This window comes from Anser cygnoides, chromosome 3, assembly GCF_040182565.1.
Source record: "Anser cygnoides isolate HZ-2024a breed goose chromosome 3, Taihu_goose_T2T_genome, whole genome shotgun sequence".
In the NCBI taxonomy this organism is placed as follows: Eukaryota; Metazoa; Chordata; class Aves; order Anseriformes; family Anatidae; genus Anser; species Anser cygnoides.
The window spans coordinates 119,435,208-119,496,155 of NC_089875.1; the positions used below are offsets into that span (position 1 = coordinate 119,435,208).

Genomic DNA, 60,948 nt, shown 5'->3' on the forward strand with positions numbered 1-60,948 from the left:
TCACCGCATGGCTGCTCCCTCCTGACTGGGGGAGTGCTTAAAACATGCCCTGAATGACGAAACCCAGAGGCTTATAAAATACAGTGAACTTGAATGAAGAATGCTGTGGAAACTGCATCCTTGGAGATATTCAAAACCTCCCTAAATGCACCTCTGACCCAACCTAACCACATCTTCTTTGAGCAGGGATTCAGACTAGAAGTCCCCACAGTTCCTTTCAACTTAAATTGTCCTGGTCTTCTTGCATTGAAAAATGATATTCCAGACCTGTGTCGTACGACACAGGACAGATTACTCTGAAACCAACACAGACCCATGAATTTTACTTTCAACCCTACTGTAGTTCACAAAGTGTTCAGGGACTGAGTCTACTACCATCATCCTTCTGAAAGTCAGAAAAGGACTTATTTATCTCTTGAACTCAGCCAAAACGGGACTGAAATTTGGGCAAGTTACGTAGCTCAAAAGGCAATCTCTGATGCCTACAGTGGATGTTTCTGGGTCTATCTCCACTCCCTTTGGAGGCCAGCAAAGACAGCTTCCTCCTGCAGTCCCTGCAAGCCACCCGTGGTTCTGCAGGACATGCACACATCGCCACGCTCACTGCAGTAATGAGACGGGAGGGGTTAACGAGTGCTGAATACTCGTTGGATTGAAGAGGAATGAAAGCAAAAGAAGTGGAAAAGGGGAAGGAGGTGAGGGTGCGTGTCCAAGACAAGGCACGGGAGGAGGTATCAGCAGAGGAGGTGCAGGATCACTCACCACTGCCTTCTGTCTCTCTTCTCCAGCAGATGCCCCAGACCCAAACATGCCTCTTTATATAAAATTTGGGGTTGCTGGCAGAGCAGTCATGGGCCAATGAATGAAGCCTTTCCCAGCTAGCTTTGTTCAGCACTTTGGTGTCTTCCAATGAGACAGGAGGCTCCGTTTTGGAACTGCTTTGACCACAAATCCCCCGATCTTGGTGCAATCCATCTTACAGCATTTCACTTTTTGTAAGAGACGTTAGGCCACAGGGTTATGTGAAATACCTGGGAACATGCAATGACTGCCTCCTAGGTCCTGCAGGGTCTTTGTTCTGCCTTCAGCGTGCAGCTTAATTGTCTAGCTTGCAACAGCAGCATGGCCATTGTGTGCCTCCGTAACATTTTGTCCTTTACGTCTATCCTGGTTTTCTTTTGTCCATGTCAATAAAAGAATGAGCACTGCTTTCTTTTCGGCTTCTTAACTGCACAGTTAATAGTTTACTGCATAGTAGTATATGAAATTTTAACCTAAATGCATACAACTTTTCATACAAAATCATAATGGACCACATTTCCATTTCTACTGCTGCTTCTTAGAGTTACCCTTGATTTTTTTTTCTGCTGTTTCAGTGTCCTTCCTAATACAAACTTCCACTTAATCTTTCTCAGGCTGCCCAGACTCTGGCAGGATAACCAGCATACCTGCCAGCCTCGTATTTATTTCTCAGGTTATCTGGTCCTTGTTTCTTTGGGACCTTCCCACTCCCCCATGTTACCCCATCTCCTCTGGATGCGCCTTTGCTTATCCTACTCTCTGCTATAGAAGTTTCAACCCCTAAAAAAAATTGTCAAACAAATCATTGTACCTGAACCAGCAACTTAAAAAAGTCAAGCCATGCTTGATAACTTTCAGACTTGATAACCCATGCCTTGAGAAGTACGTTTCTGTAGTTCAAGGATGGTGGGAAGACCCAGATGCATGCAGCTGCTGCCAGCTTGGCAGTCAGACTGTGCTGTGCTGTGTCCCACCAGGCAGGAGGTCTGGCCCTTGTCAGCTATAAAGCTATCAGATTTAGAGTTGCTTGAGTTGACTGAAAGGAAAGGCAGCTCAGATGCCCACCTTCAGGTTATTTAAATCTATGTTTTGGCACCATCTTCATGGGTAAAGTCTCCATGAAGCCTGGCTTTGTAATGAAGCCTGAAGCACAGACAAAGATTACTGCTGCTCACGCAGTGCTGTGGAAGAAAACACCAGGCAGCAGATGAGATTTCCAGGCAGCTTTTGGCCAAGTCAGGTCTGGGCAGGTTTCCACGGTGCCGGCCAAGGCCACCGAACAGGCAGCAGGACATTTCCCCAGCTGGATTTCGTGATATTCTTGCTAATTGCGGACATGCCGTAAGGACAAGTGTTGGGCAATCGTACCAAAGGTCTGTTATCCCTTCCTGTCATTTGCACAGAGCACACTGGGAGAAGAGGATGGCAAAGAGAGGGTGGAGGATCCTTTTGGCCTGAAGTTGTCTGAGGACTCCTCGACATCAGAGGTAAGCCACAGCAGGATAGAAATGATAAATAGAAACAAGGGGCTTAATTCAGTGACCTTCACCCCAACATCCAGAGGAATTTGCAGTGCTCTGGGTGAGGTGGGGCTGGCAGACAAGGTTCAGGAAAGAGGAGACCAAGCTTTGCTGGAGCAGCCTGGCTGGCCAGGAGGGAAACAAGGACATCCCATGTGGCACTTGCCTAAGCGTGAGCAAACGAATCGATCCCTGAATATTCACAGAGCACAGGAGTCTGTGGCATTCCGGGTGATAAAAAGATCTGCTTCAGGCCAGCTGGGATTTAGAAGAATATTTTATATATATAGCATTTATATCTAAAACTTTGTTAGCATGACCACATGGAAGGACTCTTCTTCTAAATACTAGATGGCTTAATGCACATATATACATATACATATACGTATACGTATACATATTAGTGTGAATGTCCTAGGAGGACTGTAGAGAAATGAGAGAGTAAGAAATAACATCATTATAAGAAAGTAATTACTTAGTATCCTGACTGGTATTGACTAAATCATAGATTGGGATAGCTGGATTTTTTTTCCTATTCGTATGTTCTTCAGCTAAGATAAAATATAAAGCAGGTTAGAAAAATCAGCCTTTATTTGTTAGAATACTTATGTATTATGAAATAAACATACACAGACATTATATATATATAATATAATAGTGATGCTACGATTCTATGGTTCTATGATTTTATGGTTCTCTGACATATATGTGCCTGCATGTTGTCATTAAAAGAAGAACACAATTTAAGTGCTACACACATCCTTTGCAGCATCATGGAGAGAGGAAAGTAAATTAGACGTGCAGCTGTGAAAGTATATCTGGTATACAATATTAATTCATGGATTGTGTATATTTAATTACTAAGGTACACGTTGGGTTTAATTAGTAAGATACAGGTTAAATATGGATACCTTTCATGATCTTGAGTAGCCAAACTGATGTTTAAAGTCAATAACAATATACAGTGGTTAAAATAGCAGGTAGTTTAACTACCCTATTTTAGAAATTTAAAGTAAGCTTGCCAACAAGCATAACAACACATACAGCTTGACCAGGGAGGTTTTGGAGTCTCCCTCCTTGGAGATCTTCAAAAGCCACCTGGACGTGGCCCACCCTGGATATGGCCTCCGACCTCAGCCATTCCATGATTCTGTGTGTTTCTGTGAATTCATGAGCTGAAGATCTTGTCCCAGTATTGGCAGCACAGGGGAACACTTTGGCCTGAACATATTTGGCTCGTTGGCTGCTGGGAAGTGATGTTTCAACTGCTGGGAAATGCAGTGAGAAGCCCAAGTCATTGGCTGGCAGGTCTGTGGCAGCTTTGTCATCAGCAGGAACATATAAACGCTGTTGTTCTGGGGCAAGGCATCACCCTGTGAAGCTCAGCACCTCACTGAGAAGAACCAGGTAGGACAGACCAGCCAGAGTGCCCCCCTTCTCCACGTGTTACCTACTGATGCCTGAAGTCCTCTAGGATGAGCTGATAACAACTGACAAGGAGAAAAAAATGCTTATCTTTTTGAAAATATCCTTTGCTTATCTAAAATGAAAATTGTCATTCCAAGGTGTCTGCTTCTGCAGCTTAATTAAAAGCTTATGAGCAATGAAAAGTATAAGACTTGATATTTGATATTTGATTAATGCATTTGAATTACTATTGTAGTCAATAACGGTGATTCTGTATGATTATATTGGTTTGCATCATTTGCAAAATTTAATTAGAGCCTGAAAAAAGGGCTGATGCTGGGGAGATGCTTTGAGGCTTTCAGCTGCTGTATGTTATAGAGGTGTTATGAAGAGAAGGGATAAATGTCTCCTCAGATTTTTCTGTAAAGATGTTTTCAAGGACTTGCTACTGATTTGTAAGCTACAAATCATTATTATTATAATCATTATTATTTCTACAATTGAAGTCTCTGAGCATTCATTATCTAGAGAAATTAGAATGGTTTAAGTCATTATCTACAAATCCCTGAATCAAAATATGTGATAATTAAATAAAATGGACACTTTTGTCATTAATCATCTTGCCACAAACATGCAGCACCACACCATAATGGAAGTATTGATGCTTTTGTTTATGTAGCAATGTTGTATAAGTTATAAAAGACACCTAGAAAAACGTGCTTAAATTATAAGAATTGGATAAGATGTGGAGGGTATTTATTTTATTTTAAATTATAATATTCAGGGTTTATGAAATTTGAATGTAGGTGGAATGTTGACTGTCTTTGCACGCAATGGAGAGAAAATCGCTATACTCATTTTATTCTTTTAAATTGTATATGCATAAAATACATTTTCTTCATCTCATGAACTGAACTTTAAAATATGTATTTCTTCAGAAAGTGGTATTTCAATAGATTGATTCTAGAACATTTACTCAATTGCATAAATGACAACTATTATTCAACTTTTATTTACAAATTGCAGCTTATATGTCATCCATAATATTTGGGTCAAGTAATGGCCAATGTACCTTTTCCTGTGCTTTTCCCTAGTAGCTGTTGTACCTTGTGCCACTGCATTTGGACATGAAGATCGTTTACCTTTTCTTTGCTGTGCTCCTCGTAGTGCTCCAAAGCTCTTTAGGTAAGAGATCCATAAAGTCAGAGGAAACCCTGAGGGGATTTTGTGAGTACAGAAAGGGTAAAACAGAAATAGAAATAAAATGGGTTTACATCTCGGGCTACTTCTGTAGTAGTCAAACACTCTGTATGTGATTGTTGACCCTCCTTTGGAAATGAAAAGAATTTAATGGTGTGGATGTGGCCAGACCACAGGCAGACTGGCATATTGCTGTCATGCTACAGCCCTGACTCATACTTGATCTTCTTTGGGAAGGAAAATCAAGGCTCAGCTTCTTTGCACAGGTTTCATGCGAGCACCTAACAACGCCGTGCAATGCAAGCAGGCTGGGGGTACCTGTTCCACGGACCACTGCCCCCCAACCAGTACAAGAGCCTTTGGACGTTGCCAGCAAGGGATCCCTTGCTGTCGGACTGTGGTGAGTTGAGGATTTGATGAAGACTGGGTGTTTCATGGGGGAATGGGTTCATTACTCACTTTAACACATCCAGTCTACCCTTGGGATGTGAAACTCCTCCAGTGCAAGCTCCCAAGGGAGAAGGGACTCTGTATACTCAGAGGATTTCCTAGGGGTTTCCTCGCTTGCTCCCTGTGTACCACACAGGGTCAAAAATCATGCAGCTCGAGTGCCTTATAGGAAAGACAGTTCACAGTCAAAAGTCTCTGGCAGAGATAAGTAATTAGCTAGAAATTGTCTCTTTTCTCTGCAGTTCCCATTACCTGGTCCAGATGCCTCATGACAAGTAATATTGGCTTTGGAGGACACATTTCTCAATAGGATGTGCATATTGTCTAGGGACCCATGAAGTTTTGAACCAGTTAATAGGAAACCTGCATGTTTTATATTGTAAAGTCTACCAGGACTCACTCATGTTCAGAAGAAAAACCTGAAAGTCATGTTGTCTATAATTGTTCCCTTTTTAGGGAAAAAAAAATCCAATTCCTTAGCAGAATTTAAAAGTTTCTCCTGCATATTTATTCCAATACAAAACAGGAAAAAAAAAAAAGCAAATGTACACTCTGCTTCTACTGTTTCTAATACTTAATTTTCTGTTTCTTTTTGCTGCAAGATGTTGTAGTTGCTCTTGGTTTTGGACACTCATTTAAACTTTGTTCAATAGTAATGGCAGAGACATTAAAAACAAAGAGTGAGCAGCAGATTTATATAGAGAAATTCCATATCTCCATAGCAGAGACTTCAAGGTACGAAAGAAGCTTCAGGAACAGAAGCTTCCTTGCATTTCATTATTAAGTAAAATAGAAAGGTTTTCTATTACATGATTACAAAAATGATTACAATTTAGCAGCAGAAAGACTGTAGAGACCCTGCTAAGAATTCCTGAATTATCCAGGAATATTTTTGCTCTCAGTCCTTGGTGCTCAGTCAGTTCCTTCTGTGCGCTTTTATTCAAATATTTTCCTGGTTATAAGAACAAAATCTGAAAGTTTCTTTTCTCTTTTGCAGTATGACTAATGTTTGCCAGTACCTTAGACCAGCTAAGCAGATCTCCTGCCAATTTATGAGAGACGTCTTCCCTTTAGAAAATCTGGAATTTGGGGCTAAAAATATGGTTTTAACACACACACACGCACACACGCAAACACACATAAACCCTAAAACACAAACAACAGAAGAATGACAACAAACACCTCAACAAACAAACTGAATGGCCTGAAGAGACTGCAAAAGTGATCCTTGGACCACCCAGAAAAGACTAAGCTTTTTCTTTTTTTCTAAAATAAAATAGTTTCCTAACAAAACTGCACTGCATCTCAGAGCGCAGATGATTATCGCCATGCAGAAGTCTGTCCCCATGAGAGGATGCAGAACGGGTTCTCTCCTTGGCCTCCAGAACAGATGCTTGTGTTTTTCTTTTATATCTAAAATATAAATAGTAATAATAATAATAAATAGTAGTAATAACGGGATCAGCACTGAAAGATAAAGTCTCCAGGAGAGGCTGAATGCACAGCTGTGGTTTTCAAATTTCATAGTCTAAATATCTCTACAAATTTTAATGAACTTGCTCCAGAAGACTTGTGTCTGAGCCTTATACCTGCAAAGAGTTGTCTTGGTTTGTGTTTTTGCTGTAAGACCTGGATCCCATCTCAGACAGCGTTAGTGTGACATGGGGTAAAGTTCTCCAGGAAACCAAACCCCTATACAGACAGGAGCATGGCCTGATCCTCTTCCTTGTCAGATTAACTAGCTACAGTCAGGGATAACTTCCCCAAACACACTGTGATTAGGCTAGTAAAAAAATGGAACAAAGGGGCCATGTTCAGGGCACATGGCAGTCCAAAACCAGCTCATAGCAGCTGATGGGATGGAAAGCACAGATACTTGTAGCTGTCCCCCATCTCAAATCCTTTTGCCCTGTGTTCTGGGATGCTGGGGATGGGAAGGGGAAGCAAGGGACACTTCTGTACCTCGTAACAACAGGTGCTGAGACTGCAGGGTGATGGACATGCATCCAGACAGCACAGCGCTGTGGTAAATAGTTTGGCTCGTTAGGATCCCACTAATGTGATGCTCGTCTAGACCAAATAAAGGTAACAGGAGCAGAATCACATAGATGTGGCGAGGCAGTTTCAAGACCTAAAGAAGTTGGCCTTCTGCCATGCTAGGATTTCTCTGCATTGCTGTTCTCTGCTCTTCTTGGTGTGCAGGCAGGTGATGGAGGACTGGAGAACTTCTGAACCCCACCCTGGTTTATGATTTACTGACATAACACGTTGCCACACACAGACTGCTGCAACCCAGACGCTCTGCAGGATGATTTAACAGGACTCAATGACACATGCACTTAAATTAATTTAGTTAAATAAGCTTCATTTACAGGTTGATTTTTTATAGACAATAATAACAACAAAAACCACCCTGACATACACAAGCAAATGTCAGCAATGTGGTTTCACAGTGACTTGCTTTTATTAGAATTGAAGCTGCAAATCTCTATCAGGGCTACAATAACTCCTTCTCAGATCTCCTCGTGCTCCCAGGAGTCTTCACCCCATGGGAAAGGCTCCTCAGGTTTGCACCAAGGCTGGGATTCATTGATGTCAAAAGTCTGGAGATGTCTCAGGTTCCCAGAGCTCTTGTCTGCCTGGTCAGTGAGGTATCAGTTTTAGGAACTGGGTGTCCTGCAAAGAGAAATGAAGTGCTTAGCTATTCTGCCTATCTCTGTCCAAACAAGTAAATGATGCTTTCCCGTCTCAGGCTGATGCAGAAATCTGGTAACACGTGGAGTTAGACAACAGGAGATCCTTGGGATCTGGAACTCTGCTCTGTGCTCACAGAATCACAGCAGGGCTGGGGCTGGGGACACCCCTGGGTGCCCGTGTCCCCCCCTGCCCCAGCAGGGTGCCCAGCCCCACGGCCCTGGGCTCGGGGAGCTCTCCAAGGAGCAGCCCCCGGCCCCTCTCGGGGCAGCCTGTGCCAGGGCTCCGGCACCCGCCCGGCCCAGCAGTGCTGCCTGAGGGGCAGGGGGAGCCGCCGGGGCTCCGGGCTGGGCCCGGGGCCTCTGGGCCCGGCCCTGGGCACCGCCGAGCAGAGCCCGGCTCCGGCCTCTCCGCACCTCCCCGCGGGTCCTGACGGCCATGGGGGAGCTCCCCCGGAGCCTCCTCTGCTCCAGGCCGAGCAGCCCCAGCTCTCGCAGCCTCTCCTCACAGCACGGGGGCTCCGGGCCCGGCAGCACCCTGGGGGCCCCGGCCTGGGCTCTCCCCGCTGGGCCCAGGTCTCTCTGTGCTGGGGGGCCCAGGACTGGTCCCAGCACTCCAGGTGCAGCCTCACCGGTGCTGAGTAGAAGGGCCATGAGACAAAGCAGATAAAATGGAGGATGTGGATGTTACCACTCAGCACACGCCACAGTTTGCTGGCTGCAGCTGCCGATGACCCAGAATGCCTGACGGGCACATGGCTTAAGAATAAAACTAATTTAGGAATAAAGCAAGCATGGTCGATCCTCTCCTTTTCTTCCATGCCCTCAGAAGTGTGACAAGGCCTCTCACTTTTTTTTGTATCCTTCAACATGATGTTTCACAGAAAACGAATTCAATCAAGTATAAAGGCAAATAATTAAAAATAAAAGTAGTTGAACAATTAAACAAAACAACAACTACAGCAACAACAGATTTATAGTATCCAAAGGTGTGTGGATCTGTTACAGCTCCTTTGATATGAAATGCCACCAATGGCAGAGTTGGACTGTGACATTACAGCATGGCTCCCTCAAGTACAGCTCCAACAGATGCAGGAGCTTTCTCATGGGTGCTGATGAAAAAATGTTGGACTTCTACAGGGTGGAAGATCTCCTACAGTCTGATTTGGTCTAATACCTGGCCCTTTGACCCAATAAAGCAACCCAGATGGAGAACTGCATTGCAGGTGTGAGTCCTGACTTGCTAATGGTTATGCTGTGCTGAAAACCTTGGGGTTTGGTGGTGTGAAGTTCCGTGCTACTGCCTGTGTGGATTGAAGAGGAGTCCTCAGAGCTGTCTGAAGCCAGCTGTCTCCACACTGCTTAGTAGGGGCACAGTTTGAGCATGAGCTGGTTCTGGCCTGGCACCAGGCTCATGCTGGAAGAAGAACCAAGTTATTAGCAGTATGGAATTTCAAAGGCTGTAGGCTTGAGTGTGAGCCCAAACCTGCATTAGTATCACAGATGAGGTATGGTCTCGGGGAGAAAACAGCCCTCTTGCTGCAAAGACAGCCAGCTCTGGCAAAATCCAGCTCCTTCCCTGCTTATCACCAAATTCTCCCTGTGGCTTTTTCGGAGAAAGCAGACTGGCATTTTTCTTTCCTCTAGCCTCCTACAGGTAACATAACATTCACTTTGGTTATGTTTTATATCGTCTCTGTCTGAAACCTGAAGCCGTTTGGTGCACCAGGGACCAAATAATATAGAATGCCCATGGGCTTCAAAGACGAAGGAGGCAGGACAGGACACTCCTTTGAAACTAAATTTCCTAGGGGTTCAGAGGCTAATCCAGCATCAGCTCCATGGAACTGTGTGCTGCCTGAGCAGCAAATATTCTGTTTAATTCCATAAGGCTCTGTTTTCTGTTATCAGCCAAATGCCCAGCAATTAGAGTGTTGATTTTTTTTTATTATTATTATTATTTCTACTTTTTGGAGGACATAAGAAGCAGGAGGAGGTGTCCTTCTGCATGCCAAAGAGAAAGAAAAGCCCAGTAAATCTATTTGTACTTGCATGAGCATTGCACTGGAGGAATTCATCTTACCATTTGCAGCATTTCAGCTTCCCACCACGGCAGGTCCCAATGTCAACCAGAGAACCAGAGCATGCAATAAAAGAGCAGGAGCCATGGTTTTGCCGGCATGCTACGGTGTCAGCATCTCCTTGGCTGTAAGCTGAAAAAAAATTGAGGGAAAATTCATGTTCATTTGTTAAGTCTGAGGATAAGGAGAGTTGCAGCATCAAATTAACCAGGCATGGTATGTGATATCATGACATAGTGCTTGGCATGCAGGTTTGTGATTGGGGTAACTGAGGTCTTTACATCCATATGAAATGCAAACTAGTTAGAACAGTGGGCTGTAATGTCTGGAGAGAGAATCTACCCGATTAGCAGTGACCCAGAGATAACTTCTAGCTTCCTTAGCATTTCTGCTGGAGACATGTACTTGTCATTCCAGTTACACACAGTAATGCTACTGCATGTGAAAAAACCATAGGAAACACAGAAAAAAAAATACCTTGAAATGAGTCTCATATTACCCTAAAAAGTGATGTCATTCAAATTAAAATGTCTTAACTTGACTTTTTCAGGCTTTTTCAGCAAATGCAAAGCATATTTATGATTCATTATCATTATTTGCTGCTTTCAATAGCTTTCTGCATGCTCACAGGAAAGCTGTGCACTGTGTTGCCAAGTAAGATATGGTAAAGTTAAAACATTTGGCAAAAAAAATCATAAAAGGTAAATCTTAATCACAGCCAAACCTGTGGGACTAGAATTCCCAACTAGAATTTTTGATGCAGTTATGTATGTACTAGAAAATAAAGCCTGTTACTATTGTCACTAGTGTTGTATATGGTTTTAGCTAGATGCTATGCTGTTTTTACCATGCTTGGTATGTTCAGAACTGAAGAACCAAATGCTTGGGTGATGTCAAACTCTGCAGCTCCATCTTCATCGGTACAACTGCCTGGGCTTATCCCAGATAAAGTGCTAGCCCCAAGCGTGGGTTCAGAGAGTTTCCAGGTTAAACATTACTTGTTCCAGCTGGCATGTTCAGGCAGAAATTCAATTTGTGTTCTTTTTATATTCCTTAAATGGATCTCCTACAAGTGCCTGCTCTTGGTCTAAGCAATTCTACATCCCTTCACTGAGTAGACTGGCATTTGCTGGTCTAGGAAAGTAAGTAGAAATTTGAGTCTACTGCAAACAGTGGAAAAAGATTAAACTTCTCTGAAGACCCCATAACAGTCTGGAATGATGCATGTGCTCGAAACCAATTTAATGCACATGGACAATAGAGTTCAGGCAAAGCCTCACAGTCTCAACTACTTTTTTTTTTTCTTTCCCCAAAATAGAGGCCTACTAATCTAGAACACACACTGACAAGGTGCAGGTGTGAATGTGAGAAGAGAAAGCTCCCACATCGCAGCGTGAAACGCATTGTTGCGTCTTAAGTATCACCCTACAGAGCTGCCTGAATACACAGGAGGACCATCTTTTTGCTATCATGCCGTCAGACAACTGGGCACAGGGTGGATAGGGCTAGAAAGAGACCACCAGCAAGACTATCAAGGACCTTGACTCAATAGGTTAAAGATTAGGGCTACAACTAGGGAAGGGGACTTATAGTATGTCAGTCAGAGCCCAAGAGCAGAGAGGTTAGGACTTCTCTGCACATTAGCCTTCATCTCACCTATTTTCTGTCTTACCTGGAGCAGCCTGGAAGATGAAGAAGAGAAGAGCGACAAGGAAGAAAAGGATTCTCATGATTGCCAGCTAGTGATAGTCTTTGCAGGCGTGAAGATACCTGAAGATGGACGGAAGCTGATGAATGAGGCAGAAGATGGTTACTCCCTGTACTTATAAAGGCTCTGGGACTGAGCAGTGCAGACAATTAGGGGGTGGAGGAGTGGTTGTCTGTAGAACAGAGAGTTCATTGCCCTATCACTATAGAGATTGGTGATGTATGAAGATGTTGCAACCCGACACATTCGAAGATGCCTGACCTGAACGATGACCAAACCATGTTAGCTGACCTGAGGAGCCAAAACGCCCTGTGCTCGCGTGCCTGGTGCCAGCTGGTGGGCTGCACCCGGGCAGGACACAGGATTGGAGGAGGAGAGAGGTGGGTTTCCATGACCCACAACACTGTAAACCATGCAGTTTTGCTGATGCCCCGTGGCTCTTGGCCATGGTGTTGTGACAGACTGTCCCCTCCCCAGCCCCAAGGCACTGCTAGCGTAGCAAGGCTGCATGGAACTGGGAGGCAATGGACCCTCCTCTTTTTATGGAGGAGTGGGTCAGAGCTTCAGTCCTCACTGGGATAGGAGTTGGAGGGCTGCAACTGGAGGAATTGTGTGGAGTGAAGGGATTGTGGACGTTCCCCCTCCCTGCCTGTGAAATCTCAGCATGGTAATACCTCTGTTTTCCCAGATTTTCTCCTTGCATGGCTCAAAGCTCAATTATCTACATCTTATATTTCAGACCTTAGCCATTAATTTTTAAGGAACCTGGAAAATGAAGTCATTAGACAGAAAGGCCTAGAAGGAAGACCACTGTGCATTGTGCCACCTTGTTATGGGAGACTGCATCCCAAACCCCTTTCAGCACCCAACTATGTCTTGAAAACGGTGAGGTTATGTACCTCACTGCTGCTACCAGCATTCAATTCCTGTACTGACAGTTACAACTTTCTTCCAAAGCCTCTGTGGAGACCTCAGACCTACTCATTCTCTGCCCCAAATGACTTCAGTTTAATAACATTTTCCCTTGCAGCTAGTCACCTTCCTGATGTGGTTATAAACAGAATCACATCTCTCTGGCTGGTTCCTTAGATTCAGCATACCAGGTCTGCTTGTGTCTAATTGTGTGTGATGTCTTCACATCTCTTATCACTTTGTAAGGGTTTTCATTTTTCTATATCTGAAAAATAAATAAAATCTCATTTTTTTTTCTCATGCCTATGAAGGACCATCCATCTATAGGACGGACCAGAGGAAGTGTCACCAGACCTTTGTACAGCACTCTTAATATTTGTGCTTGTCTACAAGAATTGCCACTCCTGAGGCATATGAGAACTGCACGTGTGGTTTTGTTGGTTTTTTTTTTTTTTTTGCAAACATCATAAGCCAAGAATCATTAATGAAATGAAGTCATGAGGGTGCTTAATTTTTTACTGCTTCTGTGTGAGCAGCAAACTGAAACAATTGGGAATAAACAGCAGGAATTCAGCTATGTCTGAGCACAGAGGGCATGGACTTCTGTGTCTGGGAAACCAGCTGCCACAAATTGGGTGTCAGGCATGAAGTGGGTGCTTCAGCTTGTGAAAAAATGCATTGGTTTTCCATGTCAGGACGAGGATTTTAGAAACAAGCAAAGCTCTTCTTTACAGTGGATGGCAGATGAGGAGGTTGAGGAGAGACAAGAAGAGGCAGGTGGCAAAGTGGACAAATTCCCCTCCTTGCTTTATGTACTGTTGTCCTTGCCCAACAGACTGGTGAAGTATGTAATGCTGGTGGGACAGGTAGGACTGACAGCACTGCCATGACCCCATGAGGTACAAGGGAAGGAAGGGGAGCCTCAAATCTTCCTGTCTCATGTGAAGGGCGCAGCACCCAGAAGATGCCTGGGGATATCAAGCCTACATTTCCTTCCCTTCGCACCCCCTGGACTGACGGTGGTGGGTTGACCCAATACGTTGCTGTAGTGATGTTTTTGGGGAACACGATGAGGAAACAGCTCCAGACCTCTGCCAGGAGCTGTGAGAATTGGGGTGGGCAGTGATGGTCTATGGAAAGGGCACCCGCTCAAGGTTTCGCACACACACGGCTCCATCTCTGAAAGCAGAGGATCAGACAAGAGGGAAAGAAAGGGGCCGTCCATGCTCATAGAACATGGCCAGCAAAAAGCAAGACCCCAAGGGTGAAGCTGCTTGCCATCACATTTGCACAGGCTTAATGGAGAAGGAAAATGCACTTGAATAAATTTTCTCCTGTCTGTTCCAGGGGCATTGGTTTTGGGGGAGAGATGCTGCTGAACCAACCCTGCTGGCGTTGGCATGTTACACATTATTCAACGCTCTTTGGACCCAAAAAAAACATCAGGAGAGGGAAGGAAAGGGGGAAGAGCTCCATCTTCCTCACCGCTCTCCCTCAACTCCTGCTGGAGAGCACCAGCAGTGCTTGTCCTGAGTCCTAGCTCCTTCTTCTGGAAGGTAAATACACTGGGGCCATAAAAGCCCCCCAAAAGTGGCTCAGGACAGGGAAAGGGAACTTAGGTGAGGTGCCTTGCTTCTTCCTTCTCCTTGGCACCAGGGGAAGGTGCTGGCAAGCAGCCCCCAGCGCACAGGGAAAGCAGTGGGGCTGCTACCGATAGGAAGCTGTCGTTCCCGAGGTGTGCATTAGGGTTAATATTTGACCTGGTAGCGAAGGAGCAGGCGGAGGAGTATGCAGAGGACCTGCCCTTGTGAAAAAAGAAGGGCAAATTCATCACCCAGAAAAAGTAACTTCATCCTTTTGACTCACCATTCCTTCGTGGACTTGGTAGGTTTGTTGTTTTTTATTTTCATCTCGGGAATTTTCCGCTTTTATTCTGTTTTATGAGCTGTAGGACAAGGATTGCAAATGTCTCCAGACCCGAAAGTCTCTGCTTTGAATCACAACTGATGGGCAATTAATCTGCCAGAGCAGAAGGGCAAAATCAGTTTAGACAAAATCTTTTACAGCCTAGGAGTAAATAAAAAGCAGTCAGCGAGCTGAGTTTCCCTGTCCCAGAGCAAGGGGCAAGGAAGAAATGACAGCAAGAGTCACGGACACAGGCAGGCACAGAGGAGGTGGCCGTGGGCGGAAGGTACAGGACGTTCGTTCCCCTTCGTGGAGCACTCGATAGAGGCTGCTCATGCATGAAACCAGGTTTCAGTGGGGGTATCCAGGCCACTGCCCCAAGTGCCTGCCCAAGATCAGCCACGGGAGCATCTCCAATCTGGCTCCCTACCATGTGAAGGGAAGAAGTCACCGATCAGCAGATTTTGGGGAAATCCTTATCATAATCATTATTTTGATAACTGGTCCATCCTTCAGGTAGTCAAATGAGATTTTTTGAGGTCCCATAAAGCAGCTGAGAAGGAGACTCTTTAATTTCTTTATACCATCTTACCTAAAAATAGAGGTGAGTGTGTCCTGGAGAAAAAAATAGTAATAATAAAGTTGCCTGAAGATTGGTTGGATATTCTGTAAGGTTATCCCAACCAGAAAAAGTACTTGAGGTGGATTCAAACGTGGGTTACTGCTATGTTCTTGAGCCTTTTCTGTTTAATAAGCCACAGAAATAGGTGCAATGTGTAGCCCTATGGTGTCATTTAGCACTTACAGAGCACAGTCCTGTTGCTGATGTTAATTCAGAAGGGGTCTAACCTCACGTGACAGATCCAGAGCTGCAGAAATGAAGAGGTTGTTTTTATTTAATCTTATTTATTTACTTATTTTATTGAATAAGAAGTCTCGTACAGTATCTTTGCAAAGTAATGGGGAAAAGTTGGACGTGCTGTCCTCTTCAGGCTTACAAGACAGCATTGTTTGATGGGGAAGTTAAGACAAGAGGAAGGAAATAAACAGACACACAGCCTCCGTGTTAATTTGACCTTTTCTGATTTCTGCATTTCCTCTGTGTTTCTGATTGGAGTTCTTTTTAGACTAAATCCTCCCCCACCTACCCACCTCAACCCTCTTGCCACCCCCCAAAAAAGGGCTACAGTTGTAGGGAAAGAACAATCTCTTTGGCTGGTTATCAACTGAGATTCAGAGACATGGAGATCAAGTAAATTGCCTAAAAGTAGAGTCCAGTGCCTTGTGGAGACTCCTATTTATTTATTTTATTTTAATCCTAATGCCCCTGGGTGAAATCAGCCTTGTGTTACCCTATCATCCTTTTAAGATAGATATAAGAAATAGACTCCAAAATAATTGACTTCTTGCTTCTATTACTAGTCATGGTGGGAGAAAAGAAGTTGATTGTGAGTCTGTAACTGTAGGAGGATGCAGTGAAAAAAATACCTTGGTTTTGCACTCTAGCATTATAGATCTCATGGTTATATCTGTGTTTCCCCCCTCTTCCAAAAACACAGAGAAACCATATCCAAAATACCTACTGGGTAGGTCCGACATATGCACTCGTCCTTGAATTATGTATGAGAATTGCTTGGATCAGTGGCTGTTGTCCAGGCCAAAAGTTGCTGGGGACTGTGCTAAAAAATTGTCAGTTTAGCATACACAAAGCCCTTGGCAACAATTCTCTGTGTGTGTGTGTGTGTGTGAGGGACGGAGCTCCTTGTGAGAGTTTATTTCTTTGAAGTCTCTCCTACATTTTATACCTCCTTCTTCCTGTGTAGGAAAAGGCACAGGATAACTCTCCCCTCGTAACATTCTCCAAGCCACATTTCTTCTTCCAGAAGACTTTTTTTTTTCTTTTTTTTCCCAAAAAAAGAAATCTTTCCTGCCATGGTGTCTCTCAAAGCTTTGCTTTTCTGACTGACGGGGTGCTTAATCACTTTTTTTTGGTGTGTGTTTAATCATGTTTCCTACAGGATAAAATCACAGGATGGTTTGGGCTGGCAGAGACCTTAAAGCCCACCTGGTTCCAGCCCCCTGCCATGGGCACGACCCCTGCCCCCAGCCCAGGCTGCCCCCAGCCCCATCCAGCCCGGCCTTGGGCACTGCCAGGGATGGGGCACCCACAGCTCCTCGGGGCAGCCTGCGCCAGGGCCTCGCCACCCTCATGGTAAACAATTTCTTCCTAATGTCTGATATAAACCTCCCCTCTTTCATCTTGAAGCCATCCCCCCTTGTCCTACCATTATCAGCCCGTGTAAACAGTTGCTCTCCATCTTTTTTACAAGCCCTCTTTAAGTACTGAAAGCCCACAGTGAGGTCTGTCTAGATCTACTGCAAACTTTATGAGATCGAGAAACCTGATGTTCATGGAAGTCATCATTCATTGATGCACCATCTGTTTATACGTGGCATCGTTATATTAGGTGATTTTTTTCCTATCACTCTTCTTAAGAGTAACTTTCCTTTAATTTTCTTTTATGACCACTGTTGAATACAGGTCTGATGTTTCTGAGAACAGTTTATATATCATCCAAAACCTTTTTTCTGTGTAGAGATAGTTCAGACCCCATCACTGTGTTTGTACAGTCAGGACTATACATATTTCATGTTTGCAACAGCATAAGAGCTTCTTCATTGCCATTTTGTCATCCACCCACTATCAAGAGATGCTTGTACAGTTCCTCACACTCAGCTTTCAGTCATGTCCTCTCAAAAACTTTGGTTCCACTATCATACCTGGTTTCTGTTTTAGCTGTCACTAATCCACTTCAGAATATGTGAAAGTTCATGGGCTGATTTATTTAAAGACATTGCTAGACTCTACAAGCCTCGATTAAAAAAAAAATAATAATAAAAAAGTAAAAACACAAAGAAAATTGCTGCTAGCAATAATAAGAGATCATAGGATCATAGTTACTGGTTTAAGAAGACATTTATTTTTGTGTGTGAATAAAATAATAATATATTTTTTGCTTCACATGCTCCAAGAGCTGCAGGAACCTGAACAGATTGAACAACCAAACATCCCTGTGAGGTAGGCTGGAATAGGTGGCCAAGGTGACAAAGTGGCTTGTGTATTAATTAAAAGCAAAAAAAGGGAGTGACTTCAGCAAGGAAACACCTGGATCTCCAGAAGCAGTGCGCTAACAGGATGTGCCCTCTGGAAGCTTCTCGGAATGCTCATTTGCAGGTTTAGACGGAGGAGGAATCCATCAAAATCACCTCCTCAAGGCAGTGGAGACGTTGCTGGTACGAGGGCGCTGACCCAGCCTTCTCTTCTTACTCTGCCAAAATCCTGTAAAGACGCAAAGGCTCTTGTGGTTTTGCTGAAGTGGAATCCAAGCTCAATCTCTAAAAGACTCAATAGCTGCTAATTATCTTTCAGAATAAATGTATGGGGTGGGTTCAGTCACGAGCTATATCAGCCAGACCTATAAATGTGGTTTAAATACTCCAAGGCACCTCAAATGCCACTAAACACCACAATTTAGTCTACTGAGTCAAACCTTTTGTGTCCCACTTCAAAGATTTCTTTCCTAGTAAGTTGAACCCTCAGCTAGAAAAAAAATGATGTATCTCAGAATACCCTGATGGCCACTGCAGTGAATCAGCCGAGCTGTAAATCTAACGGCACGATAGGAAGATATTTAATCCTGAACATTAGCATCCCTTGATATCACATATGGGACATTCTTCCCAGAAAGAGAATTTCTGCAGGAAAATTACACCTGAAAGCAAACTCAGGAGGTGTTTTTCCTTTCCCAGCCCCAGTTCTCCTTGGATCAGATGTTCTTACAGATATTCAGGGTTGGAAATCCCCCATCTGCTCTTACCAGTCTGTTTGATATCAGTAGAAATTGTTTCCTAAAGGGAAGAAGCTTTCATGGAGACAGAGGGATCGAGTCATTCCTTTGTAAAACCATCTACTAGTAGGTTGCATCTGCACCATTTATTCTCCTGAATTCCTAAGTGAATTCCTTCCTTATCACTGAAGTCACAGCACTGAACATGTCCTAATATTGGTGTGACTTGGGTTCCTTGAAACCACTGAGCCTGTCATCTGAGCAATCTTGTGCTAACCTAACAACTGAGGACCTCCATCTGCTGAGCAATTGCTACGAAAGCTGTTCCCTGGAGCCATCTCTTCGCACTTTCTTCAGTTACTGGGAAACTTTAAATCCTGGCAAGTCTGTAAATAACAGAATAAGGAACTCTGGAAAGCTCAGAAAAATAAGGATGTGAGTCCCTAACTGTTCATTTTGTCAAAAGACACAGGAACCTTCCCTAATTTGCCACTGAATTCAGTTTGTGGGATAATTGCTGCAGTGGTCAATGGTCATCACATGGCAATGAATTAAACAGAACTATTCTAAGAACTAAAATGCCCAAGGAGTGTGTTTCATCCTAAGCTAAACTGCACTCCCCAAATGCATATTTAAAAGGATTTAAATCAGGGAAACTCCAGACCTTATTAGAAACTGGTCTCCAAAGTGAGAAGTGAAATACCCATGCAATTGTCTCCATCCACTCACAAATTCACTGATCGTCACCTAAGAGGTGCACAGTTGTGGGAGGAAGGAGAGAGAGTTTTTGTATTTCAAATTGAATTTCTAGGTCATTTTGGAAATGAAAAGAACAGAGAGATGGAGGACACATTTTTCCCTCTGATAAGTGAAAATGCTGTGAGATATTTTCCTAACAAGCTCCTTTAAAAAGTTATTTTTTCCCATCAAAATTCAAAATAAAAAGAATGAATAAAAATAAAGTTAAAAATACTGAGTTCTGGGAAATGTTGGCCCTACTGGAGTTTTACCCTCGTATATAACGTCCATGAAAATTAATTGTCTCCTTAAACATGCATATACGTGGCCACCCTGACTCCAAATTTCTCTCAAACAGCTGCCCAGCAAGACCCACAGAAACTCGCATCCTGCTCAAGGAAACAGGAGGAGAAATGGCAGGAGAAAAATGCCCCCCGACACCCCTCGGCCCTGCGGCACGTACTTGGAACAGCATTTCAGCAGCCCCCCCTGGCACGATCCCGAGGCGGCGAATGTGGGTGGGCATGCCCCGGCGCGGCAGAAATTCCCCTGGCTCCTGCACGCCGCGGTGTCAGCAAAAGGCGCATCGGCAGAACCTGTGGGGAGAGGAGGACGTTAGGATCTCAGGTTTTTGTTTAAAACGGTAAGGATAAATATGCAATAAATCATTCATTTTAAGGAGGAGGGCTCTGATGAGCATGGATGGTCTTGGGATGTTGGGCACCAGCCCAACAGCATCACATTTTGCCGATCGTTGCTTTTTCTCCTACACACGCTTTTCTGCTTGCATCCCCTTTTCGTTCTTGGTAGGATTTAGCTTGCATCTCACCTGGAGCAGCCTGGAAGAGGAGGAAGAGAACAGCAAAGAGCAGGTAAAGGATCCTCATGGCTTGGCTGTGGACTGCGTGCCCGTGCGAAGCTCCTCAAAGACCAACAGGGGATGAAGTATGTATGAGGAAGAGGCGAGGGAAGGCAGCCCGTATTTATAGGGCCCACGAACAGGCTGTGAAATGTTGATGGCCGAGCCCTTTGTCAATAAGTAACTTCACCCAGCCTCCTGGCAAGCAGTTTGGCTATCCCCCTTATCGCAGGCTGCAGCGAAATGTGCAGCAAAAATGTCGCAACCTGCAGCAGTGAATTTCCACTGCCCGTGTCGGCCGGCTGTGTAATGGGACCACCAGCCAAGCCCCACCAGGCTGCACCAATTCGCTCGGCTTTTGCAAACCTGTTTGCACCAAAGGCACAGGGGTGGGTCATGCAGTCTCTTGGGAGCCAGGCACTGCCAGAGCCCAGCCCCGGCACTGACTCTGGGTCTGTCATTTGCTGGCTAGTCATGGAGCATTTTGTCTCCCCAGCCCTGTTACTGGAGGAAAGCATTGGGAAACGTTTGAGTTTTGACGTGGTTTTGCTTCCCCACTTTTTATACAAGATCCAAGGTGCCCTTACCCACTGCAGAGAGCTGACATGATGGTCTCTTCCTCTTTTAGTTCCCACTCGTATCCCAGCTTGAGTGCTTTGCACTTTTACCAGCTTTTGATGTCCCCTTTTGTTTCCCCCCTAATTGCCCCAAAAGGTTGGGAGAATGGGCTGGATTCACAAGAGCTGCATGGCTGATACGGATGGGCTGGCTCTCCTTGCAGTGAAGGGAAGGTGATTTCCAGATTCAAAGTGAAATGTTAGCAGCTGTTCGAGGCACTGACTGATTCCGAGTTCCTGGAGGACCTTTCAGTGGCTACCTTTAGCCCTGGCAAAGCTGAGTTTGCTGTATGAGAGGTGCAGGCCTGCCACTGACTTTTAAAATGCTGAGTTTTGGTGAAATGGGCAGACAGAAAGCCCAGAAGTGCAAGGGCTTGGGCTTCACTTCAGAGCCTGATCACAGGGGCTGGGAATTTTTTGAGAAGCATTGTTTAGGGGATCAAAGCACTGAAGCTTCTTCGTGAAATCCTGGGCTTGTAGATGTCAAACTACTGCAGCAGCTTTGCAGCCTTGGGACCCTACCCCTTGTCCATACACCGTCACGCATAAATAGGTTAATCCCCATCAAAGCCCAGAAGTTCCTTCAGTTCCTACTTCTGGCATTCTGCTTCAACGGTTTGCTTCCTTATTGCTTCATTTATTAGATTTAAGTGGAAGTTAATGGCACGTTTGGTCTGAGGCTGATCAGTATGTTGAACACATTACTGATGCCTATGTTTAACCTACATGCTAACTAGCAAGCTAAGAAGGTAGCAGCAAGGTGAGTTACCTCCTAATGCAGAGAATAGCAATAAAATAAGCACTGATTTTGCTCTTTCACCCATCAAATCTAATCACCAGGAACTGCCAAACAGTCCAGAATGTTTTTTTTTTGCATACCACTGCTTTGGATGTTACCCCTTTTTGGCCAACAACCCTCCAGCTTTCTACTGGAGAGGAGAGCAGGGGTCTGAGCTTTGCGACTCCTGCCTTTTCTCTTCCAGCGAGCTGTCAGTGGGTGAAGGACACCCTGTGATAACAGCTGAGAGACAGACACCTGACCTGCAACATAAACAAAAAGAAACCAGCAAAATCCCACACCCACTTTTATTTTTATTGATTTTTTTTAATGGGGAAGACCTGTTGAAATATGGGTTTCCCCCCGCCTGTCTTGCGTTTGGAGAGGCTGACAGTGTTGTGAGGCTTAGCAAGTGGGTGCATGTTCTTTGAGCACTCATTGCTCCCCACAGGAGTTCATTTTAGGGATGAGTCAAGTTCCCCGCAGACAAAATCAGAATGTGGCAGTGGGGAAGGTGGTGACAACTCTTTGCTGCCGCGAGCAGCATTTGAACAAGCTCCACTTGCTTTCAGGGATGCACCATTTCCCACCTGTGGAACAAACTAAATCTATTACAGAGTCAAATGCTTAACATCTCAGGGGTGCAAATTGCCAGAGTATTCATGGATCTCACCGAAAATCCTTATTTCTTGCAGAAGGAGAGCAGCACTCCAGGAAAGCGAGCACCAGTTTAAGCCTCGCCAGCGCAGGCACAGCCTGCGAATGTCATTCAGTAGGAAAATTCCACCACTTTGGCTCCTAGCAAAAACAAAGACAGGTGCAAGCCGGTTGCTTAAAACCAGGCCAAACCTGTATAAAACGCCCGAAGAGCAGAACCATGTGTACAGCGGCGACCTGGGGCTGGGACACGATGCTGTGAGCGCGGAGCTGTGCCCCGCGGCAGTCAGGGCCAGGAAGGAGTCCTGCAGAGATCTCTGTTGAAGTTTAACTTCCCGAGACGAGCTGGGAGCTCCGGGAGGTGCCTGCCCCAGAGAAATCAGCCTAGGCAAATAGTTTGAAGGGGCTTCACTTAAAATCTTATGCAGGAATACTGCAAGGCAAGTAGGACATAAATAATTTGACAAAAAAAAATGGTAGCTAATGAGAGAAAGGGAAGAAACATTGTATTCTAAAGACATTTAGTTTTGCTTTTGAGATCAGCAAGATGGTCAGATTAACCCAGCAGAAGCTCCTTCACCTGTGCTCCAGCAGTTAAGCACAAAAGGACGTGGTGCATCCTCCGATGGAGATCTCTGGATGCTCATGAAGGGACCAGCACCTCAGAAGGGTGCTCTCTTTATTTTGCTCCATTTACAAATAGGTTTACATTTGTAAATCCATAAGGTATGGATGGACATTTAGGTTCAATCCAATTTTGCTGAATTTTGCCCTGGCAGCGCAGCTTTACAGAGGCATCACTGCAAGTAAAAGCTGAATGGTTGGTGGGGCCAGCTCTTGCAAACGTTGTCTTGTCCTGATAAAGGCTAACACAGAGTGATTGAGTAGATTTTCCCCCTTTCTGCAAGGCAGGTATTTTTCTCGTCTTCTTCCTTCCGTGGATGACTACCTCCAGCTAAACGTAGTTCATTACGATCACTATATACCGTGTTGGTTGCTTTTTTCATCAATGTTTCCTCTCAAGCACAGCTTAGAAGCTAATGACTAGTAAAATGTTGGGATGAGGGTTTTTTAGGGTCTAAGAACCATGGTGCTTTTGGGAGAGGTTATTGATAAAGAGGTACGTGCATTTGGGCAATGGTAAGTCTTGATTTTGCCATTTTAACTATGAGTATGTGTTTAAAACCACATAGGTGTGTGATTATTTAGAAAAGCATGTTCTTACAACCCACTAACACCAAGCTTGTGTTAACATATACTTCAGTATTCTCCTTTCCTAATTACAGCATAAATCCTTACAGTACATGCAGAGTGATTTACGTTTATAGTGCTTCTTAGTCCATTGGTCAAAAACAAAGTAAATTAATGCATTTTGATAATACTTTGTTCTTTTTGACCTTTATCTGAAGCTTCAAATACTTAGAAAAAATTGATAAAAGAAAGTAGACTGAGATCTTATGTTCCTCTCATCATCATCACCAAGTGCACATAGGGCAATTTCAACCACCACACTAAGTTTTCCCTACTTCTGTGGCTGATTGTTCTACTTTTACAGTTTTCCTCATAGGACATTATTGTCAATCAAATTTACAGCTCTCTTCTTGGCAGTGTAGGTGACCTCAGGTGCAGGGTGGTAAGAGATTTCCACTCTGCAGCTCTACCTGGATCCCTTTACACGGATCTACATCCCTTTACATGTAGGCGTATAACTCATAGATCAGGAAAGGAGTAGCTCACACTGATCAGTCTGCAAATCCATGAGTAGGTATGACTACTGCCATGTCCATTTATTAACTTCCCATCCCTTGAGGTGCCTTTTGGGACTGTCTTGCTAAGGGCACGATGAGAATGGGGACATGAGGCCTGGTGTAGCTTCATCCGTATTAATATAAACACTCTGTTCAATACACTTTGCTTTTGAGCAAAATGCTCCCACGTGATTTATCAGTAAAGAGTTTCCTTAAACTTTCTAGAGGAAGAAGAGCATAGCAAAGAGAAAATAGAGAATCCTGACGGGTGAGACACTTCCTAGCATCATCGAAAAGGCAGAGATCTGAGGTGGGCAGAAGAGGCTGGAAGCCACCTGTGCACGTAATGTTCAAGGACGCTGACGTGCTGAGGTCTGGGAACCTGGTCAATTATTATCTATTAGCAGCCTGGCTACCCTTGGTTGCTTTGATCTCCCTTGCATACATCCTCATGTTGCAACCCGTACAGTGATTCAATCAAACAGACATGTACACGCTGGGGCTGAAAATCAGTGTGGTGAATGCAATGTCCTCTGTGCTCCTAAAGTCTGTGCAAAAGGGAGATTCCTGGAGGCGCTGAGGATCCTGTGTGGATGGTATTGTAAGAAACAGCACAAAAACATTCATGTTAAGAATTAGTGTGTACATGACTAGAAACTAAAACACCAGAAGCATTTTCATTAGTGAATGGTGTCTAAATGCTTCTCTCTGTGCAGCACCAAAAAGACTGCTCCTTTGGTCTACCAGGAGGTTTTCTGTTCATTTTTGCACCATCATCATCAAAAACAAAATCCACAGGAGCTCTTGTTAGGGAGGAAGCTGCTAATGCTGTAGCCACAAGAACTGGAGTCACATATATCAGACAGGTCAGTGTGGCATCGACCTTCACCTGCATATGTGTGGTTATTTTCGTGGGTAATAGACAAGCCTGTTGTGTCTGCCATGTTCAAAACCTCATTATAACCTGCTGAGGTGTAGCTAATGCAGTCAGTGGAGCCTGGACAGTGATTCAGCTGACCTGTCTGTGTCTGCACTCTCAGATTAAATAGTGTCAGGACATGAGCACTGAAACCTGATCATCCGTAATATTAAATTATTGGAACGGCCCTGACAGTTTTGACCTCTGCTAGCTCTCTGCCAAAAATTCCTGGGCTGTTTCAGTGATAGGTCCGGGCTAGGAACTGTTCCAGCAGGCAGTCTGATGTGGTAACCTTGTTTTGGCAGCTAAGGAAGGTGCATGATACTATGGCCACACCACACCATAGGATCTCAGGACCTAGAAAAAGGTTCTGTTTACATATATAGAAGTACGGTTTTCCAATCTGTATGTGCAACTAATTATATTGATGGTATTCTTTATTTTTATATATATATATTTTTCTACCGGTTGCAAATGGGGCTTTAACAAGCTGCTCCAGCAGCCACCTCCCTTCCTCCTACCCATAGCTCAGCTGTCTGCAACACCTCTTTGTCTTGCTGCTAGAAATATTTCCTGTGCTTAATTTGGGATTAATTAACTATTACACAGATTGGCATCCTGATTAAATTATGTAGTTGCGCACTCCCTCTGTGCCTGTCTCTGCTTGGGTGCCACTGTCACAAAAGAAAAAAAATCACAGTGATGAGGTGCTTGTTAGAGGCATCTAAATCCCACGCTGGAAGTCAAGTGTCTCAGGTCTGTGCCTCCCTTCTTCGGCACTGTGAAGGATCATTACCAATCTAACAGGCAACAAATCCACGGAGTTAGAAAAGCTGCCTTGAAGTATAATCCTCCAAGGAACAAAGAAAACAAGCCGCATGAAGGACTCCCTTAGAATAAGTAGCTACTCACTTCGCTTTACCTGGTTACTTCATTTCTAGTCCCCTGGAAAGCAGCTTACATCTCCTGAGGTCAATGTCAGAGGCAAACCGTGGTTATGCAACCCATGACGTGATCAGGTACATAATCAATTTCCAATGAACAAATCAGTGCATTGCATAACATGCGCAGGGGCTGGATGGAGCGTTTGCTTTCCCCTCTCCAGTGGGCTGCATCTGCTGGGGACAGGAACAGAAAGGGGAACACCTGCCTGGGGACCAAGATCTCCGTCCTTGTGCCTTCATCACTGCAATGTCTGCTTCTCAACTGCTGTCTTAAGATCTTTCTGTGCAAAGTGGTAGCCCAGGTGAAGCAGAGAGGGAATTTTACCACTGCTGCTGGTTGCATTACGCCTCTACGTGCCCACGTGGTGATGGCTGTGGTTGGGGGACAAGCAGTGAGTGCTGACTTGGGGAGGATTTTCTGGCACTGCAGCTAGTTTCAGTCACTTCCTTGCTTCAACTGTACTATTTGTGGGTTGAAAATAGCTCAGTATAGGACTATGCTATTTCTTAGAAACCGGGAAAAGGACCCTAACCATTTCCTTGATATCTGCTCTCTCTGTCCCCTACATGTCTCCTGGAGATAGGGATAGACCATCAACTATCAGCCTCTGGGAGTGCCGTGGAAATCAGCTCTCTGCCTCCCTCCTTCCTTCATCTCCCCATCCACGGATGCTGCTTCCCCACCATGCTGCCCTCTCTTTTTCACCCTGCTCCTGCTTCCTCCCATGGGCCAAACCTACCTGATTTTCATCAGCTGAAGTTAACAAAACACTCGAGGCTGTTTGCAGGGACTCAGCCCCATCACCACAGTGGCTAAGAGGGTCACTTCCAGTCATGTAAATGTCTCTGCAGAGCCACCCACGGCCATCAGCTCCTGCTCCCCTGAGCATGACTTTGCTGAGAAACCAAGCCTTCAGCAGCACCTCAACCCCCTGCCTAGGACAGGATTCCTCCTGGGTAATGAGCCCAGACGCCAGCAGGCGATGGATGACCTTTGGAAGGCCAGGGTTTGCTAGCAGCAGGCAGGGCTGCATTGCTCAAAAGCCCCCCGTGCAGTTTGCACACCCACGTCTTTGCTGGGGGTGTAAGGCATGGTTTCACCCACCCCCATCTCTGGCCCTTCGGAGGGGCACTGCACACAGCTTCGTGGGCGTTGGTACAAAGAACATGCGTAGGTGTTTGGCTTTGGTATGGGATTACAGGAAAATAAAAAGAAAAAAAGCATGTCTTACAGAAAAAAAAAATACACCTCCTCACAGGCAAGCCCCACGGATCGCTGCTCCTCAGGTGGGACCGGCAAGGCAAAGTCCTCTGAGCTGCCTTTGCTCTTGCTCAGATCTGGATCTACTGTGTGCATCATCTTTCCTCCTGTTTACCTTAATGCTCCACTGACGATGGCTCTGATGTCTTCCGTTCCCCGCCCAGCACACTGGGAAAGGTGGTAAGGAAGTATCTGAATTCTGCTTTCCTTCACACGTCAGTGAAGTCCATGGACATCTCCATCCTGCCGGCTGAACAAAGGCTGCTAGCTCTCTGCTCCTGAGCTGGTAATTCTGAATTTGTTTTCTGAACAGTGGAGACAAATGCATACATTTAGGCACCGGCCTCTTTCAGGTGAGTATTGGGATGCAACAAACAGCACCTGAGAAAGTAATAAATACAAAGCTTCTTAAATCAAAAATAATTGCTTTGTCATTTTGGCTGGTCATTGTGAAAATCCCCAGAAAACAAGGCAGGTATTTCTGAGCAGCTAGAGCTGCAAAATAGTCACAAACATATAAATTCAGCTGACGGCAGCCTCCCTATGACCAGTGGTGGTTGGGTGAATGTTATGTTGAATGCTTTGGTCTGCGGCCATTCCAAATAACTCATCATGGGAACAGGAGTCCTTGTGAATATGCCCATTATCAGATGGACAGGGGGACTTGGAAATCTTGGGGCACTGTGAGCAGGGAACAAACAAAAACATACAGGAAGGGATTGTTTGGAACATCCTCATCCCCAGAGCTGAATGTGGCATCCAGTTCTCCCCCTTCACAGCTCGGCTTACTGCAAAGCAGGGGACTTAAAGCTGTATTTTATTTGGCCTTTTCAGGGAAAACGAGAGACCCAAAGCTTGGGATTTGGATCTTGATAGACTTCTCCATCACTTCTCCATCAGTACTCAGATGCTGAGGAAAGAGGCTTTAGAAGCTGCTAGTGACGCTGTTCCCAGGAGTTGGCCTCCCTCCAAAATCAGGAGGATCTTTGTCCTTGAAAAGGACCAGCAGAACAAAAATGACCAGACCTTGACCACTAACAGGGAGATTTGACCTTGCCCTCAACTCAAACGGGTGTCTTCAGTCGACAGAGCGGAGGGAAATGAAAATGAAAGAGGAAAATGAAAATGAATCTTCCAGTGCAGTCATGGGGTTGTGATGGAAGTGAGCATAGACCCATGACACAAGAGTAGCACAGATGCTTATACAGATGGAAAAATTCCTTGCTGCCTGAAAATGTATTTCAAGTCTCTATACTATCATTTTCATAGACACAGAAAATCCAGAGCTGAACCCAATCTAGTACTGGGAGCAGGGGTCCCAAGTCAGGAAAGTTGGACTTGTGCTCACAGGCTTCATGTACAACTCCGGACAAGATCGTTGCACATCAATATGTAGAGCAAACTGTTTTGTAATAGCAGACCTCAGTAGGAATGATCATGATTTTCTGAGAACTGGATTTGCATTGGAAAATGAAGATATAACCTGAAACATCATTTGGTACAAGGGTTTATATTTTTATAAAATATTTGTTAGCTTTTTCACCTCATACTTTCCCATCGGATATCACCTCAAAGATTTCCTTGGTCATGCAAGCTGGAGAGTTTTAGCTAGAAAAATTCAAAGACCCTTAATATTATGAAATAATTAGGTTTTTAAGTAACCTATAATTCCTTCCCCTGCATGGGAGACCTCAAGTTCTACTGCCTGATAAACCATCCCCTTGATTAAACCTCATCACCAACCAGCTCTTGCCTAAATAGTCACTCAGATCACATTTGTGTTTGTTTTTGTTTTAAACAAGACTTGAAAAAGTCTTAAAAGTTCGGTCCACTGAAGAATGAGAATAATCTGTAAATGTCATCATTTGTTTGAAATGTAAAGACTGTTCTGCAGTGAAAAACTGTCTGCAGTTAAAATGTATTTTTTACCAGAAGTATACCAGAGTAATTCATCCTAGCAGCTGCAATTTATTCAAGTGTGCTAACACTCCCAGCAAAAGCATCTAGCAACTTGTACTGTATCAGTTTGACTTGTAGGAGATCTGCACAAGGAGATAGCTGAGTTTCTTTTCATTCAGAAGAGCCAAAGGGACAGAAAATCACGTTACAGACAGATTGGTGGCATAAATCTCCCTCCTGGTTCAGCAGAGATGACAGCTGAGTGAAAGCAGCCAGTGTGTACGGGTTTTAGCACGTACAGTTTTCAGCTCTGCCACCCTCCCCATGGCATGGCTACATGCAGACCATCCACAGCTAGGTGCCATCTCTGCTGCCTTTGGGTGTTTTCCTTGCTCATTTGTTCTTGGAAGAGCCAGGGATATAAAAAAGCAGTGAGGTAGCGACATCTGGAGGACAGCCACCAAGGAATTCTCACCCAACCCACTGGTGACACACCGATAGCTTTGGGACATGGAGCAGGGGGCCTTTAGGTCTCGGTTCATCAGAAAAATGAGAATGGGAGTCACAGGAGGGTGCACGCTCTAGGTTTTTGGCACAGGGATAGGAACAGTGGAGACACTCTGAAGGAGTTTGCCATCCTTCTTTCATCTGATTCTTCTGTTTTCTGCCTGCGGATGAGATTCCCCAGCAATGTCAGGCTTGGTGCAGCCCCAGGGCTCTCTAGAGCTGTGACGCCCAGCTGTGGGGTGGTCCGAGCCTAAGGACTTCCTATGTTCCCTTCTGCTTCCATCCCCCAAGTCACCAAACAGTGTTTGCACAGCCCCAAAGCCTTCTCTGTCTCTCACGTTGTCCCCTCCCAAAGAATAGATTGGGGGTTCACAAGAGGTTGGGAGGGGACACAACCAGGTAGAGGACCTAAACTAACCAAAGAAGCTTTCCATGCCAGATACGTCATGCTCAGCAATAAAATGGGAAAAGACGAGGCTTAGGGGTTAGCCATCTTTTGCTCAGGAACTGGCTGGGCATCAGTCTACAGCGATGAGTGATTGTCTTGCTTCATTCCATTGTCTTTCTCTCTTCTTCCACTCTTTCTTCACTTATTAAACATGTTTTATCTCAATCCACATTTTTTCTTGCTTTTACTCTTTCTTTCCTCTTCCTCCATCCCTTTGAGGGCGGTAGGGAAGTGAGTGAATGGCTGTGCAGTGCTGCACTGCCTACCAGGGCTAGCTTGCAATGCCTTTTTGGGACATCCCATCTGCCAGATTGCCTTGGCTGATCTTCCTTCCTGACTAAAGGGCATTTTGGTGCCTACATGAACTTTTGAAGATGCTAGTCCAGTATTATGTTCTGTCCAAAACACCAGGAATATTCCTGAGTTCATTAGGGGTGTGAGCTCAAGACTACTTTGTTAGGTGAATCCGACGCTTGTGCTGTTCTCAGGGACTTTGGGGACAATGTTCTCCTCTGCGTGCAGGACACACAACTGTCAGACTTTGCTTGCTGCTAAATGCCTGATCCTGGAACAGGCAGAGCAGCCTGGACCTGCTGCGGATGCTGGGGAAATTACTGTTTTCTGTTTCTCTCTACCCTTTGTTGTCTGTCTCAGTGCTCCTTTGTCTCTTTTCATTATGTTCCCTGTTTATGCCTTTAAAAGTTCACTTTTAAAGAGCCATTAAAAGAGTTCAACTGCTTTTAATGAATTATAACTATGGGCATGCCTCCCAACAGCTTCAAGTCTTTTTTTTTTTTTTTCCAGCCCTCCATCCCCTCTGTCCATCTCATCAAAAAGTGCATGGGAGACCAGGCAGGGAGTAGGCAGGGATTTGCCCTTCCTGACGACTAGTCCTGATAGCTGGGTTTCAGTTCCTCACAGCCAAATGTTTCAACAGAATCAACAGAAAGATGCAATCAGCAGAAAAACACAGTGGGGCAAGTCCAGTGACAGCCACCAAGGTGGTGGGGGACTTGGACACCTGACATATGGGGAGAAACAGAGAGTTGGGTTTGTCCAGCCTGAAGAAGAGTAGGTAAAGGGACATTTACTAGGAGGGTATAGGGGAGATGGACCCAGGCTTTTCTCAGAGTGCACACTGACAAGACAGGAGGCAAAAAATAAAAAATTGCAGCCACAAGACAGATTCCCATAGGGTGCCAAGACCGCAAATGCCAGCGCTGCAATGTTAACTTGTCCTGCTAAGGATCAGGAGACTGCAGGCTGGGCTTGGGGGTGTTCAAGGAACAGTTGGACGTGGTGCTTAGGGACATGGTTTAGTGGGTGACATTGGTGGTAGGGTGACGGTTGGACCAGGTGATCTTGGAGGCCTTTGCCAACCTTAATGATTCTGTGATTCTATGATTTTTTTTTTCTAAATGCCCTGATCCGGAGGCAGATGCACTTGCCTTTGTGTAGGGGTTTCAGGGCCAGGAGAATCAGTGCCAAGGCATGGCACCACGGCTGGGATGTCCAAAAGATATAGGGCGAGGGAAGGATGAAGCTACCCAGATACTTCCCAACACCTAGCCAGCAAGGACAGACCTCTGCCAGGGCTCACTTGCTGCCCTCCACCAGGGCTGTGGGATATGGAGCAGGAGGGCAAAAGAAGCTGTCTGTGGAATGCCCATCCCACAGCACTACCCCACCGTGGTGGGACAGGCTGACCCCGGTGTGATTTGAACACACAGCCTTCTGATCTGGAGTCAGACGCGCTACCATTGCGCCACGAGGTCCGGGATGAGGGATGTCCTCCTCAACCCTCATCCCATACCTCTGATTTTATGGCCAAAGAATGCTCCCTTCGGGAAAGGGATTTTGGGTCCATCTGACGACGGAGTGGGAGCATCATTGCCAGCTGCTCTATTAAGCCTGGAAGGAGGCCTTTAAATGAGGAAGAAGATGAAAATATGACAAGACCACTGCCCAGAACAGCCCCTCTCCTAGGAGAGACATGGTGTCTCCTGCAGAGCCAGTGGGATGGCTCTGCCACTGCCCTGACATAGGCTGTCCCAGACCAACTGATCAGCAGGGCAGGATCTTGTAACACCAAAATCTCTTCTGGCATACACCAGACAGGGTGGATGGTGGCACGAAGCCGGGAGACCCTGGACTCAGCCCACCCAACGGCTCCTGGGAGCTCAGCGCGCAGCCACAAGGCTCAAAGCCCTCACTTCGATTGTGCAAATTCTTTGACTGTGCAAATTCTTTGATTGTACAAACGTCCTCCAGCAATTGAGATTTCTAGGAGAGTGCAAGACCTATCAGAGAGGTAGGGGCAGCTTTCCGGAGGGATGCATGGGCACCCTGCCTGTGGTCACCTCGGGGAGGACACTGGCACCACCCCGACCACATTACGTGCCAGGGAGCCCCACACCAACGCCCTGACCTCGTGGCGCAAGGGCAGCGCGTCTGACTCCAGATCAGAAGGTTGTGTGTTCGAATCACATCGGGGTCAGCCCTGGGCAACGCTCCGCACCCTCTCTATTGCCTCCGCTTTTAGAGACGCCCGTGCTGGCCTTGGCAGAGCAGTGGGGGGTGGCAGCGGCAGGGCCGGGCAGGTCTGAGGGGCCGAGGGCGATGTCCCCAAGGAGGACCATGGCAGTGGGGAGAGGTGGTTTTATCCCAGTGTCTCCTCCTCACCAGGATTAAGGGGGAGGATGTGGGGAGCTCTAGGCTGGTCAGCTTTACCTCAGAGGCTCCATGAACAGCGTGGGGTCCCAAGAGCCGTGTCCACACGCAGCAAGGGCGTGAAGACAGCTATGAAGAGTCCCCATGGATTTCCCAAGGGCAGACCCATCCTGGCCAACGTGGCAGGTTTCTTTGAGAGGTGACGTCTGCAGCAGGCACGAGGGGACAGGGGAACCTCGGTTCTCCTCACCTCTCACAGGATGGCCCCACAGCAGCACAGCCTTGAAGCAGAACCATGAGGCGGCCGGATGGGGTCATGGGCAGTGCCTGGGGGACCAGCAGATGTTCCTACATGCCTGGCACAGCTTGGGATGCTGCTGAAGGGCCTGGTGACGGGCATCGAGGGGGTTTTACACCGTGAGGGACACTGGGCGGCCCAGTGGGGGCACAGGGCTGGTGAAGGGCCGGGGCCAGTGGCGCAATGGACAACGCGCCTGACTACGGATCAGGAGACTGCAGGTTCGACTCCTGCCTGGCTCGGCACTTTTACTCTGCTTTACTCTGCTCATGGTGCCCCAACCCCTTCCATCGGGGTCTTCCTCCTGCTGCCTCTTGTTCAGCCTCGTGGGCTTGTTCTCCGCAGGGTATTGCTAATCCCTGTGATAGGGGCTCCAAAAAGCATTTGTTAGGGGAAAAGTTCAAAGAGGTGCAGAAAAATAGGGGAAAGCACAAAGCTAGACTTGCTCCCTGTTGTCTGTGCCTTGTACTTGCTTGGACTGAGGAGGCCAGTCTTGGACACAACGCCCCAATGTGAAGTGCTAGAAGGGATCAGTAACACCTCATCTTGAGCTGGGGGCACTGCTTTTAACTGCCCAGCCCAGCATGGAGTTGCCCTTCAGGGGTGAAGGGACACACTGATGGTTCCTGTTCAAGTGGTTGTTCTCCAGGACCCTGTATGTCACCCAGCCTGCAGTACTGCATGGCATTATCCCATCCCAGGTGCAGGACATCTCATTTGCCTTTACTGAACTCCTTCTTCCTGTCCAGGTCACTCAGAATGACGGTCGTTCCTGTTGGTGTCAGTCATGAGCTCATCCCACCCCATTTCTGTGTCAGTGAAGATGTTCAACAGCATCAGTGTCAGCACTGATCCCTGAGGAGCAGTAAGAGCCATTAGCCACCTTGTGCACTTCCAGTCCCTGCATAACCCCTCAAACACCATGTCCCAGCCTTTTTTCCAAGCACTCCTTGCCCACAGTTACTCATTAGCCTTCAGCTAGCTTTTGCTCAGTGGTGCTCAGTGGGAGAGCAGATCTCATGAGAAAAACAGGCCCTCAGAGACCTCAGCGGAAATTCTGCCATCCCACAGTCCCAGGAACTCACCTTTCCAGGCCTAAAGTGCCCTGAGGAGTGGTGGCTGTAGAAGCACGTGGCACACTCACAGCTTTGACACGATAAGTTACAAGATGATGCTCCCATGGTACAAACACCAGAGAGATGGGCAAAAGGCCTGAAGGAGGAAGGACCTCAGGAGGAGAGCTGCCCCCTTGCACCTCCAGGACAGCCAGGCCTTCTCAGGGCGAGCCAGGCAGGAGTCGAACCTGCAGTCTCCTGATCCGTAGTCAGGCGCGTTGTCCATTGCGCCACTGGCCCTTGCCCCCAGCCCAAATTGTGCCCCCACCATGTTTTCTGCACCATCTGCGTGTGTTGGTGGCTGGAGGGAACTTGGGGCACTGCTCTTTACAGCCCAGCCCAGCACGGAGTTGGATTTCAGAGGCGAAAGGACACACTGATGGCTCCTGTCCAAGTGGTTGTTCTCCAGGACCCTGTATGTCCGGGGACTTCGGACAGTCACCCAGCCTGCGGTACTGCATGGCACTATCCCATCCCAGTCCCTGACCACACCCCCTCAAGCACCCCATCCCAGCCTGTTTTCCAAGCACCCCTTGCCCAGTTACTCATCAGCCTTCAGCTAGCTTTCACTCAGTGGTGCTCAGTAGGGGCCGACTGGCTCTCCCTGAGCCCCGTCCCATCCCCAGCCCCCTGCAGAGCCCCTGCAGGGATGGGGGTCCCAGGACCCCAGCAGGACCAGGGCCAGTGGCGCAATGGACAACGCGCCTGACTACGGATCAGGAGACTGCAGGTTCGACTCCTGCCTGGCTCGGCATTTTCCTTTTCTCCATATCCTGGCTGTGATGATGGTGACAGGCACTGCTTTCTCCTTTGTGGCCTGCCTTCTCCTGGCTTTTCTCTCTTTTCTCTGGGCTTCTCCCCCACCGCAAGAACAAGGGTAGAAAATGCAATGAAAATAAAAGGTTCATGGGTTGAGATAAGGACAGGGAGATCACTCATCCATTACCATCCCAGGCAAAACAGGTTCAGCATAAGGGCGATTAATGTAATTTAGCACCTATTGCTAACAGACCGGAGCGGTGAGAACTAAAAGCAAACGAATTGGCCATCCATAAGATTTCACTACCCATGGCTCACCAGGCAGGAGGAAGAGGAGGACAGACCATGCTGCTTTGGGCTCAGCTAGGAATCACAGCTCCGTTGAGCCCTGGGATGATCCAAGCGCTTGATTGACTGGCAGTCACAGACGGACCTCCCGTGGGGCAGCAGGGATGTCCCCTCTGACCCACCAGAGCAGCTGAGGAGCTGGTGCCACCATCTTCCCTTGCTGCCTGGCCTCCCAGGGGGAGGACTCAGCACAGACACCATGGCAGGATGGGTGCTGTCCTCACCCTCATGGGTGGGTAAGGCAAGGCTATCATGGGTGGGGATGGAAGGAGCTAGTCTTCGCAGTTCCCTCCAGCCACCAACAGGCAATGCAGAAAACACAGTGGGGGCACAATTTGGGCTGGGGGCAAGGGCCAGTGGCGCAATGGACAACGCGCCTGACTACGGATCAGGAGACTGCAGGTTCAACTCCTGCCTGGCTCGCCCTGAGAAGGCCTGGCTGTCCTGGAGGTGCAATGGGGCAGCTCTCCTCCTGAGGTCCTTCCTCCTTCAGGCCTTTTGCCCATCTCTCTGGTGTTTGTACCATGGGAGCATCATCTTGTAACTTATCGTGTCAAAGCTGCGAGTGTGCCATGTGCTTCTAAAGCCACCACTCCTCAGGGCACTTTAGGCCCAGAAAAGTGATTTACTGGTACTGTGGGATGGTAGGATTTCTGCTGAGGTCTCTGCGGGCCTGTTTTCCTCATGAGCTCCACTCTCCCACTGAGCACCGCTGAGCAAAAGCTAGCTGAAGGCTAATGAGTAACTGTGGGCAAGGAGTGAGGGCTCTGACACGCTTGGGTCCTTGCATCCTGACCTGGTGGCACAAGGGCAGCACATTGGCACCCAGGTGAGGCTGGTGGCTGAGTCACACCAGGGTTGGACTTGGGGTGTCCCTGTGGGCAGGTGGCCTGCCCATGCTCCCTGTGGGCCCCATCTGTGCTGCACGCAGGACTTGGCAAGTTGCTGACAAATGCAGCAAGACGGAGGTGAGATGGAAAGGCAGACGGGGCCTGGAGCATGTCGTCTACCAGGTCAGAGTGCTGCATCAGTTCGGCCTGAAGGGGAAGAGTTAAGGAGGGATCTACATTTTGCTGTGGGATTTGTTGTGGTGTCCCTTGCACTAGGTTGGCCCTAACTCTTCCCCTTTTGGGATGCCCAGCTCTGCCATAAGGGCCTGCAGGGCAGGAGGCTGCTGCATTGCTTTTACCCTGCAGAGAAGAAACCCATGAGGCTGGACGAGAGGCAGCAGGAGGAAGACCCCGATGGAAGGAATTGGGGCACCACGAGCAGAGTAAAAGTGCCGAGCCAGGCAGGAGTCGAACCTGCAGTCTCCTGATCCGTAGTCAGGCGCGTTGTCCATTGCGCCACTGGCCCCGGCCCTTCACCAGCCCTGTGCCCTCACTGGGCCGCCCAGTGTCCCTCACGGTGTAAAACCCCCTCGATGCCCGTCACCAGGCCCTTCAGCAGCATCCCAAGCTGTGCCAGGCATGTAGGAACATCTGCCGGTCCCCCAGGCACTGCCCGTGACCCCATCTGACCACCTCATGGTTCTGCTTCAAGGCTGTGCTGCTGTGGGGCCATCCTGTGAGAGGTGAGGAGAACCGAGGTTCCCCTGTCCCCTCTTGCCTGCTGCAGACGTCACCTCTCAAAGAAACCTGCCACATCGGCCAGGATGGGTCTGCCCTTGGGAAATCCATGGGGACTCTTCATAGCTGTCTTCACGCCCTTGCTGCGTGTGGACACGGCTCTTGGGACCCCACGCTGTTCATGGAGCCTCTGAGGTAAAGCTGGCCAGCCTAGAGCTCCCCACATCCTCCCCCTTAATCCTGGTGAGGAGGAAGCACTGGGTCTTAACCCTGCAGCCAGCCACTTCTCCCCGAGGCCATGATCTGATCCTCCTTGGGGACATCGCCCTCGGCCCCTCAGACCTGCCCGGCCCTGCCAGTGCCACCCCCCACTGCTCTGCCAAGGCCAGCACGGGCGTCTCTAAAAGCGGAGGCAATAGAGAGGGTGCGGAGCGTTGCCCAGGGCTGACCCCGATGTGATTCGAACACACAACCTTCTGATCTGGAGTCAGACGCGCTGCCCTTGCGCCACGAGGTCAGGGCGTTGGTGTGGGGCTCCCTGGCACGTAATGTGGTCGGGGTGGTGCCGGTGTCCTCCCCGAGGTGACCACGGGCAGAGTGGTCTGGTGGTGTGATGGACAACACCTGGCTGGGATCAGGAGACTGCAAGGCTGATTCTTGCCTATTGTGACCTAATATGGTGCCCATGACCTTGCCATGGTGGAAATGGTGGGGATCAGGCTGCCCTGGTGTTCCTCTAGGAGTGTTGGGTAACCGAACTTGGGCTTTGCCTTGGCTCTGCCCCCCTCCCTTTTCTTTGTCACGTCTTCTGTGACAGTATGACCTTTTTATATCAGAAATCCATCAGGCATTTTTCTCAATTATAACAAGAGTGACATCCTTTTTATAGGTCCTGTTTCATCTGAACCTACTTGAGGACTGGATAGAGGCAGGGCAGCAGCACCAGCACCTCTGTCTTTCCCATTCCCGTACCCCTTCTCTTTCAAAGTGTGCTGTTTCCTGTTCAACCCATGTCTGTTTTGCTCCACTTTCATCATTTCCCATCACTCTGCCTTCAGCCTAATGTCAAAAATTCTGACATCTTTGCAGTCAGTTCTTACTTGCCATGAGCTCATGTTAACAACCTTCGAATGAGAGCTCTGACGCTGCTGCTAGTATTTATTTTTCTTTCTAAAGAAAATAAACTCTTTGAGTGTACAAGTTTTGACGAAGTGCAGTATTTATCACAGCTATTAAGAATGTCCCATTTCAGTAAATCCTTGGTGAATGAGGATAAAATAATGAGAGAAAGGTCATAAAAGCAAATAAAAATTAACCCCAAAGCTACTGGAATGTTATAAGTGATAGTTTAATAGACACATAAATTTTCTGCAATGGATATAGTTGTCTAACTATGCTTAAAGCAGTTTGCTTGACTTGTATAGTCAATGAGTTTCTTGTCCATAGTCTGTATGTACTGTGTATAAATGCAGTAGATTAATATTAATTAGGAGGAAAAGAGTGCTGCTGAATTTTATCAGATTTCTATTAACGGATAATTGTGGGGGTAACAAATCCCAGCATTCTCACCTGGGCTAATCCTAGAATCATTAGGGTTGGAAAAGACCTCCAAGATCTAGTCCAAATGGTAGGGTGCAAGTCTATACGGAAATGCTCTTACATGAAAAAAATAAATCTGAGCAAAACACTATCCGAAACCCTTCCTATACAAGTTTTTGAAAATGATCTTAATTTTTAAATGAAGTAATTGGCATCATGTGGTGACCATTTTCCAACTGTAAAAGGTATCATTGACTGGCAAGGCACGAAGTGCTAGGGGAACACCTGCTGGGGTGGCATTCTGCCTTAGACACCTGAATGTGCCTGCAAGGAAGGTGCCTACCTGTGCACTGAGCAGCAGAGCTCCCATTGTTACTGTAGTTACATGGTTTTATGTAATTATGTGCTATATAAAGTTGTATAAAGCTATAACAAGTTAAGATTATAGTTGCATATTTGTCCTGAACGTGGGGCACTCACTCCATCAAGCTCGGTGTCTGAAACCAAACCTCTTCCCTGCTCTCCAGACCTATTAAAGATCATCAGATGTTTCCTCTAAATTAGCAATGCAGAAGACAGAGAAAGGAGGCGGGCAGCTCCCTGTCAGCCTGAGCAAGCCCTGCCCCACAAGACCTTTTCTCTCTTCCCACTCAAGCCTCCCACAAGAGGGAGCCATGAGCTAGATCATGGGCTCCACCAGCCGCAGAGCCAGGCAGGAGATGCTTTTTGCTCAGTGAAGGAGCATCCTTCCCCAGGCCAGGCTGGAAATTCAGCTTATTTATCATTTACCAAAATTATATATATAAATATATATATATATATATGTTATATATATATTTATTATATATTTTATATATTTAAATAAATACATACATATATTTATTATATATATATACTTTATATATATATATAAAGAGGATTTTGATTGTTAGATCATTAGAAAAGCACTCCTCTTCTAGCAGGTGATTAACATGCTTGAGGTACTGTATCTCTCCTTCATTTCCCATAGGAAAAAATAAAATAAAATAAAATAAATAAAAATAAAATAAAATAAAATAAAATAAAATAAAATAATAAAATATAAAATAAAATAAAATAAAATAAAATAAAATAAAATAAAATAAAATAAAATAAAATAAAATAAAATAAAATAAAATAAAATAAGGTGAACATTTCTGGTCTTTAATTAAGCAGAACAGGGACGTTTTTTGCAATTTTAAAAATAAGTTTACAAAATCAGAAGTCTAGATTCCTGCTCCAGCCTGATGAAGTGCAATGTTGGATCTTGTCTGAGAGCTGAGACGTTCCCCTTGGCTTCAGCTGGAATCCGAGACAGCTGATGTTTCCCCATCAGCGCCTTGTTTCTTCCATTTCTCTGCAGTGCCTGCAAGGGACCCAGACAGACCTCCTGCCACATGGCTGCTCGGGAGACCCAATGGCGCCTGCGAATCTGAAGTGAAAAGCTAAGACAGAAGCCAGAAAAGTGGAGAACAATGCACGTTAACCGAGGGGAAGGCTGCTATTGTTGACATCGAGGCCACTGGGTCAGAACAACATCCATAAATATCACGTGCAGGAACAGGCTCAAGTAGGTGGCACTGTTTTTGAAATAAAATAAAAATAAAATAATAAAATAAAATAAAATAAAATAAAATAAAATAAAAATAAAAATAAAAAATAAAATAAAATAAAATAAAATAAAATAAAATAAAATAAAATAAAATAAAATAAAATAAAATAAAATAAAATAAAATAAAATAAAATAAAATAAAATAAAATAAAAACAACACTTCCTTTTTTTTTGTTGACAGAAAAGTGACAAAGCATTTCCTCAGGACTCCTTGGAGCAGTCAGTGGGCAAACACCTGTTTCTGGCTTATGGGCACCCCCAAAGCACTTGGTGCTGGGGAAGAGACCAGCATGAGCACGCTGGGTTGAACAGCTTCCGTAATAGCTACAGCATCCTGCAGTGCTGACCGCTTCCAACACATCAAGATTTTGCTTTGTAAGTAGCAAAATTCTGTTTTTAACAATACAGCAAGTTCCAGAAAATGAAGTCCTGGCGGTCAGAGCACAAACCAAGCCAGTTAATTGCAGGCTGCTCTAACACCTTGCTCTTGGCAAAAGGCTCTGGACTTGAGGAAGCAAAGCCTGGGAGAGCAGTGGTACACGCTGAGTCCTCCCTGGGAAGGCTTTCTGCCATTTTCTGCATGATTTCACCTAAACGCCTCACAAAACCAAACGGGCTTTGTCCAGAAAGGCTGGTGCGTTCTGACTGACACGTGTTTTCCATACGATGCACAGCACTTCCAGGCTGAATGCAAGTGTAAACCCCTGAACCTTAACTAATCTGCAGCTTTCCTTACTGACCTGCTGCTCTACCTCTGAGGTGTAAGCTCTTCTCAGTTCTTCTACATTCTGCTGAAGTTCAGGTGCTTGCTCTGAGTGAAACAAGAGTGGAGATGGAAATGCCCTGTGATGTGTGCTGGCTTGACCTGGATGGGTTAACTCACCACCTGGGTGTTTTCCAAGGCGTCTGAGAGCAAAACGAGCAAACGCAGGATCCAGGAGACGTGGTTGTCTGTCAAGATCTGCACTTTCTTGTGCATTTCACCTTTCTTCACATCTTCTGATTGCCCTGCTCTTCTTTATTTTCCAGCATTTCCAAGATAAACCAAGTAGGGTGCAAGTCAACCACTCCTGTCGTTTCAAGGAAAGGGTCCAAGATGTCCTGAATGAGTCAGGAGCCTAGGAGAATATTAAATAGTGCTTACTCAACTATATGTAGGTGTTTACATCTCAGTGTCTGAACCTATTGGGCATTTGGCCTCACAAATCTTAGGTGGTATGAATGGCATCCAGTTGCCCCGTAGTCATATGCAGACTGTCCCAGAGGTTCTGTATCTGAGGTGGTAGTCCCACGAGAAGTCTTGGAAACCCTAGAGCAGCCCAAAGGAGTTAGGCCTATGCATATGGGCAAGGGCATTGAGTCCAGATTGTCAAGCCAACTAATATTTTCAGAAAGAAAATTAGTTATTTAGTTGGTTCAAATTTTGATTCCAGGGTAGGCTAATTCCATACAAAATTAGTTGTTGATGAATGGAGACTGCAAACACTGCAGCAGCACCTTGAGCCCTCTGCTATTGCCAATATCATAATTAATCTCCCGGGTGCCTCCTCTCCCACCAAAATGATGACAGGCTTTCTCCAGGCAGTCCATTCCCAACCACCTTGATCTTTGAGGTTAACAAGTAATGAAGCTCTCTGGGCAGGTCGATATTGAGAAGCGGCCTTCCCAGTGGCTTGGTAAGGAGGTGTAGCTACCTCTCAGCTTGCTTTTGTGCCCCTCTGCCATTGTTCAGGTTTAGCAGCGTGCAGCGGTCAAGCTGTACTCGTGGCTCTGTGGCCCGCCTTCCATGCTCACCACTGCCAAAGTCCCCGGACGGCCAGCTCTGTTCCCACAGCCCTATAAAGCAGGAGTGCTCCTTCCTCCCCTGCTCCACATTGCTGTGCTGTGGTCCCGTCTCCTTATGCTGGGACCTCCTACCATGAAGCTCTTCTCCTGCCTAGTGGCTGTTCTCCTCTTCCTCTTCCAGGCAGCTCCAGGTAAGGGGCAAGAACCATGTGGGGTCTGCATTTACAGGGTCAGAGTCTTGTTGCTACTCCTTTTAGGGACGCTCCCCATTAGTCCTGGAACTCAAGTGAAAGGTGAAGCCAAAGCGACCAGATATCAAACCAGAACTTTCTGACGGAAGGCCCTGCTTAAACCACAACAGGGTTGCTGGCTTCTCAAAACTCCTTGAAGTTTCTTTATGGCCTTTCGTGACACTGCTGGAAGAAGGCACCATGGAAATGATCTACCTCTTCATAACCCAGGGTCACAAGTCCTCTCTTTTAAGTACTGTAGGAAAGGGACAGAGGCATTCCCTTGTATTACTCAGGTAGAACTACACCAGAGAAGTTTGTGTTGGCTCTGTGAATATGCTGGCTCCCCTTCCTCAGCCCTTCTGTTGCCCCAGTTCATTTACTGACTGTGCTTTTAGCCTAACTTCTTCATATTTAAGGAAATTCCCCCTTCTTGGGGTAAAGCTTTCAAAAACGGAAGGAACTGGGCAAGTCTGCTCTCCCTTGTAACTGGACCAGATCCCAACACTTGGTTTTGTGCAAGGTATAGGTACATCTCAAGGCATACAAGCACCTTGCTGTCCCTTCCATGACCAACCTGCAGCACTGCAGTCCCAGAACTAAGGGGCATCCAAAGGCTGAGCTGTCCCCGCCCACTAAAAGGATAGGATATGATCAAGGTCAGGATATGATCAGAAACAACAGCTATCTTTTTCTCTGGTTGTACAAAGGCCTTCCTTGGAGTCTTGTGAGGTCCACGAGGCTTCTCTGAACTTCTGGAGAATCTGTCTTGTGCTTTTGGGGTATTTGTATCAGAACCCTATTAGGGGTTCATGGGGTTTCAGGAGGAGGAAGACCGTGGGAAATGGACTGATCCCGCAGCATAAGTGGGAATGCTGTTCTTCCTGTAGGTCTCGGCTTGCCCAAAGACACCTTACGTTGTGTTCGCTACCACGGTTTCTGCTTCCAACCAAAAGCCTGCCCACCGCCATTTGCTGCATTCGGAACTTGCTCTGAACGTCAGAAAACCTGCTGCATAGGTACGTATGGAAACCCTGCCCGGGCAGGCAGCATTTGGAGAGGAGATTAGTTGGGGGCCTGCTGACTGCATCCACACTGCTGGGTTTAACAGGCCCCAGCTGACCTCTTCCTCATAAATTTGTCTAATCCTTTCTGGACTTGCTTATTTTGGAGCTCCTCGGTAGTCAATGAATATCATTATGTCTATACATGCTTTATATCCAGCTGTGCTGGTCTGACCTAAAGTTCATCCAGCATCCTGTATCTGACCATGGCCAGAGGTGGATGCTCCTCTACAGTTAGTTTGTGTGGCTGCACAATGAGTATAATGAGCACCACAAGGGTGTAATTACACTTTCCCATACATTCTCCCGGCTTTCATGAATTTGCAGCTCAGGACTTTTAAATCTAGACATCCTTGTGTTTTAAAAGTCCTTACTGGATTTTTTCTCTTAAGTTACAAATTTATTCTGTATGTTTTAAAACCTCTTCCCTTGTGATTTTATTCTGTACTGCAAATGGAACAAATAGTCATTCTGCAGCCATCTTCTTCATAAGTTTACAATATTCCTCCTTCAGTTATTTCTTTTCTTAGATGGTAGACCACAAATTTCTCTTCTTACAGAAGTGCTCTGATTAGCCCCATAGTCCTTTGTGTCTTTACATTTGAAGACATAGGAACCAGAACTTCATGATAATTTCCATGTATGAGTGTGTCAGTGGTTCAGATAGCGATGCAATTATGTTTTCTGTTTTGATTTAAATCCTTTTCATTCCAGACGCTACATCAAACCTCCATACTTGTCAAGAAGAAGGGGGCCATTGCGTACCTCCGAAAATCAAATGTCTGCAAGGGCAGCTGGGACTTTGCCCTCGCAAAGGATGGAAGTGCTGCAAAGAAGTGCAATAAAGACTTCACAGAACTGCAGAAAACCACAGAAATGCATGGACAAGAAAACAAACAAGCTTTCTTCCTGGTGTTGTAGAGAAGCTGTCTGGCTTTCTCAACATATGAAGTATATAATTACTTACAGCCAATATGTTTTTTTTTAATCTATATAACAAAGGCAATAAATATTAAACAAAGAGTGTAACAGTCACATAAATGCTCAGAAAGAGGCAGAATGTCTCTGCCTTACACCCACGCAGAGAAATCCACAGAAGCATAGCCGTTACGCCCTTGGAAACCACATCCCCTCGTAATCTAGACTCGACCTCCCTCCCTCTTCTGTCCTGCCATGCAGCTTGTAGTGCAGCACTTGGGCTCCCTGCCTGCTTGAACTTCGCAGCCTTCTGGAAGGCGGCTGCCGTCGTTCTGCCTGCAAAGCCCCCAGCACGTTGAGGTTTCCTGAGACTGCTGGTGCATGTCACAGCAGCCAGGATGAGACCTTGCTGCTCAGTAGCTCCAGGGATCCTGGGCTAGGCGCTGTGTCTGGATCAGGCTGTGGTGGGAAGACTCAGCTCTGTAGTGGTTGGAAGCCTTTGGTTGGCGTCTTCCTCCAAAATGCACTCTTTGGTTTCATTCCTTGGATGCAGTTAGACAATTCTTGGGAAATACTGAATGTGCTCAGCTCTTCTCCAGCCCTTTGTCAGTCAAGAGGGTTTTTGGGGAGGTCAGCACCTCTCAAGATGCAACCGATGTCTGCAGAGCAAAAAGCTCACGAGTTCTCAGTAATTAGAATCATTTGTGCAGAACTGTGCCAGCAGATGCAACCTCGATTTAATCGGCCTTTTTTAGAGAGCTATTTTTCAGAAAATGGTATGGGATCATCCTATCTTTGCTCCAAAGCAAAGCCTCTTTGCATAATTCTGCATCAGGAATAAGATGACCATTTGTGACAATGACATCTTTTCCTTCTACTAAAGAAATAGGTACAGTGACTTTTCAGTGACTGCCTCGCACTAGCATTGCTATTGCAATAACTACATTTTTTTGGCACTGTAGTTTGATTTAGGGGCCTAAACCTCTCTGCACAGGGTTTAATGGAAATGTATAATCTGTGTAACAAGGAAACGGTGTAAGTTTGTCTAAACAGACATGGAAATACCACACATACAGGCTTGGTAGAAGGGAACTGGGATTTTGTTGAATGCTGTCCTTTCTCTACCTAATATAGATGTGTTTCATGGGTTGCTTCAACTGGTGGGAATATTCCAAATCTGTTCCATACTGTCCATGTGGTACACCCTTCCTGATTAGCTGAGAGCTCAAGTATTTCTGGTTTATTGTCAATTAATAAAGATTTATTTATTTTTGCAGAAATGTTTGAACAAACACTCTTGAAATTCACGCCCTGTGAATGCTTCTGAAACTCAGTCACAGCAGTATTTCTTACAAGGAAGTACTGAAAAGAAACCTATGTATGCACTGCTTACAAATGTGGAAATTAACACAAAGTTCTTTGTTCTTATAAGTTTTTTTTTCCTTTTTTTTATTTTTTTTTCACTATGTACGCTTTATGCCTATACATGAAAACTCCTGCTTCTCTGCCAAAAAAATGCCACTTGACTGTGCTTGTGTATTGGTCCCAAATGTTAATACGACTGGTATTTCTTTCCTGCCAAAGCTCTCTGAAGACATAAACAGACAGGTAAGCGAGGAAGATGTAAATCAAGATAAATTTTAAGTCTCATGGGTGCATACAGATGCCAGTCTCCAATGCTTAATCAGTCCGGTGAGCTGGACACAAGCCATATGGATATATATACTCTCCAAGAAATGTCCCACAGGTAATACGCCCTTATACGTAATAATACATGGGAAATTTATGGCCTTTCTCAGCCCAAATCGGCCTCTCATTAGTATCTAGAGACCCATGGTGTCCTCCTAAAAACATGGTGTCCCGTGTGTCCACCCTACAAACACCCTTCTTGCAATGATGCCCAGAGAAAGCTTCCAGCTAGTGCAAGGGTTTAATCAGTTTAAATTAAATCAGTTTAACTGATTTTCTCTATTAACTGTTTTCCTCAATGAATTCTTTGCACTCTTTTAATACCTCTGAGGGTGTTTTCTTCCAAGTCTATTGCTGGCAGCTCAAGATGTGTTTTACATAGGTATTCCCTGAGATTGTGCCATGAATCAGGCAGATGTGTGTGTCTTACAGCTGGAAAGAGTGGAACCTTTCCCAAAGCCACAAATTTTTTAATCTAGCATGGATTAGTAATGGGGAAGAAAGATTTAGAAATTATTTATCGTTTTTTTAAGCCGTTGGGCTTTGACTGTAGGCTGCCCTTTGTAATTTTGGCTAGACAAGAAGGAAAGCAATTAATACAACTACACAGAGGGGAAAAAAATCCCTCAAGAGAGGAAAAAAGCCACAAATATATAACTATTATGTGGTAGACGTCAGAACAAGCTTATGTTCTGCCTGCACCAGTTGATTTGAGTTATATTAGGAGCTTTAAATGTCAGCAGCATTTCCTGGAGGAGTCTTGGAAGAACAAGCAAGAGCAAGAAGTATAGCTGCAGATGGCTCGTCTGCTTCAGAAGTGGGCAGGAGGAGCCTATATTCTTTCATTTCACAAGAAACTGAGGTTTTTGAGGAAAGTGTGTCAATGAGCATGTCTGAGGCACTGTAGGAAGCTGCTGTCGCCGGCTCTCTGCCTCTCACCAGGCATCGTGCCGTGGAGGAAGGAAACAGTGGCTTGCAGAGCTCCCTCTCTTTACCGTCCTCCTGATTTGCCTGGTCTTGCTTATCAGCATCACATCGCTTTACAGGACTGAAAGCAATTAATCTTGAGTCACTCCACCATTTCCCTGCCTCTGTGGTGGCTGATGGACACGGGCAGAGCAAGATCTGCACGCTGAAATCCAGCTGGCACAGATGGGAAAGCCAGACAGGTTTGAGCACACAAACCTTTATCCAGACCCAAACCAAAAGCAGCATCTTCCAAAGCTCCGTGCAGGCTGAGAAAACTCTTTGCTGACACATACTTGATGGTCTGTGGAAACCAGGCAGCTCTGTGAGCCAGGAACCTCCTCCCCACTGACTCAGGCAATCAGATAACAAATGGAGCCATGAATTTTAGCTCCCTGGCCCACCTTTGAAAGGTGTTTTTTGCTTTTCCCCTAAGATTGGGAGATGGTGTGATGAAGCATTTCCTTTTTTTTCTTTTTTTTTTTTTTTTTTTTTTTTCTCTTTTGGACCGCAACCAATTGTTTGTACAAGTTTACACTTGTGCAGGGTGGTTGCCTGGTTTTGCCTGCTTAGTTACGTCCCTCATCACACAACACACCAGCCACAAACACTGCCAACTTATTAGTTACTTAGTAGAGTTACGTGACTTTTCTAAGGCAGGAGGGTTAAAGCAATACTGAATCAATCAATAGCAGTGGCTCTGAGAGCCCTGCTGAGCTGTTTACAGGCCACGACACCAAACAGGAGGGCAGGTCCAGCAGCCTGGTGGGTCACCTGTTGGAAAGTCATCCTGAGGCTTTGGTTTGGGTTTGAAAAACTTTGCAGTTCTGCTTTCACTGGAGAAAAAAAAATCCTACTTAGAAGGACTTTGGGACATTAAGCTCCTTCTGCTTTGCTTCTCTGATTTCTTTCTCATTTCCTCGCCTTAGTTCCACTGCTGGAAGCATGCACATCTCAGCAGGTGACCCAAGGAGCAAGGTGCAGGTGTATAGAGATAGGATGGGGGGCACCAAGGTCCCCCCCTTGTCCCACCACCCACCCCCTGGTTAGTAAGGACACAACTGAGACACAAGCCAAGGTCCACAAAAGCAGCGGGGGATGAGAGCACCCAGCTCTTCTCCTCCAGGGGAATCATCTGTCCTACAGGGACCCTGGCTTGTGGGGTGAGGTGTTGCTCTTTCCACATACATTATGGAGCATGGTGTGGAGGGAAATCCCACAGGTAGCTTGGGATTTGGGGCAGGGTACCCACACTGACACAGAATGGGTGTCCTAGGGATGCAGTAAATGAGTCCAGAGGGATTCCTTGCACAGAAGAGGTGGGCACACTGTCAGCACTGCGCATCTGGGGCATTATTGGTGAAGTTTCTGTGCCATGCTCCAATATTTTTAATATATGATCTGGGGTGAGTACAAACCCCATCCGTTCTCCTTGTCACCCCGTGATTCTGACAGCACTGGGTTTAACCAAAGGCCTGTCAGCGCCAGAACATGGTCGGACTTTAAGATGTTCTGCACTCACCTTCCTTTCTGGGGAGGGTGCTCTGGAGGGGTGGGGATCGATGACCATGTTTTGCGTCAGACAGGAGATGGAAAGGAAGATAGTGGGGAAATCATTTGCAAACCAAACCCAGATATACAAATAACCAGAGGACATAAGTACCCTTGGGCAAGCAGTTGTGCCCTGCTTCAGCAAAGCATTTGGGCACACACGGAGCTATAAGTTCCTGAGTTTTCCTGATGACTTGAGAGCCCTAGAGGTTAAAAAAAAGAAGCGGGGGAGTTATTTTTGAGAAGACTGCAATTTGTCCTCTCCCTTCCATGTCAACCCTTTGGCCTGTCATTCAGCCACAAGAGATGCTCAGATGTGTACCCTCCTCTCCCAGACCTGGGTAAAGAAAATAAGGGGTGTGCTAGCACTTGACCGCCTTGTATCAGGACTGGCCAGCCTTCTAACAAGATGTTTTAACCCATTTGACCCTAAAAGAGTCAATAACATTTGTCTTTTATCCTTCTTGGCTTTAGTTGCCCCCACCTAGGCACTGGTGTCACTTGAATTGTCCTGGGCTATCCTGCTGGGCTTTCAGAGTGTCCTGTCTGCCACTGTCACTCATGCAGAAATCCCCAGAATTTGGGCATCTTCAGTGATGTAAATCAGGCTCCATGTGGTTACCAATACAGGACAGCACGCTTGGATTCTATTCAGTGCATCTGAATCAACATTTTATGATGGAGAAGGGAATGTTTAACCTCGATCCTTCAGCTATCCGGCTTAGGATGCATTCACAGGAGCAATTATATGAACACAGCTGAAGGAACAGCACAGGCAGCAGCCAGGCAAGGGTAGCTGGAGTACTGCACGCTGATTTTACAGCCAGAGCTACATATCTGTCACATAATTCCCATCAGATGGTGCGCTGCCGAGGTAACCAGCCACCTCCTCCACCAGCGCTGTGTGGTCAGCACACTCAGGAATGAAGCATCCCAAATTCCTCGGAAGCCAGAGCCGGGGTGGCCTTTTTGGCAGGGAAATGACGGCCAGGTTTCAGTTGGGGAAAATATTCACATGGGCTCGGATCAAAAGGAATCACTCCTAGGCTCTCCTCCCTGCAGCTCCTCAGGAGCCTGTCCCAGGAGGCTGCTGCCACCCAGCCCAGCACCTCCCCGGGCTCTTCGCTGGCTGCTGGTGAAGGACAGAAGAAACCCTGCATCTCTTTTTTATTATATTTTATGGTATTTTATTTTATTGCATTTTGTTTTGTTTTTAATTTATTTAGTTTAGTTTATTTATTTTTATTTTATTTATTTTTTATTTTAGTTTAGTTTAGTTTATCTTCTCTTTTTTTAAACTCAACTCTTCTCTTTTCTCTTTTCTCTTTTCTCTTCTCTTTTCTTTTCTTTTCTTTTCTTTTCTTTTCTTTTCTTTTCTTTTCTTTTCTTTTCTTTTCTTTTCTTTTCTTTTCTTTTCTTTTCTTTTCTTTTCTTTTCTTTTCTTTTCTTTTCTTTTCTTTTCTTTTCTTTTCTTTTCTTTTCTTTTCTTTTCTTTTCTTTTCTTTTCTTTTCTTTTCTTTTCTTTTCTTTTCTTTTCTTTTCTTTTTCTTTTTCTTTTTCTTTTTCTTTTTTATTATTATTTTTTTTTCACGTAGCTGTCTACAGCTGGCAGCCTCCCAGCCCCACATGCCAGCTGCCAGGCGGAGGAAGCGGGGAAGCCGACCACCGGTGAGCACGAAGCAAGGCAGCATTGTTTGGAGCCGCAGCACTGGGTCAGAGCGACACGGAGGGTTGCTGAGCAGGGAATGTCACGGGGCTATAATTAACTCCTGCCCGCTCCCTCCTTCTTTCCTCCAGGATGCCATCCCGCTTGCCAACAGCACGCAGAGACTTCTGCAAAATCCCCCGCTCAGCCCTGCTGCTCTCCAGCAGAACCCAAGCAATGGGGATCCTCGGGCTCGTTTTAATCTTCATCTCCCTGATCGCTCACGGTAAGACCAGGCAGGCTGAGGGTGGTAAGCAGAGGTAGCTGGGAAGAGGAAAAAAGCTTTCTTTGCTGTGTGATCACATCAAAATGCCAGAGGTATTAAGGGGGGAACGTGTCCTCAGGCTTCTGGATGAGATAGTGGCTAAAATGGTAAAATGTGCGATTTAATTCCCATGGGTAATGCAAATATGGGGCAATGCACTGCCTTTCTGGGAGCAGACCGGCCAGGGAATCCTCAGAAATGCCTTCTGCTCTGGGCTCAATTTTTGGATGCTCCAGGAGAATGTTTCTTCTCTTCTCCAGGCTGCGTTTGATGTTGGGATGGGGATCCTGGGAGTGCTCGCTGCAGTCGTGCATGCCCAGCTCCGTGCACACTCCCGGCGTTGGCTTGGCCAGGCACACGGTGCCCTGGGAAACTCCACCAACTTGTATTTTCTCACCTTGCTAGCTCGGGCATTTTCCCACCACCTCGCTGCTTCTTTCCACAGGGCACGCACACGGGCCGGACAGCTGTAACCACGAAGGGGGCTTGTGCCGCGTGGGGAACTGCATCCCTGGCGAATACCTGGCCAAGTATTGCTTCGAGCCCATCATTCTCTGCTGTAAAAGTCTGCCACTGACCACCGTGAAGAGCTGAAGGTGGCTAAAAGGGCAAGCTGCAGCACGTGGAGAGCTGCAGGCTCTGCTGGTGAGGAACAGGCTGCGGCTGGGGAGGAAATCCTGCGCCTTTCTATGGCTGTGGCTTCCCTGCTCCAGCTCCCTGAGGCTGTGCATTCACTTGTGGACTTCTCAACACATCTTTTTTTCCTTTCACTGTGACTTTTTAAAGCCGCCCAGGTTATATATCTGCCCCTTTTGGCGTCTGGTTGTTACCTGTCATGCGCAGGTGAGGAACTGCCTTTCTCCTTACCCCGAAACAATAAACCTGAGGTTTAGCAGAATGAGTGCCCGTCTGTGACTGCGGCTGGCACCCAGCACAGCCGCTGCTAGGGACATGCTCTGCCACTCTCCAGGAGGCGATGCATCCTTCTTCTCCATCACTTCCACTGCAACAGCTATAGTAGGGGTGTCCTGGGTTCATCCCTCTTCCATGAAGCAGCAAAAGGGAGGAAGACACCAGGCTTGCTTGCTTTAAGTGGAGGAAGGGATACGAAAGTGGTGCAGTGTTGCCCTTGGCTGGTCTCCTCACCTGTAGGCTGCATTTCTGGTGCTCCTCCCTTTCTCTGCAGTCACCCAGCAACATCTCAAAGCAATTAGAATGTTTGCACCTGATGCAATCATTAAAAAAAAATAAATCAGATTTTATGCAGCTTTCTGCACGTAAGCTGCCTCAGCCGAAATCCATTAGCTCTCCAGTTCCACTCTTGGCCCTTCTGTGTTTTTGTGGCGTGAAATTTTGATCCCCCCATTTGCCAGATTGCTCTTGGTCTCTCCTTCCAGGTAAAAACACTTCCCTCTGGGTCGATCAGTTCTGTGAAAGCAAGCAAACAATGATGTAATGAGGGAGCTATGCCAGTTAGCTGAGGCATTGGCCAGAGCCAGGGAAAAGTCCTCCCTGGGAGATGAAATTCTTGCTGGGATGAATCAAACAGGAAAATTCCCATTGACCTCACCAGGGTCAGGACCCATTGCTAGAGGTCCAACGATGAATTCATCCGACTTGAGGACGAATTCACGAGCAGCCCGGATCCTCTCCAGGGGTCATCCCAGCACAGGCAGAGCACGGTCCGGGACACCGAGGCACGCGGGGAGACGCCAGCGCTTCCCCGGTGCTCCCAGCGGCTGGAGAGATGGACAGGAGCGCCGGCTGTTGGCTTGGGAACCGCCACTGAAAACAGATGGGGCTGAGCCCGGAGCCAAATTCCTCCCCAGCTCCGACCGACTCCAGCCCGGCTCGCCAGCACGCGCTGCTGTATGGACACGGCACAGGCAGGGGTTTAAATCGAGGCGCCCTTCCAAATCAAACAGCTCTGTTCTCAGCTTCGTCCACAAAGTTTGTGGTTCGCGCCTCTTATCTGGGGGCCGCTAGCCACCATATTTATAGCCTGTTTTCCTAAGAAAGTGCAGCAGATGAGCTCATGCAGCTCATCCTGTGAATCTCCCTGCCAGATGCTAGGCCGCCTGCCCCCAATAGGTTTTGAAGCAATCAGCCAGCCAAATTTCAATTAAGGTAAGGTGGAAATGCTCAGGCAGCTTACAGGCAGCATTACACCTCTGGCAGTAATGTGACAATAAATGCAAACTGCTGCTAAAAGACATGATCCCACTCTCCCTGAGTTGTGTGCTCCTTTGCTCACTGATCTGGCCAGAAATGATCCAAAACAAACCCCAGAAAAAAAAAAAAGAAAAAAAAAAAAGCCGAAGATTTGTTGGCATTTCTGCATGATAAATAAGATGAATGGACACACGGGCAGGGAGAGGAAGGACCAAGGACAGAGATGGAGTGTGGAGAACAGCACGCTGCAGTCCAGGGACTCCACAAAACCCTTCCCCATGGTTTCTTGAAGACCCATTAATTCTCCAGAGACACTGCACCCAGTCACCAGCCCATGAGGAGCTGCTTAATCATCAGTATAAGATGCTTTGGTGTGAGTGTATGGGATGCTGCTCCAACTGATTACCCTCAGGATGGTGTATCCTGTAACCCAAGGGAAGAAAAAGGCACCTGCAGCCATGCGGACAGCCAGGGTAGAGCCCTACCCTCATGCCTGGTGTATTGACCAGCACGAGCCTCCTGAATAACTGGAGATGTTAGCTCCCAACACATGGCTGAATTTCCCACTCACCGGAATTTGTTTGCTGTTCCCAGGCAACACGGCAGTGTTTGTTTGGCAGAGAAAATAAATCCTGCTCTTAAAATGCCATTGTTAAACAGGGCTGTGTAATCTGCGCCAGGACGATGGTCAAACAGAGTTCTGTGTGGGCAAGGTGAGCTTCATACTTGTGGGCAAGCCCCTCACGTCCTGGGGACACAGGTCTGGCATCACACCTACCAGCCCAGTACGGATGTCTCAAGTACCCCAGAGCATCCCAAATGATAAATGTCTGTTTAGGCAACTGGAATGAATGCTAGATCTCCACCAGCTTCACTGAGAACTAAGACATCTCAAGGACTTGAAGACCTATGTGTTCTGGATGTATGTAGTGGATGCCCAGTCCCTGGAGGTGCTCAAGACCAGGCTGGATGAGGCCCTGGGCAACATGATCTAGTGGGTGGCATCCCTGCACGAGGCAGGGAGTTGGGACTAGATGGTCTGTAAGGTCTCTTCCAACCCAAACCATTCAGTTTTGTGTGGCTATGACTCACCAGATGTTTGTAGGCCTGAGCACGCATAGGATTTTGGCATTATCCCCCAAAACCTCCAGCAGGCTCATGTTGGACAGGAGGCATGACAGCCTGCTGGGCAGAGGTTCACACCAGAAGCTTCTCCTGCAAAGCAGGACTGGCATAGGGTTATTTAGGAGAAGTTTGGAGGATCAGGAAAGTCTCCTGAAACATGCTGAGGCCTTACTGCTCATGGCCTAGTCATGAACAATAACTATGGGGAAACCAGGGGGAGCCAAATTTAGCAATTGATTTTATGGTGGCATGATAATTTACCATATAAAACTTCTCTCCCCAGAGAAGAAAAGTCTGAGTTGGACGAAAGCTAGGATAAATGTCACAGATGTGTTGTTCTTACTGTACCTGAGGCCTTCCCTCATGGCCGCTGTTACGGCAGGAGACAGCCGGTCCCCTGGTTTGGTGAGGATGGATGTCATTGCGGTCTGTAATGAAAACCTGCCCACGGCCATGGTGAGTTTGTGGACCAGACCTGATCCCAAGCTGAGCCCGTGGTCACTTTTTCTGAGGTTCTGTACTTGTGCTTGTTTTTCTCAGGGTTTGGTGAAAAAGGAGGATGGGGAGGCATCACAAGATGGTGTTGGGCTCCAGGAGACTTTCCAATTGCCGAAGCGTTTGCCCCTGCAGATTTACTGCTGTGGTCATCTGCACTGCTGTAAATATATCCCAGGCTGAATTTTAAAGCCTGGGCTCTCCAGGTCCTGATGGTGGGGACTCCCCTCCCATTTGGGGTCCTGGGGAGGATGGGGATTGACCTGACTCCTCCCCAGCCCCCCAGCCCCTGAGACAACCAGGAGCAAAGTTCTGTTGCCGAGCACAAACCATCCTTTGTGTGCTCTGGGCTCTGAAAAAAAAAAAAAAACAAACAAAAACACATCTGTTGGCAGGTTTGGGAGTGAGGAAGAGCTGGAGAGGCTCAACAGAGGCTGAGTCCAGCAAGGCGCAAGGACCACGCAGGAGGGAGCAAGCCCAGCTGCCGTCAGAGCCATTGCCTGGGGGACAGAGACTTCCTGCCCCCAATTTCTGGGGGAAATCTGCTTTTTTTGGTATCGGCCGGGTTTGGCTCCTTTTCCCAAAGCATGCTCACCGCAGCTGCAAGCACCAGGCAGTGCCACCAGACGTGCAAAGCTCCCCAAGATTTCCAGGGCCCCTTTCTCTTTTCCCAAATCTTGCTCCAGGTTGCACATGTTGTTTAAACATTTGGTGTCCCATGACCCAAAGTCCAGCTGGCAAAGGGCTCCCTACTGAACTGTTTGATGAAGGTGATCCTTGTTCCCCTCAAGCAGCCTGAGTTTTACAGTTTTCACCCAACCTGCAAATAAAAGGCCATCGAAGTGACTTGCAGAGGGAAAACGGAGGAGTTAGTGATGCCCTCTGCTGCTTCACTGCTGTAAAAAGAATCCTTTGTGAGGTTTCTATTTCTTCTTCCACTTTTTTTTTTTCTTTTTCTTTTCTGTTTATGGGAGATTTCTGCTTTCTATTTGCTTTGTGTTGTTTGCTGAAGTTGAAATTCAGGTCCCATGTCTACTAATTTCCTGGAACTGACCCGGAGAACTAAAACAAACCAAGGGTGATCTGTGATATACAGGCTTTTCCTAAAGCTCCTGCTCCTGCTAATTGCAGAGACATGCTCCGGCTTTCCTATTCAATAAATCCATAAAGGAATATGTGGAATTGCTATTTTTCTTGACAGCTGTAAACAAAAGCTTTGCCAGTGATCACTTTGCAGCCCAGAACTTGGGAAATGCAAACAGACCTTTGATTTTTAAGGATCCCCTGCTTTTCAAGCTAACCTTGCGCTGTCAGGGAGTGCTGGGGAGGGGACTCTGGATTTTTTCAAGCTCGATTTGGTCAGTGCTAAGGGCAGAGACTGGGAGCTGGAAATTAAATAAATAAATAAACAAATAAAAAGGCACAAAACTTTGATCCTGCAAATGCTTGGACGGGTTTTCAACATCTCATGCTCGAGCCTACAAACACGAGAAGAGCCAGACTCAGTCAGCCCCAACATCCTGGCTCCAGCAGCAACCAGAAGCAGCCTCCCCAGTGCTCGGTGCAGTTTGTTGACAAAACCCTGTTGTTTTTTTCCTTCTTCTTCCCCCCCCGTAAAATGATATGTCCAGGACTGGGCACATCCCAGTGCAACTGTTTGCTGTCGTGTTGAAATGCACATGAGATTAACAAAGTTCCCTCCCGTCCAGCAGCATTACACAACCCCCCCAGCCCTATAAATCCCGGATTTTCCCTCTTCTCTATCTCTTTACGGCCCTTCACTCCTCCCCACGGGAAACACCCACCCACGCTCAGCCATGCGGATCCTCCAGCTGCTCTTTGCAATCATTGTCATTCTCCTCCTCCAGGATGTTCCCGGTAAGGACAAAATATTTGCAGGGGTTTCTGCAGGACTGAGAGAAGAGGAAAGGCAGCTCCCTACCCCCAGGTAGAAAAGGACATGACAGAGCCCTCAAGTCTAGCCAAGTCAAGGCTGACCTGAGTCTTGCTTCCCAGGAACAAATTTTGTCTGAAATTATCTCCACAAAGTTCCTGGATGCAGGTGTCCCAAATTCATGGGCTTTATGTCTTCTCCTCTCCATCCTCTCACATCCCTCGCCGAAATGCTGAGCCGAAGCCAGGAGCTTGAGCTCTGCTCCTGACCAGGGCACAAGCCTGATCCCCTACAAAACAAGGAGAACCCCGTGAAATCAAAAGGCATCTTTCTGGGGAAGGGAAGTGGGGGGAAAACCTAAAATTCTTTTTTGTTTGTTTGTTTGTTTTTTTTTTTTGCCTCTTTTCTTATGGGATTCTGTTTGAATAGAGAAGCTTTGGCCGGGCTTTTTGAGCTTTTTGATTGGTTTCTTGTGTATCTGTGTTAGGACTTCAGGTCTCACTCTGCTCTAAGGTCACTATGGTATCACTAGGACTATAATGGTGTAGCTGCTGTGGAAATTAAAAGGAGTGTGGCCAGCGTGCATTAAAAGGAGCATGGCCAGCAGGTCAAGGGAGGTGATCCTCCCCCTCTACTCTGCCCTGGTCAGGCCTCACCTGGAGTACTGTGTCCAGTTCTGGGCTCCCCGGTACAAAAAAGACAGGGATCTCCTGGAAAGAGTCCAGCGGAGGGCCACAAAGATGATACGGGGCCTGGAGCATCTTCCCTATGAGGAAAGGCTGCGAGACCTGGGTCTGTTCAGCCTGGAGAAAACAAGACTGAGAGGGAATCTCATCAATGTGTAAAAACACCTGAGGTGTGGGAGACAGAGGGATTTGGCCGACCTCTTTTCAATGGTTTGTGGGGACAGGACAAGGGGTAATGGCCACAAGATGGAGCACATGAAGTTCCGCACCAACATGCAAAAAAACCTCTTCACGGTGAGGGTGACAGAGCCCTGGGACAGGCTGCCCAGGGAGGTTGTGGAGTCTCCTTCTCTGGAGATATTCAAGGCCTGTCTGGACGCCTGCCTGGGCAGCCTGCTCTAAGGAACCTGCTTTGGCAGGGGGGATGGACCTGATGATCTTTCGAGGTCCCTTCCAACCCCTTCAATTCTGTGATTCTGTGATTCTGTGAAATCAACCCAGACAATCAAGAAGAGGAGAATTCCTTCCTCTGTGTATTTACACTCTCATTTAATTAACTTAAGTCCTAGGGATAAAAGGAGGAGAGGGAAGGGCTTGCCCACTCTGGTGGTGCATACCCATCAGGGCATCCCTCCAGAACCCCCAAACTTAGTACTCTTGCCATGTGTAAGGAAAAGCAGCATACACCTTCTTTATCAAAACAGGAAGACTTAACAAAATAATAATAATAATAATAATAATAATGATAATAATAATAATAACAACAATAATAATAATAATAATAATTCCAGCTCCAAAACCACCAGCTGATAAAACACCATCTCCAAAAACCACATCTCTGACTGTTGGTGTTGCCCAAGGGATCTGCCTCCCCTGACTCATCCAGCCCAAAGCCAGGCACCTCTCCTAGGCTGGCTGTTAGGAGACTTGCTGGGCTTGGTGTAAGGAGGTTTTCCTCCCAAAACACATCTGCCCTTCACCACGAAGCAGGCTGAAGCTCCCGGTTCCAACCTCAAGCACTGGTTGCTCAGCCATTGACACCATGGGGAGCTCCAGGTGGGTTCCCGGGTCCGCTAAGCGTGTGTCTCCGTCCTCTTTTTCCCCTGCAGCAAGAGGCCTTTCGGACAGCCAGCAGTGCAGGAACAACCACGGGCACTGCCGGAGGCTCTGCTTCCACATGGAGCGCTGGGCTGGGAGCTGCAGCAACGGCCGCCTGCGCTGCTGCAGGTGAGAGCGACCATAGTGGGACAGATCCGGCACCCTGGGCACCAAAACTGTCCGTAGGAGCTGCTGTCAGACACTGCCATCCACATCCGCAGCTGGGTTGGTCCACCACCAATAAACCTCTTGGTTTTCTATATCCTCCTGCGTCTGGAGTGCAGCTGCGTTCCCCCCAAGAAGGATTGTCCTGCCCCGTGCTTGGGGTTTGGTTCCTTTGCCCACACGGAGTCATGGAGGGAGGATGGGATGCGCCGGGGTGGCCAAAGCGTCTGCAGATGTGGCAGAGGACCACGGGGAGGTCGGTGTCCTTCCATGGGCCTTGCCCAAAGCAGCCGTGCAGCCTCTCTCCTAGCCCATGCCACTGCTTGTCACAGCCTTTGTCAACCACTTCTCCTGCTCTATCTACGATTCTGGGAATCCACGATTTTGTTTCTGCATGGAGCAACTCTCACGTGAGATCTTGCATGCACAGCGGGAGGTTTACATCAAAAGAGAAACTCACCGTGAGGGTGATGATAAAAACAAAAGGAGTCAAAAGGAGGTTTTTTTTTTTGCCTTCATTTGCTAGCAGGAGACACTCTGGGCTGAGCCTGGTTGTGTGCACGGGGTCAGAAGAAGAGGACCAAAGCCACCAGCAGGGCTTTGGATGGGCTCTGGATGATGACATTTAGGAAGCACTCAATTTTTGGGGGTAGTTAAATAGCTGAAGAAATGCTGTTTGCTTAGAAGGAAACAAAAAAAAATGGAGAAAACTCCTGCCAGAGGAGAAATGATGGATATGCTTGTGAAGGAGGAGAAGGAGACCTCGGGGCCAGCAAACCACAACCTCAGCCAGGGAGCCCAGGCAGGGTTAGGTCAGGCTTGGTGACAGCAGGTGGCAGCCCCAGCCTGCTCCTCTGCTTCTGCAGGAGGAAGGGAAGGGAAGGAAAAAGGAGGCTAAACTTTCCCTTTTCCACCCTGAAACATGATGTCTGCATGGAAACTGCCTGGTGGAGGAGCTTTGGTTCCACAGAATCACAGAATCGTCTAGGTTGGAAGAGACCTCCAAGATCATCTAGTCCAACCTCTGACCTAACACTAACAAGGCCTACACAAAACCATATCACTAAGGGCTACATCTAAACGTCTTTTAAAGACCTCCAGGGATGGTGACTCAACCACCTCCCTGGGCAGCCCGTTCCAATGCCTAACAACCCTTTCAGTAAAGAAGTTCTTCCTAACATCCAACCTAAACCTCCCCTGGCGCAACTTTAGCCCATTCCCCCTCGTCCTGTCACCAGGCACGTGGGAGAACAGACCAACCCCCACCTCGCTACAGCCTCCTTTAAGGTACCTGTAGAGAGCGATAAGGTCGCCCCTGAGCCTCCTCTTCTCCAGGCTGAACAAGCCCAGCTCCCTCAGCCGCTCCTCGTAAGACTTGCTCTCCAGACCCCTCACCAGCTTGGTCGCCCTTCTCTGGACTCTCTCGAGCACCTCCATGTCCTTCTTGTAGCGAGGGGCCCAAAACTGAACACAGTACTCGAGGTGCGGCCTCACCAGAGCCAAGTACAGGGGCACAATCACTCCCTTAGACCTGCTGGCCACACTGCTTCTTATGCAGGCCAGGATGCTGTTGGCCTTCTTGGCCACCTGAGCACACTGCTGGCTCATATTCAGCCGACTATCAACCAATACTCCCAGGTCCTTCTCGGCCAGGCAGCTTTCCAGCCACTCATCTCCCAGCCTGTAGCTCTGCTTGGGGTTGTTACGCCCCAGGTGCAGGACCCGGCACTTGGCCTTGTTGAACTTCATGCAGTTGGCCTCAGCCCATCGCTCCAGCCTATCCAGATCCTCCTGCAGAGCCTTCTTACCCTCGAGCAGATTGACACACGCACCTAACTTGGTGTCATCTGCAAACTTACTGAGGGTGCACTCGATCCCCTCATCCAGGTCATCGATAAAGACATTAAAGAGGACCGGCCCCAAAAAATTTTTTTTACAAACGCTTGTGTCGAGGGCTGACTCTCAATAGATGGCAGCGAGGGAGCTGCTGTGCTACGTGCGAAACCCTGACCTGCTGTGGAAACCCCGACCCTCCACGCTGTGGCAGGGTTGTGTCTGAAGGAGGGACAGCTGGCACGGGCTGGAAGCATGGGCAGAGTTTCACCCCTCATCCATGCAGGGAGTTTTAGGAGGTGAAAAAGAATAAATTTTTTGCTTTTCAGACCATATCCTAGCACCACGTGAGGGGCTGCCTCTTCTCCTGAAAATGCTGAGCTGGTGGGTGGAAGTATGAGTAGGAATGGGCTATGGCCAGGTGGTCCACACTTTACACCCTTTACACCAGGGAGTAAATGTGGTCAACCATGGTGCTAAGAAGGATGGGGAGCTGCCCACTACGATGTGCTCTGGAGCAGGACTCCCAGGAACAGGACATCACCTAGGAGAGGTGACACAGGGTGAGCAAGAGCAGAAATGTCTTGGAAGTGCGAGGGGAGAGGGCTCCAAGGGATACGAAAGTCTCCTCGAGAGAGAAGCTGGAAGGCTCATCTCCTGGAAACACCACGTGTAGTATCTGGGGGTGGCTAAAATTCTCACCCAAAAGCTTTCTGGGGCTGCGAGACCCCCAGCTACCCACAGCAGAGACCCAGAGTGGCCAACCCACTCTGCTGTCTGCCCAAGGGACCAGTCCTGTCCTGGAGGAAACAGAGGGAAAACAGTGAAACCTGTGACTGGGCTGCACTGGTTGACACCCGGGGAGATCTGCCCCACCTTCCCCTATATCTAAACTCCATGCTTGAAGCTCCAGAGCTGAGCTCCTCCTATCACCACGAATTAAATCAACGAGGGACGGGATGCCCACGAGCTCCGGGCCTGGCAGTATCCCCAGCCTGGCTCCTCTCACCCCACGGGCTGCACAACCAGTGCCTTCACGTGGTCCCATCTCCTGGACGCTGCTGCTCTCCTCTGAGTGACGGTGCAGCTCCTCGGGGACCTCGCAAAGCTCAGCCAGAGGTTAGCAGCCGCCCCGGCTCGCTCGAGCCATCAGCCCCATCGAGCAGATAAGGCTCACCCCCGATAACAGGACCTGCCGGCAGCAAGCCTCCAGTTTTCCACCTTTTTGAAGTCTGGCCGGTGAGGTTTTGCAGAACTTTGTCCGCTTGCCAAAGTAACCAACTTCCAGCTCCAGCCTTCTTCTTCCCTCCTTTTCCCCCCTCTTCCTCCTCGCTCCTCCAAGCGCCCGCCTCTCCGTGGGGCTGATAGGGATGCTGGGGGGGGGGACACGAGGGGCTGATGTCATTTGTTTTTGGCTCTGAGGAGGAGAAGGAGCTGCAGGAGGAGGTGAGGGTTGGACACGTCTGTCTCTACCCAGCCT

General features: G+C 47.1%; 7 protein-coding genes and 8 non-coding genes across 18 annotated transcripts in view; 8 read left to right on the forward strand and 7 right to left on the reverse strand.

Annotated features, from left to right (window-relative positions):
* Window positions 1-785, reverse strand: part of LOC125184756 (gallinacin-7) — a 1,630-nt gene extending 845 nt beyond the window's left edge. The window contains exon 1 of the mRNA XM_066995093.1: window positions 763-785. The gene's annotated coding sequence lies outside the window, so the exon portion shown is untranslated. The remainder of the gene's footprint in view (window positions 1-762) is intronic.
* A 1,415-nt stretch (window positions 786-2,200) lies between these two features.
* LOC106038135 (gallinacin-8-like) lies at window positions 2,201-6,384 on the forward strand. Its single transcript, XM_066995092.1, has 4 exons — window positions 2,201-2,288; window positions 4,823-4,913; window positions 5,195-5,328; window positions 6,376-6,384. The coding sequence occupies exons 2-4, from the start codon at window positions 4,856-4,858 to the stop codon at window positions 6,382-6,384; spliced, it is 201 nt and encodes a 66-aa protein (XP_066851193.1). The 5' UTR covers window positions 2,201-2,288; window positions 4,823-4,855.
* Window positions 6,385-7,818: 1,434 nt separating this feature from the next.
* LOC125184755 (gallinacin-9) lies at window positions 7,819-11,981 on the reverse strand. 2 transcript variants are annotated; one of them, XM_048079410.2, is made up of 3 exons: window positions 11,825-11,980; window positions 10,155-10,284; window positions 7,819-8,054 (listed from the first exon to the last, which is right to left on the reverse strand). In XM_048079410.2, the coding sequence occupies exons 1-3, from the start codon at window positions 11,880-11,882 to the stop codon at window positions 8,039-8,041; spliced, it is 204 nt and encodes a 67-aa protein (XP_047935367.1). In that variant the 5' UTR covers window positions 11,883-11,980; the 3' UTR covers window positions 7,819-8,038. The 2 variants fall into 2 exon arrangements, with proteins under 2 accessions (XP_047935367.1, XP_066851190.1); XM_066995089.1 differs by lacking the exon at window positions 7,819-8,054 and having other exon boundaries at window positions 10,151-10,284; window positions 11,825-11,981.
* A 5,654-nt stretch (window positions 11,982-17,635) lies between these two features.
* Window positions 17,636-20,215, reverse strand: LOC125184754 (gallinacin-10). Its single transcript, XM_048079409.2, has 3 exons — window positions 20,093-20,215; window positions 19,727-19,859; window positions 17,636-18,017 (listed from the first exon to the last, which is right to left on the reverse strand). Exons 1-3 carry the CDS (start codon window positions 20,148-20,150, stop codon window positions 18,002-18,004), a joined length of 207 nt encoding a protein of 68 aa, XP_047935366.1. The 5' UTR covers window positions 20,151-20,215; the 3' UTR covers window positions 17,636-18,001.
* Window positions 20,216-31,603: 11,388 nt separating this feature from the next.
* On the reverse strand, window positions 31,604-31,675 carry TRNAW-CCA (transfer RNA tryptophan (anticodon CCA)). Its single transcript has one exon. It is a non-coding gene; the product is annotated as a tRNA-Trp (tRNA).
* Window positions 31,676-32,325: 650 nt separating this feature from the next.
* TRNAW-CCA (transfer RNA tryptophan (anticodon CCA)) lies at window positions 32,326-32,397 on the forward strand. The gene has a single exon. It is a non-coding gene; the product is annotated as a tRNA-Trp (tRNA).
* A 640-nt stretch (window positions 32,398-33,037) lies between these two features.
* On the forward strand, window positions 33,038-33,110 carry TRNAR-ACG (transfer RNA arginine (anticodon ACG)). The gene has a single exon. It is a non-coding gene; the product is annotated as a tRNA-Arg (tRNA).
* Window positions 33,111-34,150: 1,040 nt separating this feature from the next.
* TRNAR-ACG (transfer RNA arginine (anticodon ACG)) lies at window positions 34,151-34,223 on the reverse strand. Its single transcript has one exon. It is a non-coding gene; the product is annotated as a tRNA-Arg (tRNA).
* Window positions 34,224-34,661: 438 nt separating this feature from the next.
* On the forward strand, window positions 34,662-34,734 carry TRNAR-ACG (transfer RNA arginine (anticodon ACG)). Its single transcript has one exon. It is a non-coding gene; the product is annotated as a tRNA-Arg (tRNA).
* A 706-nt stretch (window positions 34,735-35,440) lies between these two features.
* On the forward strand, window positions 35,441-35,513 carry TRNAR-ACG (transfer RNA arginine (anticodon ACG)). Its single transcript has one exon. It is a non-coding gene; the product is annotated as a tRNA-Arg (tRNA).
* An 860-nt stretch (window positions 35,514-36,373) lies between these two features.
* Window positions 36,374-36,446, reverse strand: TRNAR-ACG (transfer RNA arginine (anticodon ACG)). The gene has a single exon. It is a non-coding gene; the product is annotated as a tRNA-Arg (tRNA).
* A 657-nt stretch (window positions 36,447-37,103) lies between these two features.
* On the reverse strand, window positions 37,104-37,175 carry TRNAW-CCA (transfer RNA tryptophan (anticodon CCA)). Its single transcript has one exon. It is a non-coding gene; the product is annotated as a tRNA-Trp (tRNA).
* Window positions 37,176-39,322: 2,147 nt separating this feature from the next.
* Window positions 39,323-43,892, forward strand: LOC106038138 (gallinacin-11-like). 2 transcript variants are annotated; one of them, XR_010830694.1, is made up of 3 exons: window positions 39,323-39,785; window positions 40,009-40,202; window positions 42,733-42,884. XR_010830694.1 is itself a non-coding variant. In XM_013184427.3 (3 exons), the coding sequence occupies exons 1-3, from the start codon at window positions 41,728-41,730 to the stop codon at window positions 43,749-43,751; spliced, it is 336 nt and encodes a 111-aa protein (XP_013039881.1). In that variant the 5' UTR covers window positions 41,636-41,727; the 3' UTR covers window positions 43,752-43,892. The 2 variants fall into 2 exon arrangements, 1 of the variants encoding a protein (XP_013039881.1); XM_013184427.3 differs by lacking the exons at window positions 39,323-39,785; window positions 40,009-40,202 and adding exons at window positions 41,636-41,803; window positions 43,621-43,892 and having other exon boundaries at window positions 42,733-42,861.
* A 4,984-nt stretch (window positions 43,893-48,876) lies between these two features.
* LOC106038136 (gallinacin-12-like) lies at window positions 48,877-51,914 on the forward strand. Of its 2 annotated transcripts, none has more exons than XM_048079422.2 (4): window positions 48,877-49,212; window positions 49,626-49,742; window positions 49,828-49,961; window positions 50,446-51,914. In XM_048079422.2, exons 1-4 carry the CDS (start codon window positions 49,046-49,048, stop codon window positions 50,592-50,594), a joined length of 567 nt encoding a protein of 188 aa, XP_047935379.1. In that variant the 5' UTR covers window positions 48,877-49,045; the 3' UTR covers window positions 50,595-51,914. The 2 variants fall into 2 exon arrangements, with proteins under 2 accessions (XP_047935379.1, XP_013039880.1); XM_013184426.3 differs by having other exon boundaries at window positions 49,626-49,698.
* A 3,509-nt stretch (window positions 51,915-55,423) lies between these two features.
* Window positions 55,424-58,996, forward strand: DEFB125 (defensin beta 125). Its single transcript, XM_048079423.2, has 2 exons — window positions 55,424-55,670; window positions 57,482-58,996. Exons 1-2 carry the CDS (start codon window positions 55,610-55,612, stop codon window positions 57,601-57,603), a joined length of 183 nt encoding a protein of 60 aa, XP_047935380.1. The 5' UTR covers window positions 55,424-55,609; the 3' UTR covers window positions 57,604-58,996.
* The last annotated feature ends 1,952 nt before the right edge of the window (window positions 58,997-60,948 follow it).

Coding starts and splice junctions, on each gene's coding strand:
- LOC106038138 (XM_013184427.3), top strand. CDS start 41,728: ATGCTGGGACCTCCTACCATGAAGCTCTTCTCCTGCCTAGTGGCTGTT. Junction 41,804..42,732: donor CCTCTTCCAGGCAGCTCCAG/GTAAGGGGCAAG, acceptor TTCTTCCTGTAG/GTCTCGGCTTGCCCAAAGAC. Junction 42,862..43,620: donor TCAGAAAACCTGCTGCATAG/GTACGTATGGAA, acceptor TTTTCATTCCAG/ACGCTACATCAAACCTCCAT.
- LOC106038136 (XM_048079422.2), top strand. CDS start 49,046: ATGGGCTCGGATCAAAAGGAATCACTCCTAGGCTCTCCTCCCTGCAGC. Junction 49,213..49,625: donor CTTTTTTATTATATTTTATG/GTATTTTATTTT, acceptor TTTTTCACGTAG/CTGTCTACAGCTGGCAGCCT. Junction 49,962..50,445: donor CATCTCCCTGATCGCTCACG/GTAAGACCAGGC, acceptor TTCTTTCCACAG/GGCACGCACACGGGCCGGAC.
- LOC125184754 (XM_048079409.2), bottom strand. CDS start 20,150: ATGAGGATCCTTTACCTGCTCTTTGCTGTTCTCTTCCTCCTCTTCCAG. Junction 19,860..20,092: donor CCTCTTCCAGGCTGCTCCAG/GTGAGATGCAAG, acceptor CTCTCCCCACAG/GTTCTGCCGATGCGCCTTTT.
- DEFB125 (XM_048079423.2), top strand. CDS start 55,610: ATGCGGATCCTCCAGCTGCTCTTTGCAATCATTGTCATTCTCCTCCTC. Junction 55,671..57,481: donor CCTCCTCCAGGATGTTCCCG/GTAAGGACAAAA, acceptor TTTCCCCTGCAG/CAAGAGGCCTTTCGGACAGC.
- LOC125184755 (XM_048079410.2), bottom strand. CDS start 11,882: ATGAGAATCCTTTTCTTCCTTGTCGCTCTTCTCTTCTTCATCTTCCAG. Junction 10,285..11,824: donor CATCTTCCAGGCTGCTCCAG/GTAAGACAGAAA, acceptor ATTTTTTTTCAG/CTTACAGCCAAGGAGATGCT.
- LOC106038135 (XM_066995092.1), top strand. CDS start 4,856: ATGAAGATCGTTTACCTTTTCTTTGCTGTGCTCCTCGTAGTGCTCCAA. Junction 4,914..5,194: donor AGTGCTCCAAAGCTCTTTAG/GTAAGAGATCCA, acceptor TTCTTTGCACAG/GTTTCATGCGAGCACCTAAC.